This window comes from Sinohyriopsis cumingii, chromosome 6, assembly GCF_028554795.1.
Source record: "Sinohyriopsis cumingii isolate HCF-2022 chromosome 6, ASM2855479v2, whole genome shotgun sequence".
NCBI classification, from domain to species: Eukaryota; Metazoa; Mollusca; class Bivalvia; order Unionida; family Unionidae; genus Sinohyriopsis; species Sinohyriopsis cumingii.
The window spans coordinates 28764198-28836286 of record NC_142966.1 but is presented as its reverse complement, the minus strand read 5'-3'; the positions used below and the strand labels follow the sequence as shown (position 1 = coordinate 28836286).

The 72089-nt window shown below is 37.3% G+C and overlaps 1 protein-coding gene and 1 long non-coding RNA gene across 2 annotated transcripts; both read left to right on the top strand.

The window, feature by feature from the left end:
• Positions 1 to 40157: 40157 nt before the first annotated feature.
• LOC149796561 (uncharacterized) lies at positions 40158 to 42977 on the top strand. The gene has a single exon (XM_089961258.1). The coding sequence runs from the start codon at positions 40233 to 40235 to the stop codon at positions 42327 to 42329; it is 2097 nt and encodes a 698-aa protein (XP_089817384.1). The 5' UTR covers positions 40158 to 40232; the 3' UTR covers positions 42330 to 42977.
• Positions 42978 to 50657: 7680 nt separating this feature from the next.
• LOC149796560 (uncharacterized) lies at positions 50658 to 59192 on the top strand. The gene is made up of 4 exons (XR_016421447.1): positions 50658 to 50871; positions 51230 to 51313; positions 51851 to 52109; positions 58865 to 59192. It is a non-coding gene; the product is annotated as an uncharacterized LOC149796560 (long non-coding RNA).
• Positions 59193 to 72089: the final 12897 nt, after the last annotated feature.

Sequence of the window (72089 nt, the reverse complement as noted above, 5' to 3'; positions counted from 1 at the left end):
AGTGTCTTTCTTAGAACTTATGTAGAGACAACATAGGAACAAGAGCAGAAAAAAAGCAAAAGAAATAATGGGTACAAGCAAGAACTTGAGCAGTAATATACCATTACATAGTACCGAAATAAAGACGATGAACAAAGATGTACGGCCTATTATAGGGAAAACTTGTGGACGACATGAATTTTGTCATTATTCACATTTTCAGAATGACACAACTAATGAATTTACCGAAGGAAAAAACTAACTTTTCATCCAGTTTCAGTGTAATCATCCATAATGTGATAGTCCTGGTGGAATCAAACTACCGTCACAGTGATGTCAGGACCAAACTAAATAACAACTTCATGTTTTTGCCAAGTGCAGAAGTTTTTGGTTTGTTAGATAATCAAAATCAGATCTTTTTGTATTATCACTTTAATTATATATTTCACGTCAGCTCAATCACATGGGATAGAATAAATGCATGACGAAAGCATACAAAGCCTTGATACGTACGACTTGGATATCACGGTCATATGTCAGTTCAGCTCATTTTAAATGATGATTCGATCGCTGTTTTAAATAGTTTTTTTGGATTTAAGACAATTTTTCAGCACATGATAGGTAGATCGGCCATTCCAAACTCTTCAGGGAAAACCTGCGGAAAGACACAACGAGCCATGGAAGGATACCGGCAATCTTTCTCACATACATTCGCCAAGCCCGAGACTCATACCCACAGTGACAGAGGTCGGGTAGCACTGATCGCTTTAGACCACTCTGTCATAGATACCGCGTAATATGAAGAAGCGAGATAGAGAATCTGAAATGAAATTTTACATTCCAGAATTTGGAACTCAGAACGTTGGTTAAGTATAAAAGGAAATTACACAATTACTTGTAATGAAATCAACCACCTATATTTTAATGACAGAACAAAAAAAAGGTATGTGCTATGTATTAAAAGTTCTGTACGTTATGTTGCAATGATTCGGTATCTTAAAAATAAATGTAATTTAGACTGAAAAGCGACGAACTTAATTTCCAAAGATATAGATTGACACTTGCACGCAACGCTATCACAAAACGACCATTGAGCCATCTGTCTTGCACCCTACGCGCGCAGACACACAATGCCACAAGCACACACACTCTTCATTATAGCGCTGCCTATCCCTGTCCTAAATTTTCAGAGGTACCTGTATATCTCTCGCTAGAATATAAACTGTATTCGAGAGAGAAATTACTGACATAATAGTGTTTGAAAGATGTTTTCTTAATTTGTAAGGAATAACTTGTTTCAGTTGCAGGCCACAAACTGGATGTTAAAACATGAACATACTGAGCCACGCTCATACTCATACATAACTTGAGGAGAGTGGTAAACATGTTACTGTCACGCAAAAACTGACTTCATCAACGGTTGAAGATTGTTCTTAGCACCATTTAATCATCAGTTTCGTTGAGGAGTATATCAACATGAGACCATTTTTTGGAATTATTATTTACCAATGAGAGTTGCAAGTAGTATTCAAGATCATAACTCCTTCCGGCCACAAAGGAAGCAGATTGAAGCTAATTGTATATCTTGGCCATATCTGATTTATCATATTAAAACATGCCCGTGTCACGAACGCATATGATTCAACAGCGACAGACATGACCTGACATATCTTTGCTAGCATGTAGAGGAATGAAAGAATCACCATTTTATATGTACTCAAGTCAGTAATATTCCTTTAAGAGAGATTGACTTCATCAGTGACAAATGAAAACAATCACTAAAAGAAGAAATTACTTCTGTACAGGCAGTCAGAAGAAATGCAACATGCAAACATCAAAGCTTTAGGTGAATGTAAATAAATGTCTGCAGAACATACCCTCTCCATTGCTCCCACTAACCAAATCTTTCGAAGATATTAGTTTTAGTACCAGAAACATTGAATGTGTACGAGACAAATCATTGACATCTGTGTTTCCATTCGAAAAGAGAAATGCATTCTTGCATGGTAATAATGGTTGTGCATATAAACTAATATATTCAAATACATACATAACATAAAAGAGTTCATCATTTTGGTCACATCGGTTACTGTGTCACTCTACCCTCATAAGATTAAGATCCAGTTGAATAATAAACAAGTCTTAACAGATTATGCATCGAAGAAGATACGAAAAACAGGTCCATGTAATGGATAATTTGACTAAAATCTTCTGTTTTGTGTTTACGTGGATGGTATATATATATATATATATATATATATATATATATATATATATATATATATATATATGTATGTATGTATGTATGCATGTGTCAGTGAGGTACCACGAGATGTATAAATATTTCATTGTAAGGAAACGAGGCTTTCTGAGTTTCCTTTGAATGAAAAATTTACACAACTAGTGGTATATTATTGATACAGAGTGCATACTATACATATATTTTATTTATGCCACGTATCTATACAGATTTTTGCCCTTTTAACGGATTTAAGATTGACTAAAGGCAACTGTTTATTGACCGAGTGAATTAAATACTCACATCCCTGTCGAGTGGGTCCGCTACAAAAATGTAGTTCTGTGCCTTTTGAGCCTATTCACAGTCACCTTTACATATTGATAAGTTGATTGTATCCATTTTGAGTTTCTATTTGTATTCACGTTGATTAGATAAGTATAAGATAGACTTATGATTTATACATGAAAGATGGTTTTAATGAAGAAAGTAGAGCGCTGCAAACACTGAACGCTCAGCCATTCGCGTTCCGGCGATTGCAAATAGGTGTGGCGTAGAAACTAAGAGAAATGACTAATCAACAAAAGGTAATTAAATATTTAATATATTTGTAATTGTTCTAAGTCATTATAAGGCTTTAAATAACATTATTACCGACCATGACATTATTTCTTTCTCTCTCTCATTCTCTGGACCATCGTAGGAAGATAAGGGCGAAAATCCCCGAAAAGACGAGCAAGCGAGAGAGAGATTTTCCTATTTTATTAATAATAATCTATTTTGGAGAATTATACTAGGTTTATAAACAGCAACATCAACAATAAAAAGAACAACAATAAAGCATTAAATACATTACAGTATGTGTCGTGTAACCAAGAAATTTACCGCATAGTTTCATATTTACAATACTTTGTAGGTAACAATTCATTCTGAGGTTATTGGGAATGAGAAGCAACACATGCACGTCTTCATATCCATTTGGCGAAGGTTTCGTCGTTTAGTGTACATACATAGTGTACACTATGGACATGATAACTAAGCATACTAAATGTTTCATAATGATAGAACAAATACAATAAAGACTAGCTCACACTGGCCTTTGGACGTCTTAATCACCGTTAAAATATATCCCCACATGAAACTAGATATCGGTCTTACCTTTTCATTTATGTGGGTCACATACAAATACGGAAGTTATAAACATTTAATAATACACAGTCAAGTACAAAATTGTATGCATCTACAGTGAGGTTGCAAATAGAACAAAGTCTATTATAACTTGGTTTATTTGGTCTCGCTTTTCCACCGGATCCAAAATCAGGTTACGAAAAAGAGACGTACATAATTAAACATTGGAGGTAAATAGTAACATTATTAGTAGCGATTGATCTCATAACAGGTCACATTGGGACATTTTACAAAATGATCCCACAATAGGGAACTTGAGGGTTCTAAAGGAAATCATGTTTAGATTTACCCATAGCAATTTGCTTAATTGTTTTGTTGAGGGGTGGTTAGAGGTGTAAACACCCAAATGACGTGGGTGATTCAGTCATGGAGGTTATAGTCTTGTACGCTGTCCTTGTCCCCATAGGGTGTCAATGAGGTCAAATAACAATTCCGTACTATTCTAGTCTGCAGCGATTGTGGAAAGGAAAACACAACACAATATTTTGCAGCGATCAATGTATACATGGTGTCAGTAGGGGTGAAACGATTCATCAATATATCGATGCATCGATACCTTTGATGAAACGATACACATATCGATACCAGAGAAGGAGAACCTATACAAAATGATACTTATCGTATGCATATTATTTTAGTCTTCAACAGTCATGAATATTTTTCTTTTTTGCCTTGTTATTCTGTTAAATCGCAAACCATCTGAAACAGCATTTCAGTCACAGGCACTTATGTTTATTAGCAAAAACGAAACAGATTGTTTGAGAATACTCACTCGCCGTCTACAAGTTATCACAAAGTGATATGATTCGTAATCTGGCCCCTCCCTTCCCCCATTTCATGCTTTTTATCTTAACCTAGCATGTTCAGCATACTTTATATATTTTAAAAGTGTTCCACATGTTTAATGAAGTACTTTACTCAACATTTAATAACCACTTTAACGCAATTTTTCTACTTTGAATTGTATATTGACTCCTTTGATCGCTTTGAAAGCTACGCTAACGGTGTGTTGCACGTTGAAATATATTAAACTAAATTCTCCTGTGTGGCTATTGTTTGTTCCGCTCCAGGTTAAACAATAACTAATCATAAATCATCGTAGTTTATTATCTTTGTGACAAACAGGAAGCATAAGCAGAGCAACAGAGGAACATCGCCAGAAAGTCATTAGATACGTCAAGTACTTAAGTGGAGTCGCTGCCGGGATGTGCTATATCTTGAATCATGCAAAAGGTTTAAGAATTCGAGCGCTTGGAGAACAGTAAACAAAAGTCTTGCAAATTCTTTGAATGTCCCACATATGAAAATGTGCTCGGCGAAGTATATAATTTTTATTTAACAGATCTTGTCGAGACATCTGTTTCTATGGTAGCAACTGTTCCACATCTGGGTTCTTTAATCACGACATAAATGGTTGTGAAACGAAATTTGATTATAACAACGTGCCCAGGAATGAAAGTTTTGGCGTAGTTTGAACCATTCATGAAGAAAGTTTTATAATTGCATGTTTAAAATACGGGCTACCTAGAAAACACAAAATGTCTGATTCCCGGTGTCGTTCATTACGATTTCATTCAGCAAATACTTGCTAATGATAATGATGATGACAATACTTTTTATATTTCTGAAGTATATCCGATTATTATAGCTGGGAATGTGTTAATGGAGACGCCAGTGAGTGATTTTGAACCCAAAATGGTGCTAAATACGAGTCAGATGTAAATGCTGGATGGACAAAAAAAAATAGACGGCATGACATTTTTAGCGGTATTTCGAAATTAAATGTACAAAGGGCAGAATATGAGAATATTTATAACACAGACAATTTGAAAGTATAAAGCAATTTTCATTTTAAAATTAATCAAATTCTTCCTGCGGATCATATGCAACAAAACCATATAGATGTATCAGTATCATGGTTACGATAAACTGAATAAAATAAGGGTAATAAAATGCAATTAAGAAGTAAAGATATTTATTTTAATACGTCTGTCTGCACAAACATGGATGGACTAAAAACCCTTATTCAGTATTACGGAACAGATAAGAAATTTGGCATAGTAGTCAGTAAACTACTGATTTAACAATGGACGTTTATGGTAGTAAAAAATCCTAGTTTTGAGCCGATGAATCCAAAATATAATATATGTGAGCTCTGGAAAATTGTTCGTAACAGTAACAAATATTAGTTTCCCAATATATTCAAGCTGACAAAGCTTGTTATGTATATGCCCATTCAGAAAGAAGCACAGAGCAGTATTGGTACAAAGAAACGGAGCAGAGTATGTTCAGAATTATTTATCAGATTAAGGATGATACAACTAGAGTTGACATTTGTCATATATGTTGATTTCAGTAGCGTTCAACGAAAGTGGAGCATGAAGAATGAGAAACATATATTGAAGTTTAGATAAATATTGACCAATGACCATTTCTTCCTCCCCATCTATTTTCTTTGATAAAATCCTGTCATCATTTCTCTTTATATTGTACATGGTAAACACGTTTAGAATTTATCTTTTTTATGCAGAGAATTTTAACAAATCAATGAAGGTGATGATGGAATAACTTAAATTAACACAGAATGAGTTATGGTGCAGATTTCAAATTGCTCAAGTTTATCACCTTGTGTAAATAAAAAGAAAAAAGTACCTGTGGCTGTAGCAGTCTTTTGCATCTGCAGGAAGTAAAATTGATAGATTGTTTTGGTATTCAACATTATTCCCACGCTCGGATTTGTTGTAAATGAGATTATCTTTGCACGAAGATATTGCATTATTTTTTCTGTTTGGAAGATAACATCGTAATGTCTTCCAAGTGTGACTGAGACACAAAATTGGCCACTATTTTTTTCTCCAAAGCTTTCATGCTATTCAAAGCAAAGGGAGTTAAATGGAACCACCATTAAATGGCCTAAAACGTTGGGAAAAAAATCATTGCAACCAACTGGTAGTCTGTTTGAAAGTATTGTTGATATTTCTCATGAATGAAAATTGCATATAAATATATGATAACTATATGTGTGTCTGTAGCCTGCACACTGGAAATACAACCAAGAATGTCAACATACATGGAAGGGCTCCATCTACCTTCCAAAGATGGAAAGCCTATAAACTTCATACGTGTATCGAGATGTATCGTATATCTGCTGCGTATCGTAAATCGTATAAGCGACACATGTGTATGGTTTCACCCGAAGATGTCAGACCTCATACAATGAATGAAAGTACTGTGTTTCTATCAATATTGCATAAAGACAGGCTTGTACTATGATTGTTACTCTACTACTCACTAAATTCCATTCTTATGTGTTCTAAAAACTCCTTTGTCATCTGTTTACCCTTTGGAATTCCATATCGTTGTTTTAGTTTATATTCTATGAGTTTCATTTTAACAATTTCCGCTACTGCTGAAATATCTGCAGTTTTGGCTGATGAACAAACGTTGTTGCTATATTTGTATTCAGATTTAACATCAACTTGTTTGTAGCACTGGACACCGATTTTACGGCATTGAATGCTTATTTTATTTCTTCCATATTATGGGTCAGCATTTGTAGAGTTTCTTGTTCGAGGGTATTAATGCTATTAAATCTGTAAATCGTTTTGATTGATATCAGATGGTCTTACCTCACGACAATATTTTAGAGCATTCCATGTCTGACATAATCTTGTTGAACTTATCCAATATCGCTCTCGGACTTCTCTTGCAGGATCAGAACCAAGCAGGCTCTGTATTACCTTAATATAATCTGGCGGAAGGTTTACTACAGTTTTGGCATGTTTCTTTTTTTGTTCGGATCTGTCGGTGATTTTCCATTCCCGCCAGCACAATCTCTAACTCAGCTGCTCATTCTGTCCGAGACGACAACCGAGTACGATATACTTATCGTATTGAGACCTTTCTATGTATTCGCAAGCAATTTTGAATAGACGCGTACTAGGAAGTGCAGTCGAGTCGAAATTAACTTTCTCGCTCCACGAGAGACAAGGGCTACTATCGGTATAGCCCCAATAACAATACACTTACTATGGTGGATATTGTCGTGACTCGCGCCAAGATTCATAATGGCTGCCGCAGCGAGTCCACAAATAACATCTAGGACCAAACTAGCATGTTTGTATTTCACGATCAACGCCCATATGTTAGAGATTTCATTTCGCAACTGTTGTTCCGCTTCGTTTAATATTTTTTTTTTCAATACGGTAAGACTGTGATTATGTCATAGGACTTCTATCAGAAATGCAATAGCGCAATTTAATTGCACGACTGGCAGTCCTTGTCACGAGCAAGCACAATATACACACTCACTTCTAATAAACTACCCTTTTTACTGGTACAACTGCTACACAATTATAGAGACTGTCAGCCTCTGAAATATTTATATTTTTTGCGATAGTGCGATCTACTTGTTTAGTACCATTTTCATCTACGAATACATTGATTACACCAGCACCGTTTAAATCTAATGATCGTCTATGCCCAATAATTGTTATCCGAGTAAGTGCTTCCTTGCTGAATTTCAATCGACCAAGTTTGAATTTTGCTGCTAGTTGAGTTAATATTGATTAACTTAATTAACAGGAAATGCAACAGGGGTGGATACGTTTGTTAATGCCACCCCATCTTTTCAGAAATAATCACGGAAATGTTTTGTCTCTGATCTTGTCAACGATTCACATTTGCGCTTGTACGTGCAATTATTCCAAGCTGGCCAAGTTTCTTGTGGTAATCAGAGCGGTTCCAATTATCAATAACTCTTTGACCCATAACCAGATTATATTTCAGTGTGTAGGAGGGTATGTTAACGCCAAGTTGACTCAGATATTCACGAAGAAGTGGAATGAAATTGTTATCGATGTTAACATCTGATGAAAATTAGTCTAACATCCCTCTATGATAAATTATTCAATCTCATCATCGCGGTCAGATTCCATTATGTACATATCATAATGATAATATCTAATCTTATATTCAAACACCAGCGAAGTTCCTTTTTCATCCCACTTAATTGTATTTCCACTCTTGTTAAACAAATACGATCCGCACTCTTAAAATATGATGTTTAGATATATCAAAATCTTTGCAAAATTGTATTCAAATATAAGTCGACCACTCACTTTCACACTGGGACCACTCCCTATCACACTCCTTCTTTGACTAAAATTCCCATTAATTCGCTCCATGAAGTTATCACACGTGGTGGTGCGGGCAGGTGAGAAAGATCTGCTTACTGTTGCAATATTGATATTACGACATATTTTGTGATAAACGCAACGGAAGCTGTCTCTGATTTCATAAATTTCAGTGACCTCAGCCAGGTTATTTATAACAGCGTCGTCAACTCGACAACAATATCCTGAATTTATTACGTTTAACGTTTTCAGATTGCCAGTTTGATTTTCAACATATATGACAAGTCCACCTCGCTCAAAGCCAACAATAACATGACTGGTTAACTCATGGTGGCAAACATCGGCTAAGATCCACATCAGCACCACGTCTTCGGCCAGAGTAACGGTCGTAAATGTTGTTAGACATAGTCGTATAGTACATTCACAGGTATTCTGATGTGAAATCAATTAGCGCTTGCAACGATAAAGAGACAAGATATCCGTATATGGGACAATTCAACAGTTTATGCACTGACATTGTCGAATGAAGCAGCAGCAGACCACTATGTTGTCCTCGACCACACCTGCCCCTGAATAGTGAATTACTACTTCAACTAGCTGTACAAATCCATACAAGTCCAAATAGCAACAATGTTGAGGTGTTACCACGTTTGCGTCCCAGTGAGGGCCAAGGCCTTCGAATGAATCCGGATTGACGATGTGGATTTCACGTTTGCGTGGCACTATCGCTGCAAGTTCGTCTCGCTTTAAAACAGCATGAAAATATTTATCGGTTTTGCCAGTAAACCATGATTAGTCAGTGAATGGGCAATCTGCTGCAAGCGGTTAATCGAAGACCTTTGCTAGAGGGTATTCGACTTCTGCTGCGTGGCAATCGAAGTGCTCTTTCTTTTGTATGCGTCCACTGACTGCTTTTTTCAAAGCTATTCCTGGTGCAGTTCTGGCATTTTCTAACACTGCAGCCGCTGCTGTCAGCGGCGATGGAATGACACCAGCACCCTCCATCAACAGCGTCTTGTCGGAAAGTTTCACGTCATATCATTTATAATTATCATCACCTTCATTACCGATACATGCGCAAAAATAAATGACGACAAAGGACTGCCTGAACAACTCCAGATGTTCCAGTTAAATGTAATAAATCAGGTAGTGTCTTGATGTAATATTGGAAAATCTGTAAGCTTGTATCGACTTATTTATGCCGGTCCATCTACTACTATAGATTGTGATATGCACAAGCAGTATGATTGGCATCTGTGTAGTCAAGCCGAATTCTTCTGAAGGTTCCTGATGACCGTTTAACGAAAAAGTGTAAACCCCATGAATAGGTGTTTTGGTGCAATAAGACCATACTGGGTAATTATTGGCCAAGTAAACTGCCACACTCTACATGTGGATGGGTGTGCGTCTGTGGTATGTGCGAGAACCAACAACGTTGAAGCATGATAACTGTCTGAGTGCGCTATCTGGTGTAAAACAATACGTCAAGATAAACTCTTTCAGGTCTAATCAGAGTTTGCTGAGTACACTAGTAGTATAGTGGGGCGATATAACCACAATGTAAATTAGCATTATAAAAACCCCATGACCTGAATAGCGACAACATTTATAGAGACCCCCTGGGCCTGTACAGCGACAATATTTATAGCGACAAAAGGTTGGGACTGTATAAGGACAATAGGAATGAAACAGGTGGGTGACGTAACGGTACTGGACACTGGCAACAATGTTGCAAGGGGCTGACCTCAATCGGGCCAAACAGCTAACAGTGACCACGTGGAGAAAGGAAGGTAGAACGCTTGGCCGGAGGGGACATAGAACTGGATAGACATAGACATAGACATACATATTTTGTAGGCAAGAGAGCAAATCTTTTGTAGGTAATAGAATGGCCTGAAAAGGGCCTTTGAGTTTCTTCTTCTTCTAATTTATGCCTTGTTGTTTTCTTTGCCACCAGTACCTTATCTTCCATATCATATTCTCCTTTTTCTTCTCCTTTTTATCCTCTTCTCCATGATCTACTCTTTCTGTCTCTTTTCATTCTCCTCTTCTTTTTCAATCTTAGCAATCCATGCTCTCATCCTCTCTTTGGTCATCGGTATCTTTCTTTTCTTCTTTTTCGTCTTTAAAAATTTATCTGAGTTGTTCCTTCGCCTTTTTAAATTATTCATTTCAGTTTTCAAAATATGTGGACCATATGCACCATTATATTTTCTGTCTAGCAACACTTCTACCATGACTATGTTATCCACGACTTCCTGCAACTTTAAACTCTTGTCCATATGTTTGCTGGCCATTTTCTTAGGTCAGCCAACCTTGAATGGCACGAATCAATCAATCAATTAAAGTATTTACGTCGCCTACGCAACTAGTGCTTTCGCGACTGGTTAAGTCTCGAAGGTGGAGACTTTAAATTGATCGGGACTGTAGGAATAGAGCCACTACAGTCCCGCATTTATGTGCGAATGTCGCACATTTTAATTCCTGAACATGTCCGGCCGAGGTAAGGAGGCAAGGGACCCACGCGAAACGCCACAGGAAAGCTGTACGCCCAGAAACGGAAAAGTGCGTAACATCAAATCAAGTCTAGTTGTACTAGTGGACAGAAATCTAGCCCAGTGGCTTGTAAGCCACTCGTGTAATTTTCCTAAACCTTTGAGTTGAGTAATTTCGTTACTATATTTAATTAAAGTTGGAATTTGGTGTACATGGTGTACTTTTGATTTTCCGAAATGTTATCAATCAGATGGGTGTCAGGCACCCTATACATGTTTGGGTGATGCTGTGTATACTTTCGGTTTTCATTTTTGATGGTGGTATACAAAGGATTGAGTTCGGGTTGTGGAGATAGAGGGTTTTTCGAAACAGTTCCTCAGTAGCCAAAGGAAGAGCCTCATATAAGAACCTCATATAAATTGGCAATTTGAAAGTCAATGTCCGTTTTCTTCTTTACTCCTTCTTCATTATGTGCTACGCTCTTTCTTTCTTCTTCGTGCTGTTGTAGTGTTTGGTTGTTTCGCTAGAGTTTGCTGTTCTGCTTCGACTCGACTTCCATTGCCTTACATCTTGATGTTTGCGACTGGTTTTTTATCGCCATGATTCTTATTTAATAGCTATATTGAATTTGGAAAGTATATTGTGCCCCTTTTTGTTGTATAAATTAATATGTTTGGGCTGAGTATCAGTGTTGGATTTACATGTCGTGTTAATAATTGGGGATTGTGTTGCTGTTGCTTATTTATTTCTGCCTTGTGTGGGGGGCCTGATGAATGGGCTTTGGTCACCTTATTGTCTTAAGACGGTTGGGGCCTAAGAATTTTTTGTGTTTATTTTTATCTTACCACTCTTGTTGTCGTGTGTATATGGGTCTGATGGCGGTGGTTTGCCAACTTTATAATATATATACATAATTATGTGAATATATGTGCTGTTTTTTTCAGACCATGATGTGATAGTATTGTGTTAGCTGCATGCCTACATGCGAAACAAAAAAAAAACAAACAAATAGACACAAACAACAACAACCAAGGAAACGAATGATGAACGCTGATATTTATATACTTCAAGCACTGACGTGAAGTAAAACATCCCTTAATCTCACATCAGATATTATATACTATCTACACAGAAGGGAAGGGGAACAGAACCCATTATCTACTATCCACACACGGGAAGAGGAAAAAACAAATCTCAAATATACTATCCACACACGGGAAGAGGAAGAAAACAAACTCCAAAGATACTACCCACACACTGGAAATAGAATAATCAAACCCATCATCTTTTGTCCACACACGAAAAGAGGAAAAATCAAACCCATTATCTATTATCCACACACTGGAAGGAGATTAAACAAACCCCACGTATACTATCCGCATAACGTACGCGCACGCATACAAACCCCAAATATACTATCCACACAACGTACGAGCACGCATACTGATCCCAAATTTACTAACTATACAACGTACGCGCACGCATACAAACACAGATACACACGTACAAACATATGCGAACGCAAACACACACACACACAACTCAGTAACGAAGTTAGTGTTTATAGTCACACTACTCCACATTCACATAAATTGGCAAATTGAAGAGTGTATCTTTTGTAGAGACCTGGTTAGCCCTGATTAGCGCTAGTTTTAGAATTGTAGTTGCATCTATTAATGTCGGCACCTCCCAGATCTAGCCTGACCCACGCATCGTCTGCTTTAGTTGTGCTTTCTATTTTTTTTATATACATAAAACAAAGAAACGAATTGCTTTTAGACACACTTCTGTTTTTAACGTACAGACAAATACAAATACACAAAATATGGCAATTGGACTAGCATCTCTTTTCTAGAGTATTGGGGTAGCCCTGAAAAGGGCTGTTTTGTGGACGTGGCGTTATCGCAATCTTTTATCGTCTAAGATTGTGTTCCCGTCTGGCGATAGACTTCCACACATGATATGGTCTGCTTCTTTGGAAAGAGAAGGAGAACTTTTTTGTGTCTACCCGGCAGTCGACAAAACCTCAGTCTAGTTCCTGCTGTTGTTGCTGCTGCTGTTGCTGCTGTCTCTGCTCTCATCGCTTTTGAAGTCTGTACTTCTCCATCCATTTGTCTTTCTCCTTCTTGATTACCTCTCCTTCCTGATAGACCTCTTCTATCAGATATAAGGCCACTTTCAGCATCCTGACGTTCGCTATATATTAAGGCACGGGTAGCCGACTTTGCCTGACACGATACACATTCACGTAGGCTTCGTTTAGTTTATCTGAATTAGAAGGCATCTGTATAGGTTGACGAGATAATACTGCATGGTCAGACTGGAGACTGTTTCATTTTATAATGTTAGAGTCCACTGATGGAAGCCATTGGGCCCTTGACATACACTACGGTTCATAGCTAAAGACAAAAGATAGTCATGATGGTCACAATGCCATCGATCAGCTTTGTCATCGTTTCTAGAAAGTTACGATCAAAATAAGTCACTAAATATTCTAATGAATATCCAAGACTGGGTTGATGAAGAAAATACACACAAAATTATCGACACACCGTGGAATCTATGCCTTGAAATTTCACATTAGTGAATTGTATCGTCTGGGCTTTCATCCCATAAAGCGACGATTTCGTCTTCCAAAAGTGGTAATCAATACGAATCAATATACTCCACACATTCCTCTTTATGGAAGTAGACGGCTACCCAGTTGGTTCCTGGGAAATGACTGTCGTCTGTGTTGATGACATAAGCTTGATGGTCTTGAGGTTTGCGATGAGGAAGTCCAGCATTAGCACACACGATAGGATTCAAAGACGCAATGAACGATTTGTTGTTCACAATGTAATGAAGTTCCCAGGTATCCATTGTTTTTTGTTTTTTTTGTTCACAGATAACGATAAGTCATCAATTCAGTCATGACTTTTTGCTTAAAAACCTCTGACAATTAAATATTTCTTCGCCTCGTCTCCCCATTCTGAGCAAATAGAGCTTCGATATGATGGATCTCTAGAGCAATCAATGGAGGAGAGGAATGTCCACGCAAATCTTTATACCACCGATGCATCACTGCTTCTTCTGAGATGAGACCCCAAGCGTCCTCCAGATACTCGTCCAATTTTTTCTTTTGACTCAGCATCATACATTTGTCGTGTTGAAGTTGACTGGGATGATGCTTTTGACATCCATAGCAATCTTTCGTGGTCCATTTCGTATTTTTTTCTGCCAAATGTGTCGTAAAACAGGAGACTAAATACTGTTTTTGTTCTGGACATCTGGACCTCATCAGTATGGCCCATTCGTCTTTCATGGAATTATCCCATTCCATTTCCATAGATTCTCTATCATTCAGAGAGGGATATGTGTCTTTCGTAGCTTCAAATAGTCTAGAATGACTTATCTTAAACGTTCGAGTTCTATCGCATTGTCAGATTCAGCATACAAGCACACCGTGTGAGGTAGAGCTTCTGCAAACTAAAGTTCCACACGCAGTTGACTATATTTTATAGGGTGGAAATGCCCCTCGTCGATGCCTTGGTCTGGAATGAAATCAAAGACCCACATAGTTTAACCTCCTGCCGTGACTGGTGCTGGTCCTTAACTGTCCAGTGGCTTCTTACAGGGACGAATACGACATCTAGCAATTCTTCTGAGCAAAATTAGGTTCGAAAGGTCGGCAGACAATGTCTTGCCATTGGACACTCTGTAGTGCTTAAACTGGAAAGGATTTTGATCGCGGTCTCCGCTGAGGGCTGCATTGCTAACGATGCCAACGATTAAACGCGTGGGTAACTGTCCTTGGAACAAATGATATTCGGTCTTAGATCGGAGTCCAGAGTCTATGAAAGTTTTCACTTCCACTCGTCGTATCGGATATTTGGCAGTCGTTCCACTCAAAGTGTGACTGATGTCGTTTCTCCCTTTAGGTAACACTTCAAAACGACGCAAGTAAAGTCTGGCTTCTTGGATAATGGTTTTGTACTCGTTGGCATATGCCATCGAATGGAAAACTGTACTACTGCGATTCAATCTCAGGCGGATATCCACTCTGTTCAGCTTATACATGTCTTGCTACATGTCCAAATGCAAACAATCCATCAGTTCTAAACTACGTCCTTGCCGTATTTTCTTTCGAAGGTCTTTAAAACCTAAATTGTGAGGATCGGCATCTGCCGTCAGGTCTGTATCATTAAACCTGGCCTTGCCTGCTGTGTCAGGTTTCCATACCATGCAATCATCTAGATTAGTGCTATTTGCCTCTTTTCCGTACATGAATAGATTTGCCAGGCACGCTTGGTAAGGGCAAGTCTCCATGCTGCTGCTGATGAGTTTGTTATTCAAGTACAAATCCATTTTACTGAACAAGGAATGCATGAAATTGTTGACGGGTGTTACTCTAGCATCGGATCCTGGAGCGGTGTTGTCCTTTTTGATCATTGTGACTTTCAGGTAACTGCTATATAGATCGATGTAATTTTCCAGCTGTCCTTTCATTTCAGACTCGATGTGAGCTTAATCCATCAAAGAGGAGACGGATGAAATCTATCCATTGTGATTATTGCATCGTCATCATGGTGGGTGGCATGGCAAACATATCCAGCTCCGACTTGGAGCAGACACAAGACTCTCAATGCATCATTATCTCTCTCTGTTATTTATTAATCAAAAATGTCTACGTCTCGGTCGATTCTTTTTTTCTTGGTCTTTCTAGCTCTGAGGGTATGAATTCCCCTTGATGGGTGTCTTCGTCGTCTATTTCTGCATTGCCCTTGCTGTGGCGTAAAGGAAGCAGGATAGCCTGACTTAGAAGCGTCCAGGGCTTTTATAGGAGATTCTCGTCGGCCCAAAATGTCTTTGGAGAAATTCTTTGCCCTTGTGTCAACACGGCATATTTCAAAGAATACAATCCTAGTGTCACCATCGGTTTTAACACGGGGGCCCACCGAACGAAAGGCCGATTTCAATATATCTCCTAAACCATATTCTCGCTGCCGAGCGCCTCCTTGGTACACAAGGTACATGACTTGCATGTTGCTAGAGACTCGTGTTCGAAAATGGAGTTTCACTGTGACTTTCCATATGGTGAATGGAATATTTTGTCCCAGATCTCATTTTATAGCAATGTTGACAATGTCAAAATACGACTTACTGACAGGTAAAGAATGAGGATGTACAAATTCGCGGTAAACATGATATGTGTTTCCACCTTCCAGGTCAGAATCTACTTTGAAAGGAATGACACACAATAACGGCACGGACGTGTGTCCCACCACGTTGTACTCCACCACATCCGAGTACACAAAAATCAAATTGCGTCCTTGGTTTTGTTATGCAGGGATCTAAAACACTTTGCAAAATCCAAGTTGTTGGTGATGAATGGTACAGACTCACCTGGCTTAATGTACTTTACATTCCCACCCAAAATGTCAAATAATTCGGGACAAAATTGAATGACCAATGTTTTTTGTTATCCGGAAATTTCATCAGCAGGCGACGATAAACGTTTTAGTAGTCCATGGTGACAGTTTTTTTTTGTTTTCTCTCCAAGGCTTTACCAAACAGTACATTTAATATATTTAGCAATCGTGTCCACCTAATGTTGACCGCTACAATGATAACCTTCTTGAATTTTCTCAGTATAGATGTACCGTGAAGAAGTGGGAGCTACTTTTCGTTTCTTAGAGTCATCTACAGATGGGTTTATATCCAAGTCCAGAACTTCGAACTCAAAAGTGTGTTGCTTTTCACTGATGTTTTTGATTTGTGTAAGGTAAATCATTTCCACCAAAGTCACTTCCAAATGGGCTTCATGATCTAATTGGATGGACTAAAGTAATTTGGCCACAAAACAGCGCAAGGTATTGTGGTTAACGTTAAGTAAATTTGTTTGTTGTTATTCATAATTCCAGAATTCTGCTGTCCGAGGGGTCACTCGAAATGAGAGGAGTGTCTAAAAGTGGATTGTTTTTGGAGTGGTGACTGTTGGAAGGGTGACTGACGTAAGTTGGAAGACTCCCGTTGTTACCATTACAGGAGTAATTCAGGGAACGATTGGGAAAAATGTAACCGATGCATCTGCTCAGTAAAATGGTTCACAATTATTTGTCTGGTTGTTGCAAACTCAAATTGGCAAAGGGCGCACCGATAACTCAATAAACCACAAAGATTTTTCAGAAAAAGACGATTTGAGTTTTAGGCACACATTTTCCACGCCATATCCACAAAGGTTGCTTTTGCAGATCTTGCAGAGAAGAACTGCGTGAAATAGTTGTCACGGTTGTAGTGACAGCATGGGCCGTGTTGAAGGGCATGATGGTCACTTCTTTTTATAGTCGATTGCTTTCAAAGTGTCGATCAAAGAATGAAAACTGGGAGAATATCATTTCCAACGTACTTTTACTTCTTTGACTCGGCGTTGTACCACTTTACGGGTTCTTCTTACGAGAATGCTTTTGATGTTGAACACCTCGTCTTCTTTATTTGGTTAGGCGTTGTAACTCGGGTAGGTAAAACGTTCCTTTTAACACTTCTCCGTCCATGTCTTCCAATTTATAGACGCCATGATGACGCCCACACACTCGTTCAGTGACACGAAACAATTCGGTGGTCCAGTTGGTTAAATAACCTTTGTCGAAAGTGCTTTGGTTTTGAAATGCTCACCACATTTCTTGCTGCCAACACTCCAACTTTCTTGGTGACAGCCACCGTCGGGGATGTACCAAACAGGCGCTCAAAAATGAGCGCTTCGTTGTTGGGATTCGCTTCTTGGGGGGGGGGGGACATCCGATGCTCTGATGGTAGGATTGGCTGTACGATTGTACCAGGTGCGGTAAGATGTCGATGTACTTGATAGTGTGTTGATGCCGAAAATATTTCCACATGCGTTCTTTCAAGTTCGTTGAAAACGTTTCACGATGCTGGCTTTGGTTTCGGGATTATTGGTAGTGAAAATATAAATGTCGCGTTTCTTTAATTCCTTTTGGAAAGCTTGGTCCAGAAATTCGAAGCCTTTGTCGGTTTTCCATCAAAGAGGGTGACGACCAGTTTTTTTGAACACCAGTTTGAGGGCTCGAATTAACTCACTGTATGATTTGGAAGTCAATGGCACGACTCAGGCAAATTTAGAGAAGGCATCGATGGCACAAAACAATTATATGTAGCCACGATAGTAGGTGGGTAAATGATAGACATCGGCTAAATTAGGCTTGCCATTGATGATCGATATCTACCACTCGAATGCGACTTCTATAAACTTTTTCGTCGAATGGTTTTGTGTAAAGTGTTTGTGTCTTGTTCTTTCAAACATTGTCGCACTTGTGGTAAACGGATACTATCAGTCGGATTTTAGCAGCACGATATGGTTCTGAAATCGTCCGTAACCTGCAGGATGGGTTGGAAGGAAATAAATACTGGCTATCAACTTGACCGTACCGTTACGATTTCTCTGTTTCTGAAAATTGCTGCGACCATCAACGATTGCATGTCGTGTTGTGACTGTGACAGCTCGGTCAACTGAGGAACGGGAGGCAAATGCAAGGTCCATCGTTCTTGCCAGCGTTGGTGTTCCTTCCATCGTATTAAAGCACTAAATTCAGTTTTCGTCCTTCCATCAGATTTCAATGGTCATGTTTGAGATCTATTATTTCTAGAGGTCCCTTTAATCTTCCTGGAAGCATGGGTAAAACACATCTCAGGAGTCCTAACACGGCATTACTATTGCTTTGGCAAGAGGTGCAAGCAAGGGTAAAAATCGTACGTGTTGGACAACACCTTTATCATTTGACGGATTGGGATTTTTCCTTTGGATCATTTTGCGAAGAACGTGTCGATGTTTGGCTAAGCATTGTTTCAGATGTAGAGACAAATATATTGTGCCTTTCAAGACATTCAGTCAACATTCGATCACGGTATATATGATACCTTTAGAGTCTGTTTGAATGTTTTTTTCGCGTGGGTGGAGTAGCTCCGAACAGGACGGAGAACATGGGGAGGGTAGAAAGAAGTTTTCTGGAGGGTGGCATCTTTGTTTGTTGGTTCCTGGGTACACACCAAACATACACTGACGACGATGACTTTGAACTATCGCTTCATCAAGGAGGTGAAGATGTGTTTTCCAAAATCGCCAAAGTATCCGCCTCTTTTGTTGCTGCTCTTTTCTTTTGGACGACAGTGTCATTTCTTGGGATGATACTTGGCTGAGCTTTTTTCGGAGGACGAGAATATCCTTTTCTTTTTCCGTTTTCTTTTAAGAGAGACAAACGACGATGTGACGGTGTGCACTTTATTGAGGGGACATCTTTGGGCACTCAGGAGCACACAAACAAATGCACTATAATCCATGGCTTGACGCGCGTCTTTCTATCATCTTTTTGATAAAACAATTTTCAATGTATTTTTTAAACTTGTTAGCCATAAGTTCTATGCCCAAAAAATCCTCCCCTCTCCTGGTTTCTCTTTTCTTTTGAACCATACGGCCTTTTCAGGGGGTGACGTCGATGCCTGGCTAAGCGGAGATTTTTGTGGCATGACGATGCTGTCCTTGCATTTTTCCTTTCCCTTCTCGGACAGGAGAACGACAATGGTGGTAAGGGTGGGCACTTCTTTCAGCGGGTATCTTGCGCGTTCAGGGCAACAAAAACACTGATTTCCATCGTTTTCCTGAGGTCCTTTTTATGCTGAAATGCGTTGCCACTGGTTGTCGTATCAACTTGATGACAGGCAACACCCGTCGTGGACGGGTTGGCAAAGGATTAATTTGGAACAGTTCTTGCTTGGATATATCCAGTAAACTCTGTAACATGGCCGATCTCTCTTGGACTTTGATTTTGGGGACAGGCATTTTTTGAGCAGCTGCCACTGCATCTATAGATGAAGCGGGTGTCAACGCTGGAGGAGACGTTCTTGGATACGTCGGTTTCCAGTGATTTATCAAATGAGGAAGAACGGGTGTCAAATTGGAATTTACTGGCATCACCAGCAACGGAGAAGTGCAAGAACCTGAGGATACTGAAGAAGCGGTCACCGTCGCTGCAGGTCATGGTTTGCGTATCTAAGGTTGCTTCCGGGTCGAAGTGCCTCTCCTGCGGGCAGAAGCTGTTTTCTGTCATCTTTTTTGAGTATTTTTCTTTTTATGAGGCTCTGACCTGGTCTTGACACCGTTGCTCCTTTTCTTCTTTTGGGAACGCCGAGGAGTGGTTTTCATCTTGTGGAGGACTTTGGGGGCATTGGGATTCCATTTCAACAGGGAGCAAATGTTGACACCTCCTAGAGTACGGCTTCCTCCCAGTTTCAACATTATTTGCTTTTTGGTTTGAGTGTCTATGCGAGGATCGGAGAGTCGCGTCAATTCTAATTTTTTCTGTCAAAATGCGTTTGGTTTGATGCAGAATGTGAATGATGCCTTGCAGTAATTGACGTACTGTCACCGTAAACCAATCGTAAGACCTTTCTGAGAACGGCTTCTAAGATACGATCATGTAGTTGTGGATTTTGTTTAGCGACTGATACCGCAAAAGCACAAGGCACAAACCAATCTGACGGAAATACGAAACGAAAGGGACAGCAGGTGGACGCTGTGTGAGACTGACCCAAAGTATCCGAGGTTTGTATATACTTTGTTTGTTAAGTCAACGGGGACGTGTACACGACAGGCCCTCGGTCTTGGCACCAGTGGTGAAACAGATCGGTACGAACTCGGAAATAATCGGGGCTGATAGGGTTTAAATCCACGAGTAAATAGGCGTGTGGGGTTTTACGCGGCATCGTCGTAAGCATGTGTCAGCTAAGGCGTTCCTAACTGTTTGGCTAAGACTTGCACTTGCGATTTATCTCTAGTGCGCTTAACCAAGACTACATAATGAACAATGAGACTAATGGCGCTGATGGAAATGACATTGGCATTACGAAGCCGTACTCGCTTCTGGCACCCGATTTGATATATTTGTTTCCAAAGGCCAAATGATAATATAATTTGGGGTCTGGCTAAACGTACAATCTTATGCGGTTCGTAGTGGTCAGTCTAAAATATCGATCCTCTCTGGATTGCAACGCTTCTTTTGTCATGAATCATCTGAAAGTAACAGAAAGATTCTGTCAAATAATTCGTCTTTGGCAAACACGGTCGTCGTGCCATTTTGCACCACAAGCAAGTCAACATCACTTTAGCAAACTATTGCCTTTCTTCGTTTATATCGATGTGGTCTAAATTGATGCCTTCCTGCTCCAAGTATTTATCTTTGAATTTAATTTGGTCTTCGGGAGTATAGCACCAGGAATAATAGCCGCTGGCTTCTTGTTTCAGTTTCAGAAAGGTATCCATGTAGTCTGCGAAAATGTCTTTATGAGTCTCGTTACCCTTGTGGTATGGCTTTTTCTTGGGAAAGTGGTAAATTGTGTACACATCTAGCAGTTTTTATCCATTAACCAGAGCTTTAAACAATTCCACGCTGACCCACGTTCCCTTCAAAGAGCGTTCATCCTGGGTGTTTTGACCAGGTCGGACTTGGTTACACGTTTCGGCACAAGTACGACACAAGGAAAACATTAGTTTTCCTTGGCAATTGTGAGGTAAAACGGGATGGTACATGTCCGTGGGAGGCAAGACTTTACATTTAATCAAGCCTTCGTAGTGTCGACTGTTATCCAGGTCGATGTGTTCCGTCAGCAATAGCGGGTGCCCTACGGGAAAGTGACACTATTTCCAAACGTAGGGATACAGTGAACATACTTTCAAGCATTTGATTTCTTCCCCTTTTTCCTTATCTGCGTAGTACGACAACCAGGTTGCATTCGTCCGTCCTCCGTACAAACTGTCCCGTGCCTTCAGTAGTTCCACCCGCTTCTAACGTTCCACGATGCATTTAAACTCGGGATCCGGTTTTCAAACGGTGATATTACTTGTTTTCCCACATTTCCACCTCTTGGTATCCTTGCTGTTCTAAGTTCAACCGCCACTGACAAGTGGCCTAGTACAAGTCTTCCTTGGTCCGTTGTAAAAACTGATTGTTTACGCCACGTTGAGGGTAACAGATGCGACATCCTTGAAATAAGTATCCGTTAAATTCGTGTATGATGCTGCGGTTTTCTAAGTCCGATCCAACCACCGAATCCCTTCCAATGATAGTTTCGCCTCCTCCGTTTCGGGCAGGTTGGATCCATTTGTCTTACTTGTCGCATAAGTAAAGTAGCCATCGTAGGGCTTTGACCGAGTATGGATGTTTGACAATGTTCGTCATTTGAGGTCTAATGATAGCCAGGATGTTTTCGGGCACGAATTATTGGCGGTACTCTGAGGAACACGTTTTGGCAATCGTACAATCTTCTTTCAAACGATCCATCCCTCCATGTTTCGTGAACAGTCCTCGAAATTTTACCCCGCAACGTCATAACGACAATGCTTTAACATTTCTTCCTGACAATCGAAGGGGTCCGAGGCGTGAATCTGGTACCAAACGTAGAATGCTTCTCTTTGTTCGGTGAGCATGTTGTCGGGATGGTATTAGTGAGTCTCAGGCAAATGAGGTAGAACGGCGTGTTGATTGGTTTTGGTATTGAAAAGTGCGGCAAGCAGTCTGTTACCATTTCTGTCATTCAAAATGTTTTGACATTCGGCTCTATGGCATGTCCATGTAACTCATCGAATCTTAATACTGCACTTTTCCCACTAGTATTGAAATGATTTTGGCTCCGTTCAAAGTCATTTTTGGGCGTTTGTTACCTTGTTCCGTATGGTATCTCAAAAGAGACCGTTCATCGTATCCCAAGAAATTGTGAGCATTCACCGTGGCATAGCGATGACAATGTCCGTAACGTTCGATGTCCTCTTCATTACACGTCTCGTGAATAGGGTTTAAGATCCATTGGGCGAAATAAGTCAGCGTGTTCGGTCCCTGAAAGATTTTGTCACTTCCTCCAAGAATCTTGCTACACTGATTGCAATGTGTAAAGATAGTTTCTTGGATGACTTCTCGCACGCTCGGTGAGCTACGCAGAAATTGAGAATGTGAATGCAAGTCTCTTGCATGCATTCGAACTCGAAAAAGATGAAACAGCCTTTCTTCTTCTGGTCATCTCCGTCTTCAAGTTTGGAATGGTATTTTTGATGTAGCATTCGCGTTCCAAGTCCACGATTTGATGCACATATGACATCGTTTTTTTCCTGAACAAACGTGAGCCTCGGCATTATTGCGACGTATGCCTTATCCACAGGTAGGGCCCAATCTAACCAGTTGACAAGCACTTTTCTTCTGTGAACCCTGCGTCTTCAAATGTTGTTGGTAACATGTAGGGCTGACAAAATTGCGCTGACAAACAAGACAATGTACTCGTTCTTGTCCTTCGTCCCGATGGGGTTTAGAGACCAAACAGTCCTCATATTTTGATCCACAATGCTTGTGTTGCTCTCGATTGTTATAGCCATATCACATATCAGAAAGTAATAACGGTATCCCATGAAAGGGGTGACACTGGTAATGCCATTGGAATGTTCATCGTGATAATAGACGTTTTTTTTTCTCTTTCCGTCCTTGAATATTTTTGTCTCGAATCAACAGATTGCGGCTCACTTCTTGAGGGTGCACTTTCAAGGTGTAGAGTGGAGTAAAGACGTCTTGCAGCTTTTGCATTTCAGGCCACAGGGTGTGTTTTTGGATAGCCCCGCTCGCTGTAACAGGAGTTCTGCTTCTCGTTGTTGTTTGGCTCGGTCAGATCGTTGAATAGTTTTCCAGGCTTTTTTCCATTCTACAGTGTCGTTATTGTATGTATACGTTCGTCCCACCACGATAGCACCGGCTAAACACATCTGGTCTTGAGGATTGTTGATTTGAACGAGGCTACGCTTGATGTTATGAAGGTTGTCTACCCATAACACTTTTCTGAGTTGTCCGGACCCTTGGGGAAGAAACAAGTGGGTCATGAACAGTGTCGCTTTTCCGTCGGTGATGTGAAACTTGTCGTTGAATTGGTGCACTTGTTGAACATTGCCCATGACTTTGTAAGGTGCTAATTCTGATGGGCTGCTAAACTCGATCCAGACAAGGGACTCCAGACTGTCGTAATGAATGTAAAGTCTCCAGCGATCGTCTTCTTTGGCTTGATATTTTCGTTTCAATGTAGTTAACAAAGGACCCTTCAACTCGGTGATGAACCCTGCAACTTTCTCCAACTGTACGTCGGACCTGGAAACTTTAAACTTCGTCGTGTACATGTAGGCTGTTGTTATACATTTTCTAGAGAAAAGCTTTTCATCCTCTCGAATGTGGTAGTTTTGTTCAGGGTTTAGTAGTTGCGGTGGTGAACTTTGGGTGGGTATTGACTCTCATGGACTGGATTCTGGCTCAATCATGTCATCTTCAAAATCGTGGGCATGAATTAGGGCGAAGCCTTCAGCTACTGTGTGAGGCGACATGACACGTTTCGGCCTCTTACTTTCTTCTCATTTCGCCACGAAATGAAGCGATTTTTTCATCTTGATTGATAAAGTCAAATGACTACATTATAAACGCGATGGGTCCCTATATTAATGTTAGATCATTGTCTTCCCTGTATAAACGGTCAGTGTCTTCCCTTCCAGTATCCATTTCACTATCAAGCCGACTAGAACAATGGAAGAGCCAAGATAGATCGAAATTCTGAGTTTTGCGAGTGCCATATGAAAGTTTTCTTCAGACAAGCCGACAGACGACTCACCCTCCTTTCGAGATAAAAGTCAAGATATTTGCTATATCTGTCAGAAGAAAGGGCATTTGGCTGCAGAATGTCCAGAATGTCAATGAGACAAGACAGGTGCCAGAAGAGACAAAAGTCAAGATACATGTTATCATTATCAAGAGAGTTTACAGACTTCCGTAAGAAACAACAGTATCAAGAGGACGAGAGGGGTTCCGAACAGGAAGAAGATTAAATGCCCTCCCAAAAGGAAGAACCCAGACACGTCAAGAAAAAGAAACAAGAGAATAAAAGAAGACAAGGAGAAAGTTAGGAAGAATAGATAAATCTGAAAGTATGGAGATTATAAAAAGAGTGAGAGTGAACACCGATATATGTCTATGAACCTTTTAAGGTGTTGTCCTGTGAATTGGATTGTAAAATTTGTACCAGATTATAACAGGCAGAAAACTTAATTATCTCTTGGTTTTGATCTTTTGATAAGGACCTACCCTCACAGACATTCATCATGGGGTAAAACTAACTTTTTAAGTTTTAATTGATTTTGACCAGTATCTATTTTCGAGAAAAGTTGGTGGCGCTGGAAAGGACTGTTTGGAGTTTGTATTTTTTAAAATCAGGAATGGGAAGCAATCAGCTTTAACTGCATTAAGCCTTTGCCACGGCCAATGCCTACTTATGGAATTGCTCCTGTCGATGATTTATTAGGAATACTAGGATGAGTATCACAGGCATAGCAATGGATTAGGGCTTTTTGTTCGGGAAGGTCGTTTTCTCCTCCTTCTGTCCTAGACCCTCTTGCTTCTCTGTTGTTTCTTCTTCATGTCGTTTCCTTCCTGCGCCTTTGTCTTCTCGCTGTTGCTTTTGAAGGAGAAAAGCTTGTTTTGCTTCTTTCTGCTGCAGTAAATATTTCTCCAAATCTTCTTTCTGTCTCTGTATAAAACCTTCAACCTCTGGTAAGGAAGGAGAAGGTGGCGAGGGTGCTGGCTCCGGAACACAGTCTTGCGAAGAAGAGAGAAAATTCACTAAAACCCAATTAAAATCGTCTCTTCTGGACGTAGGACCGTATTGACCTTGGTAGCAGCTGTTATAACATCGCATTTAGTCTCCACAGCCGGTGCACCCCAATTCATTATCTTCTTAGTTTCCGTCATGTTTCAAAACATTGTCTCATTGATTCACTGCGCACAGACGCAAGTGCATCTACATAGGGAATGTGATGTCACGTGTAGCTCTTTTCAATTGGGAGACAGACTCAGCACTGTGACTGAATTTTGTAACACGTGTGAAAAATACTCATTCCGTTTCGGCCTATGTTCAACTATCAATAAGCTGTGTTCGCTTCATTCCCTTCAACTGTCCTCATCACATGTAGACTAACGTTAAATTATATACCCTCGTATCGTCGATGCTAGTCCGCACGGACTTACCCATGTATGTCAAATCATCGTGGACAATCATCCGGATCACCGATACGAGCGTTTGGAAGAGAAGCATCTATGTGGAAAGTTGTCTAAAGAGAGTCCTCGTCTACGGTCCAGACGTCAGAAGAGGTTTGAAGAAGAGATGAAGACTTATGCAGTGCCATGTATGTTAACTGAATGGTCATAATACAAAAAAGGGCCATATTCTGGACCACTCCATTACCTCGAAAATATTTGCTATATTGCCTACAAAATGTGTATGTCTATGCCTATGTCTAAGGCTACATCTATGTCTATGTCTATCCAGTTATATATCCAGTCACGCCAAGCGTTCTAGCTTTTTTCCCGCTGTCACTGTTGCTGTTTGGCCCGACTGAGGTCATCCCCTTGCAACATTGTTGCCTGTGTCCAGTAGCGTGACGTCACCCACCTGTTCCATTCATATTGTCCGTATACAGCCCCAACCTGTTGTCGCTAAAATATTGTAGCTATACAGGACCAGAGAGTTTTGCAATGCTAATTCCCATTGTCTCTATATCGCCCCACTACAATACTCACACTGAATAAGCCTGGGCATTTTTGCTCTGACGACAAGAGATTCATCCTGGATGTCAATATTGGTACCATGGCTAACGGCAAATATATAAACAAATTAGATGATAGGAAGGAACATGTTCTCGTCGAGCTTAGCTTCATCTAAGCAAACAAAAGGTAACCCAACATAGCACATATAATGTACAATATATTTACACTAAAATTAGATGACGCTTACGCGAAGTTGAAAGTATAGCGCGTATTGACTTTTCACTGAGGACTTTTGATAATGCCGGTGAAACAAGAATATATAATACCATTATATGCACTTAAAGATCTTGAAGCTTTTGAATTTAAACAAATCTTTCTTCCACTCGCTTTCTAGGAAGTTCCTTAAAGAGTTTACCATCACTACTACATCCGTCTTTATAATTTTCCTTTTCAATAACTTTCTCGAGTTTATGCTGACGATTTTCGGATATGATTCCGTTCAGATGATCCAATTCAAGCTTTTCTGGAATGGTGCCATTTACGATATCATAAACAAAACAAGACGACGTGCTCTCATTGTCTTTTTGATAATTCAGATCTCCAAACTCCTACTGTGATGTAACCATTTTAGTTTGGCTGATTTGCAAGAATACTCTTGTGTCTAACATACCTTATTTAACCAAGTTCACTTGCCCCGTAGTTGTTATATATGGAATGTATTTTCCACGTTTCTATTTGTTTGTTGAAGATCAGTCCTATGGCAAATAGAGAAATAAAACATAAAAGAAAACAAGGGTTGCAACATGTATGATGCAGGACAGGAGCAAAGGAGTATGTTGTTGTGAAACACATTTCTTTTCTCTTGTCTGAAGCATGGTGCCCCAGCGCTAAACATCACTATAAACTGTCACACTACAGACATCGTAGCGATATGACTAAAACAATGTTAAAGCTACGTTAAAAACCCAAACAGCGCAGACACACACACTCCAGTAAGTCCAACTTCTTCTGCTACAAATGTTGATATATAATATTCATTGCTGCTGATGGCATCGTAATGGCAGTATTGGCTCGATGGGAGTGTTTTACATGTAAAGGTCTTCTTCTCTTCGATTGAGCTTGAGAAGTCTGTTACATTTGTGTCAGATATCTTAGCTCTGCGACAATGTCTTGTAGCACACACACACACACTGTTTGCCTTCCTCTGATATTCTTCTGTCCCGTTCCTTCACGTTTTATCTTCTCTTCTTCTTCGCGTTTTATTCGTTTCTCTTCTTGCTGTTTTGAATGACAAAAGCATTTTATACTTCTTTCTGATGTTGACAAAAACTTTCCAACCTTTCTTTCTGTCTCTTTCTAATGTTCTCTACCAAAGACAATGAGTGGGTAGGAGGTGATGGCAGTGATACCGGTAACAAAATGTTGCAAAGAAGAAAGAAAATCTGCTAAATCCAAATTAGAATCATCCTCATCAGGTAGCATGACAGTGGTTTTAGTATCCTTCACTGGCGTACCTATATACTGCATCTGACGTCACGCGTCGCTCTCTTCTGATTGGATGAGTAACTTCCTACTCTGGATGGATTTTGTAACGCGATTTTGGATTAGTGCGAATCCGTTTTGATCCAATCGTAGACTATAAATACAGAAGACTCGTCACATGTTTTCACCTTTACTCACGATCAAGATGCATATAATCTTAACACGCATGCAGGCATTCACACTCATATTGGGGATGCTATTCAACCGAACTGTCTGATGTATGTTAAATCATATTGGGTTTTCGCTAAGATGAAAGACACAGTTATTTGGAGGAGAAGGATTTATTTGGAGAGGGCACGCTGTCTGAGGAGTGTATCGCTGTACGGCCCCGGTGTGAGACAAAATTTTAGAAAGAGAAGAATCCCAGTGAGATGCGACGTATGTTAAATCGTTTTGGTTGAACAACCTCAAGTGTCCTTTTGAGGGCCATTCAGACCTATAGAAAGAGATATTATTCATTTTGTCATAAGGGTTTGTCTCTGTCCTGTGGCGGAGATTGTTTTGTATGCTGAAAATTAAAACTTAGAGCTCTTAGTCATTAACCTATGGACCCTTTTTCACATAGGATTTCCCTTTATACCACATTGTACTTTTCCAATGTTAACTCTATGGAAATGTTTAACGTTAGATTTCCCCTCATGCCCAGTAGCGGCTTACCGATGTTAAGTTACACTTATGCTGTATGGTTCTTTTGACCATACGGAGGCCCATAATACTACTAGTAATTGTTTCTGAGATATCCCGTGATTAAATTAATGATATGTAAAGGCTCTTGATCACGATACACGTGAACGTATTTTCTGTCTTAGTAATCATTTGAACGCAATAAGAGAGCTCCGCGAATGACTTGAGGGTATACTTTGAATGTAAAACAAGGTTCCAAGATGTCTTAAAGTGTTTGAATTTCTTAAATGCTACACATTATCTATTGAGATATTCTTGCCTCTTGCTGAGAGGACTTCTGCTTCTCTTTGTGATTTGTCTTCATCCGATTGCTGAATGGTTTTACATGCTTGTTCTATTCTGCGGTCTCCTTCTTCTTGGCATACGCTAGACCCACGATGATATCCCGTGCTAAGCGCATATAGTCTTGTGAGTTGTCACTTTAGACAATACTGCATCTTTCTGCGTCCGCTAGCCCTTGGATGTAAAACTTGGGTCATATGAAGAGTAGTGTTTCCATCGGTCATGTAAAACTCATTATCAGATAAGCTGAAGTGCTGATTTTTCTCGATGACTTTGCATGCATTAATTCCCCGATGAAAGAGGCAAAATGAGTTCTCTACTGATCATAGACATACAAATAGGCATTGAACGTATACTTCAAATAACACTACAGGCTACGTCTCTCGAGATAAAATTAAGATGCTTATAATACATGTCAAGTGAAGAGATATTGGCGACGAGGATCTCCACAATGTCAAAAGCATTGTAAAAGCAAGAGAAAAGTAAGCAAAAGGAAAGATGCATGTTATCATTGTCAGGAAAAAAGGACATTGGTCTTCACAGTATCCTAAGGAAAAGAAAAACAAAGAGAAGAAGCGAGAACATGAGAGGTCTACACATTAGGAAGAAGAAGAAGAAGAAGAAAACGAACCCGTATCCGCAGCGAAATATTAGAAATCAAGGCAACACGAAGAAGAATAAATACCCCTTCATGTGTACAATATTTAAACTAGATGCAAGCAGTGGATTGAAGTTAAAAGAAAGCATACATTTTATGATGTATTATGTGTTTCTTGTGATTCAAGACAAATATACTAACGAGTTTTGTACACCCTGTTTTAGATGCTTAAAAACACCGTCACACAACAGCACCAATAAATCATTGGAAAAGGAAGTAAGATTAACGTGATTTGCTGACCCAGAAATGGACGGTTTGGTGTCTTTTTTGATAACGTTTATGAACTTGACATCATCAGCATTTTGTTAACTTTCTCAATCCAATTTCCACTGTCAACTACTACGCATCCTCCTGCTCATGTTGTTGCTTTAGTAGTGGATGCAGTCAACGCAACTGCTGCTGTTTAATCAGTGGTGGTTAGCGTGGAAGTATGATGGAAGGTTAGTGTGTGAAGGTCTCTTTCTCTTGCATTTAGTTAATAGAGTGTGATACATTTGTCTCCACCAGTATGTTTTGCAGCACACCCAAAATTTTGTTTTCACTCTGTTCTTTCTGTCCATCATAATTCAAAATTTATCTCTTTTTCTTTATTATTCGTCTCGTCTTCTTCTTTTTGTACTTATTCTTGTTCTCATTATTTTTCTTCGCATTCATGTTCTTGTTCTACTTCATCTTCTTCCCATTCTCTCATAAAGCGCCCCAGCTTTAACAAAATTACAAGCATGTACTTCTTTGACTTCCGTTTTGCTAATAGCGATCTGAAACAAACAGGATATCAGAAGTTCGTTTTCCTGCTTGACGACAAGTGATTGTTGTTTGTCACCCTGATAAAATAAAGATAATAAGTAGTAAATAGAGAATCCCGTGATCAATAAATATCATTTTACTGATTGATCCAAGTGAAGAGTAGAACTGACCACACCAAAAGCATGGACAATGCACGTATCATCTAAACGATACTTTCTGGGTCAACATGATTTTCAAGAACCTTTTCTCCATAACTTTAGTAACTGCATATTATTTTTCAAATAGGATTGATGTTGTGATCCAAACAAGGCTGTGCAGCTACAAATGGATTAACAGTACAATTATCTTCAGCTTGGTCATTGCTAGGTGCTGAGACGAAGTGTGATGACAAATTGCACATGGATAGGAACATTATAAAAACCGCACTCTGCTCCTACATACATACATACTTGCATCGATACATACATACATACATTCATACATACATACATACATACATACATACATACATACATACATACATACATACATACATACATACATACATTATATTGTGTATTGTTAATTTGATTGCTTGTTTGTTAGTTTTAAATTATTTTATTTCATTACATGCTATTGCGATGTGACAGTTTACGCTAGACTTGAGGTTGCCCAAAACTGAGATCATTGCTGGCTTGACCTGATTGACATTTGTTAATTTATTTTTATTTCATTTATGTAAACAACTAATAATAGTTTCCTTATTATCTCTGTATCTGAACATAATATCAGGATTTGTATTCAAGTAAACAAGAAGGATTAAACATGTTGATATTGGGTCTGGGTTTTGGAGTTTCCTAAGTGAATCGGTTTATCGAAAGATCACCTAGTGGAGGAAAATAAATAGTGAATCAGAGATACGCTTGTGCCAACAACCCCCAGGTGAGTGGACATGACCCTGCTCATCCCATCAGTTACATCATATCTCTTTCCACCAATATTTTTTTTCGAATAGGCCATGGTGCAGCCATGTCGATCCTGCCCACACTAAACTAGAAACAGATGAGCACGATTGCATCATCCATGGTGGCCACGGATACTTCTTTGAAGTTGGCTTGGAAGATTCCGAACATTTATACGAGGCACACTGTGATTATCCGCTGACCCCAGAAATGCTGTCGTTGCCCAGTATGTGATTGTTCAAGCATCAGTGCGCAATATTTGGTGAATCGAGAAGCCAATACACCTAATCCATCAAACTGGTATTAGTGCTAAACACAACTATGTGCTTCAGGTGAGAATCCTGCAGTTGTATTTGTGATTTTGGTATGCGTGCAAACAAGATTCTTCTGTTGCCTAAATTTCGATAGCAAGCTTTGATGGCTCTGTACATTTAGATGAAAAAGGACCTGCACAAAAACACCAATGACTTTGACAAGGACATTTTCAACGTCATAAACAATACCGAGTTTGGGAAACCCATGAAGAATCTGCGGAAACAAATTCGCGTAGATATTGTCGGTGATGATGATAGTGAGCAAGACAAATTTCGAAGGCTCATCTTGGACACGACCTTTTAATCTAGAAAAATCTTTGAAGGTGGGCGTAATGCCTTACCCAAAAAGAAAAGAAAACTAAATCAGACATAACCAATTAATGTTGGTTCGTCCGTACTTTACCTGTCGAAGCTGTTAATGTTCGCATTTTACTATGACAAGATGAAAATGTTTTATTAAGATCGGGCAAGGTGATATAAACCGACATTGATTCGTTCCTGGTGTATATCACCAGCGATGTTATGTACGCGGACATGGGACAAATACGTTTGGCCAAAGAATCTGATTTCAACGAGTATCCGAAAGAACATCCGTTGTTTAGTAACAACAATAAAAAGGCGACTGGCAATTTCAAAGCCGAATGCTCGGACAAACCAAGCGAAGAGTATGTGGGGCTGCGACCTAAAAATTACTTGATTATAGTCAAACCATAAACAAACATTAAAACGCGAAGGTGTCCCAAAGGTGATTTTGCAGAGTGATCTCAAGCATGATCTCTACCCGAAATGTCTTCAAGACCGTCTTCACACAAAGCAAATATGATTAGATCTAACAAACATCGCATGGATGTATACCGATGCTCCAAAAGTGATCACAAGCGATGGATACTCTCCGATGGAAAGACCACTTACACGTTGGGGCATCATGACATTGTAAACAGACTTACGAGTGATACTGCAAAACGTTGTAATACAAATCCTATCAGCAGCTTTGTATTTGCTGCAACGACTTGCAATTCATCTCGTACAAGTGCACTGCTGCAAGATTTTGGCCCAGCAGGTGATGATTGCCCCAATCGGTAATGTGTTGGTTGTGTTGGAGTATCAATCAGTTCCAAATTTGTGAAAACATCAACAGACCATACCTGGTCAGTTGCACGACCTTGCGGTCTACCTTCCATGTCTCCATACCGAATTAAAAAAATATGCATCTGAGCGGTCATAACTGTACTGGTGTGAAATCATTTTTTGAATCACTTTGATTGGGTTTAATCCTGTCGAGAGTGTGATTTCATTGTTCAAGGCCGCTATGGTGAATGGATATCGTGATAACCATTCCTGAGAACGTTCTGCTAGCAATTCCTGTACGTCCTGATGACCGAATAACCGTTTTGCAATAGTACGATTAAATCATTCCACAATAGCGTAGCCATGCTGAACACTGACATGCCCAACAAGTAATAGCATATTGTCTTTGGCGAGCATCACAGCCACAGATCCGAGAAATTCTTTGCCATGATCCACGTCTAACAATTGTGCCCATGTCAGTGGTCCTGGTGGATAAATGCACTCGAGTGCATCTGCGACAATAGCATAACCTTTTTCAACGGCTCTGCGTCTTTGTACCTTATGGCCACATCGATAATGGTGAGCGCGTATTTGTAGTGCGCAGTCGACCTTGATGATTATTGACGCGAGCGTAGACATCAAACCAACCAAGTAAAACCTGTTATGGTACTGATAAATCAATTTGTCAAAGTGCTTGTTTCGCCAATCGTGCTCGGGCAATCCAATGAGTGACCTCGGTTGTACTGGCTAACTGTTCCACAGCGGCTTCACCTCTCCAGTTCCTTCACAGACTGTAATACATGCTTGGAAAATGTCCTGATTTTTATGACCAATGTTTCTTTTGTTTATATCGGTATACTTTTATTTGCAGTGACAGCCACACAATGCAAGTTTGACTTTCATGCATCCTTTGGCAACCCATCGTCCAATTCGTTCCCAGAGTGTTGGATTGATCACATGCAAGTCATGGATTCGATTCACATTAGCACGTTGACGTACATGGATACCTTTTAATGCTTGGTATGTAACTTATAATGCTTTGTAATCTAAGTTACGTCTGTAACAAGCAGCACCAACGCCTCTTTATAAGTGCTTCAGCAGACCTTGGTTGGTTATTAGAATCGAGGTTTGAAAAAACATCTGCACAACTGATTACACTAAACCAATAAATTGCTGAACCTGTTGATTATATATATATATATATATATATATATATATATATATATATATATATATATATATATATATATATATATATATATATATATATATATATATATATATATATATATATATATATATATATATATATATATATATATATATATATATATATTAACAATGCTATACCAGCAACAGCGGAAGAAGTGGCAGCGCTCACGGGAACAAATGATGTAACTGGTCCAGTTCGTATGATCGCCAAACGAACAAAGAATATCATGAGAGCCACAAGCGTTACTGCAGAGGTTATTAAAAGCTTTCCAGATATGTTGGCTGAAGTCAAAGAAATATAAAACATTTAATTGCATGAGGAGCCACTATCCATAGCATTGCTGGAAACAACAAATTAAACGTTTGATGAAAATGCCAATGGATCTTTGAAAACCCTGTCCGTGCTGGGTTAGTTCCAATTAAACTGGCAAACTTTAGTTATCAAAATACCATCCAAAGCATACAAAGGTAGGGTCCAGGTGGGTATTAGGGGAATTTACTGGGCTCTGGTGAACTGTTTGAGCATCATAATGCAATACATAAATTGGCTAAGCTTTAAAAAAATACGCAGGAAGCGCAAGACATTAACGATTTTAGGAAACTCCTGTACGGGGAAGAAAACGAATTTCATCCCGCCACTGAAACTGAGAAGGAAGAATAATTTGTTCAAGCAGCCACACCTCAGCCAGATCTTGTCCCTCTGCAAGCAAACATGCAACGGAAAAAATATGCATAAACACCAGAAAAACAAGAACAACCTACACCTTTATCTCTTGCGTTGGACGAAAGATCAGAATGGCTAGATAAAGAATTACAAAGGTTGACACAGCAACCGTTAGCATGCTGTACGCCCACAAACGATCAAATGTTTTCACCAGTAAAACAAAAGAAAGAAGAGGGTCTTTGTAGACCATGTGACCCTAGCGACCTTAACGACCTTGCTGATCGATTGGAAATGCTTGTGGTGTGACCACTTCGTTAGAGCGATATTGCACCCGAAGTTATGAATGAAGCTACATCGATTTGTCAGCGGTTGCGCACTAATGATATTATGGGCGGAGACTCATATCGTGCGCTGATGCATACATCTGTTGAAGATATTTGTTTATATACAACAACGATGATCTGTTAAAAATAATTGAGACGGTTCTCGTGCAGCGTGAAAGCTAGGCTGCAATGCAACAGGTTGTTGTAAATATAGTCTAAAGCGTTAACTCGATTATCACCATAATCCAAGAAGCCAAAATTCAGTGTGACCTTTCTGCAACTGCACCCGCTGATGAATAACGCACACTTGCGATCGCACTATCATCGATGGGAATATATTAAAGTGAGCCTAATAACCGATCCCATCAGCAGCCACGAGCTGGAACTGGAATTGTAGTGGATTTTCTCAGGCGCGTACGACATAGAATCAATCAATGAAGAAATTCGACGAAGAACTTCGATGGTGACTGACAAAGATTCTAAACGTTTCATACATGTCCATGAGCTCACACTGAGTTCTGTCATTGCCATAAATCTCAAACGTACTAGATTCATATTACACAGTCGTCCGTAAGATCAGTGTTAGTTTGGCCTGACTCAGTTTCACATGTTTAACGAGTCTTGCGTGTGGGATACATATCTCGCCTGACATTCTGAGAATTACTTCAATGACCCAAGTTAATTTAACCCGTGACGTTGTCAGTGGTATATTCTGTTTGGGTTTCCGTCAACCGTAGAACCATGTGACTTGATATCCATTACTGCCGCAGCACCTGTGTATCTTCCATGCCATAATAATCGGGTGACCCATATTCGTATTGCCCTTGTAGATCAAGACGGGAACATATCGGATCCTCGCTGTGATTAATTAGAGATCGACCTGACTTTTAAAATAATAATTACAATGATAGTCGTGCGTGGACGTGCGAAACACATTAGCGTTGTTAATGCGAGAAGACGTGTGTACATGACCTTTTACGCAAGTGGGCTCGGTGATGTTGTTCGAGGATTATTTACGCATGCACCGATAGCATTCACCGTTTTATCATCACGCGTTGTTCCCATCGCTAAGCTATGCAATTCGTGGATAGTGTTAAAAGTTACTTTGAGGATCAAGTTAAGCTGGACTCGCAGGCAGCTCGGACGCTTTGAGATCCAATATAGCGATTAAAAACACGAACGCCAAAAAACGGTTCGATTTACATACCCATTGACCAAATTAATGCCGCTTGCGGTTAGTAAAGTTAATAAGACCTGCCAGCAGCGATTGTTAGATTCCGAGATTGCTAATTTGGCAATATGTAGTAGGTTTGTATGACAAGCTCTCACACAACGGTATTAAAGAAAATCAATACTGTATAAATGGAACCTAGAAGTTTATGTAATGGCTCAGTTCAAAGAGACATTTGTTGCAGCATTTGACATGGGACGGCCTGTACTAGTGGATCGAAGCAAGAGAGATAAACAGTATTACATATATCCAGCCAGGGATCCAAAATAAGTTAAAAGCAGAATTGCAGGTCCAAGACACATCTGTTTTTGCTTCCATGTGATACATTTTTGGAAATTTAGGGAACACTGCTACATAATGTCTGTTCCGATTACCCCCTACCACAGTGATTTTTTTTTTAAATGTCATCGTATCGTTGTTTAACAGTGCACGTTATTCCATCGATAGAAAAGATATCGAATCCATCTTGGAAAATGTTGAGATAACCACAACAATTATTGGACTTGCTAAATATAGTGATGACTGCGCGATAATAGCAGGTCTAACAATGATGTTTATCAATTATTCATGTGATACTGCAGATCCTCAACATTGCTCACTTAGGCAAACTAAAACACACACCAACTCTGCTACTGATGCTGATGTACAAGCTTTATTTATTGCCTTAACGACAGTTAAATGTTGGATTTACACAGCGCCAAGGACATTTACCGTCGTTACTGAGTTCGACGTCACGGTGCTAATGTGGATCTGAACCGATTCGTCACTAAAGCCGATTTGTCTGAGTTTACCACCTTGTTGTCGTCGGTGTCAATCCAGGTGAGCCATTGATTCTTGAAGATCAAACTGGCAAACTGAAAACGTCAAACGTAGACATTCATGATATTATTATCAAGGTCAAATGCGACTTTGTGGGAATAACCTGATTGAGCCCACTGACAATGGTGGAATCAGAGACTTTGGCGGGTCGGTTGTGTTTATCAAAGAAAATCGTATAACCACTGATACCACAACCACGTGTAATAACGTCATGGTACCCTATTAGTAAACAATTATTCAAAGAAGAAGAAAAATCTTGAGCAGCAGTCTTAGTGAACGGTCGACTTATTTTAGTTCCTTTTTGCGATGGACCTTAACGTAATATCCAAAAGGTGCACGATCATACTTGTTCATCATAACCGGTAGAAAAGTTACATGAGGTTGAATAGAAATGCTGATAAATGATTAATGGCATTTTGGTTTTGATCATATACCACTTATTTTGCGAATTACCAAGCCGGACATAATTCTCATATATTCCTATACAGTTGCCTTGTCAACATCGTTAGTGACCGGAAATGAAATTCAGTTCCAAGCACTCTAAATTTATCCAGACGGATGGTTAACCGTCTTTGGTGTTTGTTTTTAAGATTAGACTTTATCCTTATTATAAAAGAAATGGAATCTGACCGCGGCGATGAGGTTGCGGTATGTTCTGAAGGGGTGTTAGACCAGCTGGCAGTGGATGCCAATTTTCATATCAATTTTGTTATACTTGTCGATAAATATCTGCGTAAAAGAGGTGTTACCAACACCTCGTATGAACTATACTATAAGTTTGTTATAGGTCACGTAGAAATTTCTATTCTATTTCACACTGATGAACCACAACCAACTCGAAGCAGTTTCAGTATCATCGCACGTGCACGTGAAAACGCGCAGACATTGGCTTAATCAGCAGATACAAAACCTCTCAGGGATTGTTTATATATTGATGAGGTGGCATTTACCAATGTATCCACCCCTATTACATTTCCTGTAAATTATGTTAAACCAGCATTAACCCGACTAGCTGCAAAAGACAAACCTGGTCGAATTAGATGCAGCAAGAACGCACTTGTTTGGAATAAAAATTATTAGGCAAAGAGGATCGTTAGATGTAAAAGGCGCTGGTGTAATCGGTGTTTTTGCAAGTGAAAATTGTGCTAGAAAAAGAGATCATATTAGCACAGACAAGTAAATATTCCAGAGGCTAAGTTGTTATGTTTTTAAATTGCATGACAATAGGGTCTGTAAAACAGGGTAGTTTGTTAGAAGTGCTTGTGTATAGTCACGGAATGGACGTATGGGTTGTTGAAATGATACTAATGAATTACATGTAGACAACATGTACACAAATAAAGATGACTTAATTAAATGATTATGATGAATTAAATCAAATATTGAACAATAGCAAAAGAAAGAACAACAGCAGTTAAAGCATTCTTAAATGGTATTAAGTGTTCTCAAAGTTCTTTAGAGCACTTTATTGTTCACGGATACATTTTGCACTAAATTATTATTCACCGTGTATATATGCCAGCCAATAGCTTCTCCACTGTATTTGTACACCCTCCAATTGCTTCTCCACTGAATAGGGAATTATAATGTACTTCATGCGGCTGGGACTCCCATATCCCGACGTTCGCAGAACGTCCCGGATTAGTCCACCCATGTGGCAAGATTCCCTTGCTAGCACAAGTATAATTCCAAGCAGTTGCAACCCTTCCCCCGATATTAATAAAAATTGGAAAAGAATTACATTTTCATACATTAATCTGACCGCACTAAATGTCCAGTCCATACTTATCGAACATGTGACTGCCAACGTCTTACCTTGAATATTGTCGCTTTATACGGACCCTTTGTCAGGTATCATAAAGTGCAGGAGCTTCTCCCCCTATGAAAATTATTTCACCAGTTGCACGGTCATATTGCTTAAATGAGTTTGTTTTCAACAGTCAACCTCAGAAAATACGTTTCTACCACAGTCGTCATCAGATAATACATTTTCACGTCTTTGTTAGATGGAAAATCTTATTTTATTTAATACATACATAAAATGAGTGAATAATGTTAAGTCAGTTTGTGACAGTATAGCGCCTGCGCATGACGATAAGGCCTGACGAGATCTCACTGTCATGCGATTAAAAATACGCTGTTGTATTATTAATAGAATAACTATAAAGGACCTTTCGTCTTATTGAACCGACGTTAAAAATTACTGAAGCGAAACAAAAGCTGCGAAACGAAATCGCCAAGAGAACCGCGCTAATAGTGAAATACAAACGCACGTGTTTGGTCGTAGATGTTAAATGCGGTGTTGCTGTTTCAGTAACTGGGGGTCTTAGTGTGACTGAAATTACGACTAAATCAACCATTGTAGGTCCACAAATCGATATCTATTGTCGGAGCTATACCGATAGAAACTGGTGTCTTGCTGGTGCGAGCAAATTAATTTCGATGCCACTACAATCTCGAGTATTTGTCTAACTACAATCTCGAGTATTTGTCTATTCCGAATTGCTTGTAGCTACACAGAGGAGAATACGATCAACCACGATATCTCAGTTTTCAGAGTATCGAACCTCACCTGGTCGGTAGTCTTACTCTGTCGTTGGAATGGGCGCTTAGCTCTCATTTCCACTGCATTATATAGCAAATAATGTGTTCTAAGTGCCTTTAAAAACCAAAGTGCGACAGCATACATTTTATGATCAACATTAGCGGCAGCAACGAAATAAAAGTCTCTACAAATGTCAACAGATGCAAACTATGACGCTAAATTTAATTATAGTACAATTTTAAAATGTTATATTTTGTTATGTTGTTTCCAGATATTATTCATCTTTTCCCCTTAAAAGAACCATTTTAACTCAATAAGAAAAAAATATTAACTATTTTACTCTCATCATACTGCATTTTCCAACACGATAATTATCGTTACCATTATTATTATTATTATTATTAGACCTCGTGTACCAACTACCACGACTTCCCCCCTCTTGCGCCTCAAAACGTGGTGAATCGACTGTGAAGCTAGCTATTGTATTGTTCTTGAGACAAAGTTCGGAAAAAGAAGACAGGTAAGTGCCTTCTCTTTAAAAAAACGAAACCTATTTTGAAATGGCAAATTCGGATCGTATGTCAACCTTCATTTCTTTATTGTTAGATTCCATGGGATTTAGCCAAGAGATGATAGACTTTAGAGTAAATAACACAAGGTTCTGGGACGTAACAAATGCTTTGCCGAGTCCGCATTATGGCTTCATCATAACAGGAGGGAAATCTGACGGAACATCACAGTTAGGGGATGGTGATATCGATACCATGCTTGTCGACAAGTTCATAACCGTTAGCGGCCGACATATTGACCCACCTAGCCCTCAACATACAGTGTTTTATGCAGAAGACCATGGAGTCCATCCCGGCTACACATGGCTGCGGTTAGGACATCCTGGGATAATAGACGAAAATATGAGGCAAGCCCTGGTGTTCATAGTCAAGGCGAATTCATTAACAACATCCTATTTGTCAAGTGCTGCCTTTATTCATATTGAGCGACAGGATTTGATGCAGATACTTCCATCAGATGTACAATTGCAAAATATATCGGGGCCAGCTCAGCCGTCACTATTCAAGGGTATACAGCGTGATATTGTATCTGCATTTTCCCACCCGGATTGGCCCGTTCAGGCGTCCCAATGGTTAGAAAGGTGTAGGAGACACGGATGGCCGCCAGAATATATCGCAAAATCTATTGTGCACTTTGGAGGATGTCATGTCGTACCCAAGGGTTTCAAGGGGAGTCCCTCAGAGCACATGGAATGGTGTCTCTCATTTGCTGTACACGAAAAATCAATTTTACAGTTATTCAACTTGGCACAGAAACATGTGTATATTTTGCTTAAAATCATAGCAAAGGACTTGAAAGAAAGGTTCCCTGATTTGCAAAATCTGGTAACGTCGTACACAATGAAAACTGTAGTTATGTGGCAGGTAGAACTGCACCACACTAGGGACTGGGACAGATCACACCTCCTGGATCGGTTGATGGAAGCTCTATGCTTTCTGAAATCATGTGTAGAGAGTCGGAATCTGCCATCTTACTTCATACCGGAAAATAATCTATTTGATGGGAAAATTAATCCTTTTACGGCACTATGTTTATCCCGTCTACTTAATAATTTGCTGTCCCAGGGAGCTGGATGTGTTCTTAAGCGTTCCTCCATCCAGAAGCGGCTGCTCATCATGTATATCACAGGCTTGGGGCAAACTATTGGATTATACTGGAGTGGGATGGAGATGTGCAATCTCATAGGCTTCTGCTGTCAGTTGTATCTCTGTATGGGTCTATCTGAGATACACCTACTCCACGTTCTATCGCAGATTAACTCACCTGCTATGAAGAGACACGGCCCGTTATCAAAAGATTTCTCAAAGATAATAAAATCTACACTTGCATATATTAATATAGCCAAGGTCAAGAAGATGGGCATGTCAAATAGAAGGATATATGAACTTTATAGATCTTTGCTTCACATTGTTTCTGCCAACATGGATACAGATAGGTTGGCTGGAAGAATTAAATTTGCTTTAGTGCTCCATGCACTTGGAAAAACAAATGAAACAATTGAAACAATTTATTCCATAAAACCAAAGCCTCTGTCTGCTTTATGTAGTAAGTGGCATTTTCGGAATATCATTAGTAAACGCGATGCCTGGAAAAAGGCAGACTCGGATAATACTGAAGCTGCTATCACAAGACTTGGCAGAGTTACATATGTGCAACAGTATATATCACTGGATGTGCGGTACACCATCGAAGAAATAGACCTTGTTCCATATGTTATCAAATATGAATTTTTTCACGTACCAGAAACTATTTATAGCAGTCTTGGAGCCTACGTTGACCCTGATATGCTGAGGTCCTACCTGCTATACAAATGTCACGCAACAATGGCGGATCAAGCAAATACAGAAGCTGCCTTCATGAACCTGATTAAGATCGTTACCAACGAAAGAATGGACCCACGTATGGAATTCCGCGAAGTGGGGCTAAATGTTCTGGGTCTGTGCTTCATGGAGATGGGGGACTACCTTAGAGCCTACATTTGTTTCTGCAGAGCCATGAGATTACGTACCAGGTTGCTGGTGGATAAATGGTCAACGTCTACACCTTGGCACTTAGCAGTGCTAGCGTCCAAATTAATCAAAAGGTGATTATTATAATGTTAAAAAACACAACAAAACACCGGTCCCACCCTCTCTCAGTGTACATATGATAGTGCATGAGCGTGTGCAACAAGTTGACCAAACATTTTACTTCTGATGAATATATCCTGTTTGTATTTTTAAATAAAGAATTTTAAACATTTGCAAGGCATAATTAGAACTAATATTCTTCACCCCACATTGCGACCAGTTTTTAAAAACTTGGACATATGTCTTCGAATTCTTTTGACTAATTGTCACACTCAGGTTTGTCAAGAACTTATATTGAATCTTATTGTTTTATTTGAATTTTTTGCAGAATTTTAAGAGATCATTTCAATTGTTTTCCTTTGAAACGTATGGCAAGAACTATGTTGATTGTACATCAAATCAGTCACACATGAAAGAATTAAGATTATAATTTTATACTAAAATGTGGTGCCTGGCAATATATTTCACCATGACAACAATCTTAAAGCTTGTTTCAATGCAACGTCAAGGATTTAGGAAAAATTATTCTATAAAATTGGTGACAGGATAAGGCACTGACTAAAAATCCCTTTACGTGTTAAAGTGTATGCAAAATATTGAAAGTGTCGTTAGTTTTTCGGTAAAAGGTTTTGGAAAAGGATGAGAGAGAGAGAGAGAGAGAGAGAGTACATTATCGACTTTCGGACAGGAAATGGCATTCGGGTACTTAATTACTATCTTTTATTGAACTGTGTGTAATTGAAAAGTACTTTGGAGGATACTTCTGATTACACTGTCTGACTGATGATCTGATTTCACGTAAATCACTCAGTAGCTAAAATTAGATTATTAAACTGTTTGTAAATCAAATATTACTGTACTGCATAATAAAATCTTTTTGTAGAAAATTGCTAATGCACATTGAGAGAGAGAGAGAGTATAAAAAGTAATATACATCCCTTGGCATAGCAGCACATTATGACATGGACTATTCCGTAAGGCATTGTCTCATTTCTCATGTCAATATCAGTTTTTGTTTATCCAAGCGTTTTTTGATCATCGAACTAAATATTTTCCCATATAAAGTCATTGCTTGAGAGCGTATCATGTATCGCTCATAAGTATCATTAGCATGGTCCTGTCAGCATATCCATGTCATGTGTGAAGTTTGCTTCCGTTTATACCGAGGCTGTAACTATAAAACCATTGAAAAAAGTTTAATTAAACTCGCAGTTAAATTATAGCATATATTGAATCATTTATATTCATTTATTTTCATCAAAGTTTAGACCATAAATCAATATTATATATTTTCGTGTCAAGCAAGTAGGTCACACATTCTCAAGGATAGCGACAACCCCCCCCCCCCGGTTTTTTTCATGTTAGAATAACCTAAGGTCATGTCACATAACACACTTTTATCTTTTATGAATCTGTTTGAAAATCCAATCTTATTTTCCATGGTTGGGCCATATTCAAGAGCTGTTCACGAAAAGACTATCAAATATGTTTTATATGATGGACTCGTACCATTATCAAGATCCTGTCTGCAAAGTTAATGTAACATTTACATCATGCTTACTTTGGTTTCAAATCTTGGCTGTAAAAAAAGCCACTAAGAGTATTATTATTCAACACTACACTGTTTCATATTGACTTTTTGCGATTTTCCTAATCTTAGCCGCAACGTTTAGGTGACATGTCAATATGAATATATTTGTTTGCAATGTGTTGAATTAAAAACCGATATTAAAGAGATGAAAAAGAAAGTTATTATATATATGATAATATGACAGTATTTCACATGCCACTTTCATGGTTCTCTCTTTAATGTTACCATACTGTATGCTATTAAACTTAGCTTTGAAGACGTTTAACATATCAGGAAGAATATATGTATATAATACTAATCGTATGCTGCATACCATGTGCTATGTCAATTCCGAAGGTCAAGGTCAAGCTAAGAACACTTGTGGTTTCATGTTAAATGATTATATTACTATTGATGTATTTTTTAAACCGTCTTAAATTAGGCATGTTATGTTAATGCATCCTCATTTTATCCTTATGTTAACATTTGTGTGGCTAGCCCATAACCTTGTGACAGCTGTAGAGATTTAAAATAGCACCAAGTATATATCATAACTAAATGGTGTTGACATAAGTTCACAGCTAGCAAGAAACAACCTAATTATGTGATTATGTGCATATTCTGTATTATAACGTGTAGACTCCTGAAAATATTTTAATGAAACTTGAACCAGCTATAGATCATTATTAGTGATATCATAGCCATGACTGGAGTCTCAAATTTAATGTCAAAGCTAAAGAACATATAAATCAGCTCCCTCTATCGACGTAGATGAATAATATTTGAACAAATGAAGGTATTTTGGTGCCACTTTAGCCTTATATATATCTAGGCTTGATAGTGTCTCATTTATTTATTGTCATGTCATCAGCCCCAAAATTTAAAGACCGAACACAAGAGTGTTCAGTGGCCTGCATCCTTACCACAGCTGTCACTTTTGTACAACATCATATATTTCATGGAATTTGATCCAATCCCACACTTGATAATGCAACTGGCAGGATTGATACTCGAATTACAAAGCCATTTGTAGGGAAATGAAACAAGTCGGAAATATTATGTGCTGTATGGTACTCGTTTTATTTAATGCAGCCTTGTTATATCACATCTAATTGTTTTAGATTCATCTTTAAGATCAAAGTGGCAGACATTTAAAAGGTTTTCCACATGCTTTTGCCATCAACTCGTCTTCCACTATTGTGCAATAGTGGATGCTTTGAGTATATGCGACTTATCCAATGTTGTCATTGTATTTTCATGTTTTTATGTGCATATGCATATAAATATAGCCTTATATGGTAAATAATTCATAAAAAGAGAAGATCAGACAAACATGCTGCTTTTCCTGAAGGCTTCTTTCTTAAAATAATGTTTTATTAATTCAATAGGACACAAATGTTGGTACCAAAGAATTCTTCACATGAATATATTTATGAAATAGGCTTAGAATAATCGGAATGTACCAGTTGCTGGAACTTCATACAGAGTATGGCATGACACACAATGCATCCTGAAGTTATATTTCAGTTACGACTATATGGTCTTAAATTAGGTTATAGAAAGAAGCAAAACCAATACGTTTTGTGAAATTTCAGAAATAATGTAATTCTTTAAGTTATATAATGAAAACTTAAGGGGAACTTACGGAATTGTGAATTAAACCACAAATAATCCTAAACGTTATATCATCTTGAATGTGTTTATGTACAGATAGCATTGAATGTTCTGAAATTCCAAATTATAAATGTATCACATTTGAATTGTCTAGAATCTCTTATTACTAACACAATGATCACAAAAATATTGCTTAGTCCTAACAGTCATTTGAGCACTTTGTAATTCCAATAAATGATTAAATATATGATTCGTCTTAAATTAAATCTAAACACAACGTTGAATAATTCTGCATACCAAAAATAAAAGAACAGTAACTAAAATAGAAATACGAATAAATGATCAGTCGTTAAAACGTCCGCCTCGAAAGCGAGAGGTCACGGATTCGAACCTAGGCCAAGTCATACCAAATATTTATAAGCATGGTACTAGTAGCTGCCTCGCTAGGCGCTCAGCATTACGAGGTTAGTATTAGGAATGGTCTCCTAGTGTCAGTATTATTTGGCTGGGTGGGACATGAGGCCACACGTCTGCGGCATGATGTCCCAGTGCAAAACATAACTATAAGTACCAAACTGCAGATATCGTAGCGATGTAACTGAAACATTGTTAAAGATGCGTTGAAAATCCAAAGTACACACACAAACGAGACACTGTGTCGCAATTCATCCCCAGGTGTTAGATAGTATACTAACCTGCGTGATATATGTAGTAATACTCAATTATACCGATGGAAAACTACTGCAAACTTTAAACAGGTTCATTATCAAGGCTGGCAACAATTAGTTTATAGCATCACTGTCCATATATATAATGCACGATCAAAAATAGCTCTGTAATATGCTGTTTTATAAATGATCATATAAATCTACATTCATGGACACAAATCAAACGCACACTATAGATGTGCAGAAGATTTTGTTTATTTTAAATTTATTTGCGCCCGAAAAGCTAATCCATACAGTCTTGGTCATCAGCATGATTCTTATCTTCTTTCACGTTCCTTGTTTGGCGTTTGAATTTCGGTTTTTATGTTAAATTCCCTAAGGATATTCCTTAGCATTGTTTATATTTATTAGTGAAGGTAAATGACCCTTTTTTGTTACAGAAGGGTTTTCACAATGATAATTATTAAGTGCGTCCTGAAGCTGATTCGCTCTTATATGGACTACTGAAATAAAATATTGCTCACATTAGCAGCTACCATAAATGCAGGGTTTAAGCTAACTAGCTTGTACACACGTTTGTGCCACCCATGTCGTCATATTATGTTTTGGCCAACACACATTAGATTTCATTTTATTGCGTTACTGAAATTAACGTTCACTAGGATTCTACTGTAATGTGCAAACACAAAAATATATATTCCATATTTTGCCATGCTTGGATTTGTAATATCAAACGTGGATAATGTTGATCATACCGTGGCATTACTGACACAAAGAGTTGCCCAGTTTGTTGCATCATTAGTCACTTTTAAACGCTAATTATAACCCAGCCCCAACCATTCTCCCTCTGAGCTGAAAGCTCCATATAGTGACAGCTGCGGGTCAGTCTGTTCGGATCCAAACGTTGCTCCAAATACCAAACGTGTTCCATTCTGCTCCTGGCGTTAAAATACAATCTGGTCAACAAACGCGTAAACGCCTTGGTAGGTAGTCGAGTAAATCTGTTCGCAATGTTTGAAGACGGCGGAGCAATATGTTCCGTGATATTTTTCACACGATAGACACAAGCATACTGTTTTGTTACAGTACTTGTATTGTCTGATGGCACGGCAACATTTATTATTTCAGAATGTATCACTTCCACATCTGCCATGCTAACTGAAATGTACATATGTTCACATTTATTGCCATTATGAACGCTTATAGCGCCCTCATATTTAGTGAAATATATTCCACACTAAAATATTGTCTACTCGGCGATGCTAACACAGTGTTGTGCATTTAGATAGATCTGATGTAATCCCAAATTACCTGTTTGCAGTAGTGTGTTGCCAAATACTATGTCACTACCGAGACCAAACTTTGTATCAGCATGCTGCATATTTGCTGTATCTTCATAGTATGTAGTCACGGCCAAGCCTATACTCCTATCGCTACTCGTGTATACAGGAACGTTTAAGGTCAAGCCATAATTCGTAATTATTTGAAAGCAAAATTCGTTGCGCATTGGTAAAGCTCACGCATATGAAGCCGCTTGCAGCTCTTCATGTAATACGAAAGTGGCTCCGATCCTCTAATATGCCGCAGTATATTTCAGTATTTGGCGTATAAAGAAATATCATCACATTATATATTTCTTTGTAGAGACCAAAATATTTCGGTCATTTGAAGACTTTGATAGAGCAAAATCACCAAAAAAGTTCCCGTCAACATACTTCTTGTATCTTGCGTCAGTATCAGCAGCTGGTGCTAGCAAATATGTAATCTTAATCCCCCCGTATGCCATTGTTCCACCCGAAAGCGGTATCACACATGGTGCAGAAAGCAACAGTTGGCTGCTAAGGATTGACGACAATTAATGTTGGAAGGTAGAAAGAATTTCCTTAGTGAAACGTTATTGGTCGCCTCCGAAAGTAGAACTTTATTATTACATATTTAAGTGCTCATTGTTTTGTTGTCTGCATCTGTATTGTCAGTAGGCTCAGCTACATTTGTTATCTAGAGCGGAGGCATAATTAACGATATTGTCATGGTCTCGCCAGATTTCAGTACGCACCTGTTGAGATCGACATCAGAAATTGTTGATAATGATGTTTAGTTAGTTCCGTTACCTTTGATGGCCCCGAAATCTATATATTTATTTTATACATACTCTGCTTACAAAAATGCTTATCATCAACTTCGAATCAGAGTTCGTCAACAAGTGAAAACACAATTGTTTCTTTCCTGATTCCAGTCACCAACAGGTCGAGCCAAGACAAACATGATTCTGAATATTCTGTTGAATAATGAGATGAATTATTACAAAGTAATTATTGATACGCTAATTCCCAGCCAAGATAAACTCAAAACACTTAGGAACTTTGATAAAGGTGTAAGAGGTTCTGACTCCACTACGTTGAACCTATTGCAGCCAAGAGAGATAATGCTAGAAGAGGAACTTGATGGTGACATCGACTCTGCAAAAGTATTCAACAACGTAAATATTGATCACGACAACATGAATAAAATAAAAGGATATTATTCATTGCGCATCAAGCGCTGGAATTCAATATAATTGGCGCAATCGCACTACGGTATTCCAAAATATATCATACGCAACACAGGCTGCATTATTTTACTTCTTGCTTAGACAACCACGACATAAATTGAAATCGACTCTGTTAAATTTAAGTAGTGCTATGACGAGACTGTAGATGGCAAGAAGAATATTTTATGGTTTTCCATAGAGATGCAGCAGATATTCAAGTAATTTACTGCAAAGAAATCTTGTGATAAAGATCAGATAGCTAGTACTTATAAAATCATAGTTTAATGTCATTTGTCTGAGTAAAAGACGCAAAAGATACGGCTGATGTCATGGAAAAGTAAGTTAAGAATCAGCAGCAAAATACGCGGTCGTGCTCTGGTATAAGACAAAAGTTGCGAGCAAGTCTTTCAGAGCGACTTAGCAAAAAATTGTTTACGACAGTCATGAAGAAAATAGAGCAAACTGCGACCACACACAATTTCAAGCAAGAGCGACTTAAATGAACACTAGGCGAGCAAGATAGCAAACAGGATAATGTGTTGGAAACAAACGATCGAAGTCTTATTAAGATATAATAATCGTTTAACGTAAAAAGATAACTTATAAACAAGTAACCTGTGATGCAGCAATATTGTTTGAGCTATATGACCAAATTATGAGAGAGAAATATAACCTGTTGCGGGAACTAAATTATTTACTAAAATATATCAGATCTTGTCACCTGTTGAGATTGTTAATGCATGTCAGGAATGGATAATGTCTAAGCTTTGACTTTGCTTACCTAGAGGTTTAAATAACATTTATGGACCACTCAGTTAAACATAACAAAACCTGCATTATGCCTTTAAAATAGATAATTTGTTTGAATGACGTTCTCCGACTGTCTCTTTCGTAAATACAAAATAGGGCTTTTCAAAACGTTGTGTTGCTAAAAAGATCGACACAATGCTGAAAGACTGGCTTCAATGGTGTGTGACAAAAATGGAATAACATAGGTCGCACTATAAAAGTTAAGCAGCCACTATCTTTATGTAGGTCGTATAGTAAGTACATCAGGGTATATTTGCAGTTGTGTTGAGTGCAAAAACATAAAGATACTCCCGCTACCTGAGAATATACATTATCAACTCAATTACCTCCACTATTTAATGACAAAGTATATTGTGATAAAATAAATACGCAATAAGAGAAAGAATATAATTAAAAATTGCAAAATTCATTTAATGGGTGCAAATTTCACCAGGGGTGAGAGTAATTGATAGTTTGTGTTAGACCTAGTTGTGTCATTACCAACACACTAATTAGATGTAATAGTATATATTAGTAATATCCATTTCAATAAAAGTGTCTGCAAAAGTGATAGAGGCACAGAGACAGAGAGAGATAGAGAGACATTGAGAGAAGAGAGAGAAAGAGGGACGGTAAGAGATATGATCCTAAAGAACAGGAGATGACATTCAAAATTTAACTGCTCTCACTTATTCATCAGGTCATGATAATGACTGGAAAATACGCGGAGGAAGGGTAATATCCTTATGCTACTGTATGGGAGAGTGGATAACTGTTTTTCAATCACTCACTGGCTTAAATACAATTTTACAAGTGCTTGCAAATTCAATTTTTCGGCATTGTATGTGAAATATTTTACTGACAGTCGTTGTTGCTCACACTGGCACATATTCAGAGAGAGAGAGAGAGAGAGAGAGAGGGGGTAGGAGAGAGGTGGTGTGTGTGTTTGTGTGGTTCATGGTTTCGTATAATAATAGCTTTAACCTTTTCAAAATACCTCGCCCAAAATGGCCATTTAGTTCAAAGTTTATATGAAATTGCAATTGACAAGAGCACAGTAATATGAGCAGACCAACAAATGACAAGGTTTGCAATGTTTATGTGTGTTTATTTTATGACCTTTCCGTCTATTTGTTTAGACTATCTACCTTCTTCACACGGTCTTTTTAGTCTTTGCAGGTTGAGCCCCACCCCTCCAGGCTGCCACCTTCATATTCATCATGAACAGTTTAACACTCAGATATAGAACAGACTCAATAAGAAGAAATGTGATCAACCGATATATGAACAATTCCGATCTTAAGAAACAATACGTGATTTTTAAATGAGATGCTGCAATCACACCCAACGAACACACTTTCCTCTCTTCGTATCCAACATCTTCAAAAGGTACACCAAGACGAATACTAACATGAAAATGTTACAATTTTAAATTAGACTTTCTTTCCTTTTAGTGGCTTTAGTCTTTCCTTTTGACACAACGTTCTTAGAGGAGCATTGAAAATCATAAATGCAATAGACAGTATCAACTTTCCAGTACAGAATGTTCCAATGTACTAATGACAATAATAACCATTACTATGACAATGAGAATAAGAATACAAGTATAGATTGTTAAAACTTGCATGATGAATGGAATTGATCTATGATAATGTTTTTAGGTGACACAATTTTATGACATAGCAATTCAATAAACCTTGACCAGAAAAAATTGTATTTGAAGTTAAATGGTTTAATTTTGTTTCAGTGAAATGATTCATAATGTGACAAGACCTTTTGGAATAAAATGGGAAGACGTAACAATGAACCACAAAAGCGTTTCCGTGAGAAGGTATTTTAGTATTGGCTGTTTTTTCATCTGCTACTTTCAGAAGTGATGGTTATTTATTTGTTACAAACACATAAAAGCTAATCAACTAAACGTGTTCATGCTTTGCATTATCGCATTTATGGAATATGTTGTAACAATTGCAGTCCATCTTTTTATATAAAAAATAGTACCATTCAGAATCAAATCAAATCTAGAACTTGTATAAATTTACATGCATATATCACTGACGTAATTCTCAAAGTTTTCGTGGTCCACGCGTGATGCTGTTTTGAGCCTCTGGGAGTAATCCTTTTTAGCGATGTTTAAAAAGTGCGGCTTTCTCCAAAGTAAGATAATTTATACAGAAAAGCGAAGACGTCTGTACCAGACGCTATATACTGAAAATTATTCACAATGGGAAAATACAAGGAATATTATATATATATAATGTGTGTGTGTGTGTGTGTGTGTGTGTGTGTTCAAAATTTTGAAATTGAGTTTTGGACATACTAATGTCTTTTCCTTTACTTAATTAAAATAAACTTGTTTCAATTACAGGCCAGTAACCAAATGTTGAAGTAATAAATTATTGCGCCATGCTCAAGCTCTCGCGCTCATCAATTCAGGCGAGGAACAAATGCACCTTCATTGTGAACTGTTATTCAATCAAACGCTGAGCTGTGTTTTCAGTAAGCATCTTCTCCTCATTTTTGTAGACGATGATATAAAAATGCTGCCATTAATCTGACTTCATTTTCGTCAATGAGACTGTCGAGTGTTATTCAAGAGCCTAAATTCCCCAGGCAGCTAATTCAAGGTAATAAGATATATAGGAGATACATGATTTTATCACACGTATATAATAAAACATATAGTCAGAACGCGAATCTCTCACCCGGCTAAGACAAGACCTACCATCAGTTCCATAACAGCAAGATGAATAGACTGACAATCACAGTCTGATCAATGTCCGCTGAAATATCCACTCTTCACAGATACAATGGATTAGTCATTTCCTAGGTCCCCATCAGCGAGGATGATGAGGTATTTTAAGCATTTCTCTGAAGCTTGTACGAAACAAATAACATGTTAAGATCTATATTCCCAGTCCAAAGAGAAATTAATCAGAATACCGTCTATTAAGTGCCAGTAATCAACATTCATAAAACGGTTTCACGCTTTAGTAACGTCTTATAATATGTTTATAGAAGAATAAGAATCATTTTGAATCATAAAGCTGACCTGGCAGTAAATATATCCAAGAAAATGCAAATACTATTCCATGCGCTAGCGAACTTTAGATAGGTTATCGAATGACTGTTATTCTTTCATCCCGCTTGTTGGTAGCTTTTTAGTTCTAACAGCTGGTGCTTTGTACCAATTTTTTCGGCTACATATTTTCATTAAAAGCATGTCATGAAAAGCTCCTTTGAACTGTCGAATTGAATGAGTCCAAATTAAAATCACTTCGATTACGAATATTATTTAATTATGTACTTGATAACGATGTATTTTGGTTGCGCATATAGTCCTAAATAGGAAAATATTTAATTATCTGTAACTTGTTGTTAACAAGACAATAATAATATCGTACCTCTGTCAATTTTTTGTGTGTCCAAGTACATTGTGTGTCATTATACCAGGGACCTGACCAGCTACTTTCCTATAATAAAGAAGTCCTTCGTCTCGTGAACGGTATGAATATGTCCAATAAAGTCAAAATCTTGTCAGAAAGAGTCCAACTTTTATGATAAAAATCTCCTCTACGTGACAGACATTAGATTTTTCAATAGTGTGAAGTTTGTCATATGAAGAGTTTACAAAATAATACTTAATGCATTAGCCTCGAAAAGCAAATATGTTTCATTTACCATCTACATATTCTTCAGTATTTTAACTGGTTCATCGCGCTAAGTGTCAAAATGTTCATTTTCCAATGCTTATTTGTTTGAAATTTCCGTAAATGCTTCCTCGGTTTCTGTATGATTGCATCAGGCTTTCATCTGCGCTGATTTTTATTTCAAGTTTTTGCAATGTATCTAGGCTAGTTCACTTTTTATCAGCGTACGCAACGGACACGTTGGTCTCATCTTTGATGTATTCAGCTAAATAGTCAGAGTGCTTGTTTCTCATATGACCAGTTACTTTCGCACATCTCTCCAAATGTCCTTGCAGTAAATACACTGTTTAGGCATAACTTTTTAAATTAGTGGGAAACCCTAGTCCCCAAATGCTAATATCATGTTCTTCCTAACTCTGATCCAAATGCACGAACAGACACTACCAAGAACATTTTGTTAAAACTGTGTGCTAAAATCGCTGACAAACGAACACATTCTTAAATCCACTGATCACTCATTATCTCAGATATAAAAGTTGTTCTCTTTCGATTACTGCCTATCTAAATTAAAATACTCATTTCCACCACAGCCATACATACAATAACAGTCTTAGTGAGTGTTTCAGCGGACATTCGGTGACCCGTACTTTCTTGTACAACGAACGAGAGAGGTAGATGTGCATATGTTAAGCAAAGATTAATCAGCCAATCGTTCGCTTACATTCAATTTCTACATTATGACACGTTTGATGTCAGTAAATTGCTCCCTTGTTTGTTTTGCGTGGTTTACATTGCCACCAAAACTCAATGAGCTCTTTGTAATACCAATGAATAATTCAAGTACATGATTCTTCTGAAATTATATCTGAATACAACAATACAATAATGCTAAAGACTCAGCTTAAAGGCATCCTTCGTTAACAATAGGCAGTTTCCGCGTACCTAAAACACATATGACGTAATTAATCTAGCATTCAAGTGTTTAAGTTTCCCACGTAAAGATCTATGTGCTATATCTTATGATATTAAGAGTGATAATTGGACAAAATGGTTCTTTCTTTTTCAAAAAGACCCTTTTTACCACAAAGAGTGGACGTAATCTGTGGGATTGAATAGGGTGAGGGATGGCAAAGTTCTAAATCCTCCTAAATTCCGTAAAAATCTATATGGTGCATATGAGAAAAAGGATAGAAAGAGCGTAAGTAAAATAAATGTGAGGCATTACATAAATGATGAACGTCACAGAATAATACCTCACGTTTCCTTTTTATAATCCTTTTGAGTTCAAATTGGCTTAATAATGGTAAATAAAGAGTTTGATCAAAGCTAATCTCTGCACGTTCAAAAAGAATTATGATTATTTTAAACATTATTTTACTTACGCTCTTTCTATCCCTGTAGCGTGTATCGCTTATGTCAGATAAAAAATCGCAAATCAGACGGGAAAATCACCCGATTGCCTGAAGGCACATGCCATTCACGCATGGTGCCTTTTAAGGTGCAAAATGACCAAATTGTATTGGATCAAGTTTAACTATACGAAGCTATATCGCAAATAAAATTTTTTATCTGCAAATACATTCACTGTGACAGCAAATGAAAATGTTCCCGCTACAATGGATTACAAAAGGAGTATTAAAGCAAGTTAGAATTGTGTATAATATTTACCCTACGATCAACAATGAACGTTTGTATCAATTACGATTACATTTGGCTAACAAATATAAACCCGAATGATGAATAAACACAACTGGCACCGAGACAAAACTCCTTGTCGATAGGATATGAAATCCAAACATTATTTTATTACAAAGCACGCCAAACCCGAAAACTGACTTTGGATTCTTTTAAGTGTGTCGATGTTTGTTTTTTACACCAAGATTGTCAACATAGGGAAACCATCATAAATTTCTTTTTACCTGTATGAACAGAAATTTTAAAAATAAATTGAAACAATGTAACAGTTTTGAAAGCGGCACAATCTAGTACGTCGTGCACGCATGTCGATATCAGGCTCAACAGTAAATTAGTTTTAAATAGTTTCATCTAAATGTTCCTTATCCGTAGTTTATAGTGTTTTGCTTTTCGAGAACAAGAAGCATGTTCAATGTCTCGTCGGATAAATGTACGTCATTTCCGGTTGGCGTCATCTATAGCTGGGATATCGTAGATTAAAGGAAGTAACTGTGTTGCATATGTCTATTTTGAGTAATTAAATTATTATTTCTTCTTTACACTTGATAACTTTTCTATTATATTTGTAAGAGTATAACTACCTTCGATCATGAAATGCAGTTCTGATGTAAATATAAACATGTTAGCGTACGGCCGGTAACCTTTAAAACAAAACTGAATAACTGCTTACTAAAGCTTCTTTATATAAACTGTCACCTGACCTACAACATTACATTATGGAAAACTAATGAACTCTAATGAAAACACATCACTAATTTGAAAACAAAATCAGGCCTTGAACTTAAATGCAAGTAATCATTTTTTAGAAAGCATGGCAAAAGACAGACATCACCCAAAACCCATACCCGCAATCAGAGACAAAGGTGAAGCACACACAATATCTATCTATCTATCTATCTATCTATCTATCTATCTATATATATATATATATATATATATATATATATATATATATATATATATATATATATATATATATATATATATATATATATATATCACATACATTAAAGATAACATGGCCTTTGAAGTGTTGGTATAAACCAACTTGATCCACCAATAGTATTGGCATATCATACTGTGATTTCCACATGGCGGATAAATACGCATAATGATCATGTTTTTTATAGCTTATATGGTCATTAAACCCGGATATGAATTTCTTGGAATATTACATTTAAAAAGGAGAAGAAGAAAAACAGGACAATGATTTTCATGTAAAATATTTTTTATAGAAACTATTTTTTTTTTGTAAAAAGCAAACAACCATTGTCAATCCAGGAAAATAATATTATTGAGCTTCACCCTGTGTAATTTGCTGTCATCTCTCTCAACACTGCTGTTTCCAGCATCTCCCTCTGACAAACATCAAACAATGCAACTCTGTGGAAAAAAGAAAACAATGACATCAGATAAGGTGCAAGATGATGAAGCAACATTTAATCTACTAAACTGTGAGTTAATTAGAGAGTTTGATAGAGACATGGCTGAAACATTTGTAAATGGAATTGATCATTTTATGTCCAAATGTGAGTTTGTTAGGGAAGATATATTTGTACACCATGAGCCTGGTGATATGCTGAAATTTACAGAAAGTAAGCAGAATGCAAGCACTTTAAAAAAAAGACACTTGTTGATGTAAGGCTAGTGACATAATCCTTGCAAAAACATATATATAAATAATAGGCTGGGGGTATGTTTTTGAAAATGTGCCTGACACAAAAATAACAATGTATGGAATATTATATGTAATCCAAAAACGTGAAGGAAAAAGCGGGAAAAAAAATCAGAATTATAGAAAATGTTATATCGCAAATTAATCTTGGATTTTACTATCGTTATATCACTGCCCGACTTTTCAAAAATGGGCTGTTGTACGACAAAAGATGAACTATATTGATCTTTTCTGGAAATAGCTTTTAAAAAAATATACGCCTTCACGCAGTTGCTCTCTGATTGTCTCTTTGTGCCTTGCTGTTGTCCATATTTGTTTATGTTTTTCTATATGATAGTTTTGTATCTAGATCCTCCAAAAAACATTGTTGCAAATTTGACAAATTTTTATGAATCTTGCCAATTTCATGTCAGTTATAACCAAAACGTATTGCATGCACAGAATATGATGTAGGTGTGAAATCAGTGTTGTTCTGTGAATCCTCTAAATGTTAAGTTTTGGCTGAACATAAATATACATATTATCTACCTCGCACTCTGTGTTTGACTGTCTCTCCATATATGTGGTTGCGTGCACATATTATGTATATGAAATAGTAGCTATGTATTATGCTGTTTACAAAATAAATGACCCTGGTAAGGTACACAATTAATTTGATTTTAAACAAGGGTCAAATACAAAATACAGATAAACATAACATATAATAATGGAGAAAAGCCAGCAAATAATCCATATTAAATATACATATACCACGAGATGTATAAATTTTCATTAAAAGGAAACGAGGCTTGCCGACTTTCCTTTCAATGAAAAATTTATACATCGAGTGGTATATCACTGATACAGCGTACATACTATACATATATTTATTTTTACCACATACAAGCTTTCATTTTATATGGGATATAAAACTGACGGCCATAAACAGTGCACTTTAGGAGAGTGAAATCTTCACCACCCTTCGCATGTATGTACGCTCAAACAAGAAGTTCTCTAGTGATCATATTTTCCTGTATACTTCTTTCATATTACTTGTTATATGTTTCCTTTAACAATATTAAATGAAATGAAAACACAAGGCTGATAGTTAACATTCATTTTTTTTAATAATGTGCATGCAAACATTGAATTTGCAGTGCTCGTTGTCACGAACAGTAACAGGACGGTCATTTGCATCTATAGCAACACTACGATTGGAGCCAGAATCATCAAAATAATGCAGGAACAAGAGGGAATTAAACAATTTAACACTAAAATCATTTCTTTGATATAGTTTCTGTCCATATTTCGCTATTCCTAAGTTTCCGCTGTGTGGGCCTTGTTTGTGAATTTTGTTCAAAGAAGTTGACCCAGTTTGAGATCTCGTTCACGTTTTGCGGGAGGTTCATAACAAACATAGTTTGTACGGACATGTTTGATCCGTAGAATGGGTAGCTGATAATCTGATTCTGTTAAGTTTTGCACCTTTAGGAACTTGATATACTACAGTGTGTTGCTGTGCAATTTTAAATTTCTTTGTTGTGGGGTGGGGGTTGACAGCTTCATTACTTGGGTGGTTGGTGTTTCTCAGGTAATTGGAGTACGTCTAGTGTTCTTTGTCACTAATGTTTGAGGAGCTTTTTAGAAACTGTATAGTTTTGTGGCCTGATAATTGTATGATATCAGCTGGGGAAAGGTTTAGACTCTTAACTTCTGAATAAGCTATTTTCGTCTACTAGTGTTTGTTAATTTCTTTCTTTCTGTAATATTTGCTTTTTCTTTCATTTTTTCATGATTCAGTTTGTTCCTTCCAAAGACTTGTTTACTAAACCATTTTGTGTGTGTCGCTGAGATTTGAATAGTGCTGGATGCAGTATAGAAATGATCTTAACGTTGACAAAAGTCTGATGGCCTTACTTCTGCGTACGGTTTCTAGATAGCGAGTGAATCTCTATAGTGGATGTTTTTGTTTTGATACATCTTAGGATTAGTATCCCTGATGTCCTTGACATTGTCTCCTGTTCTTCTTGTGTTGTCTGTTTAGTTGTCTACCTTTTATTGAGTTCAAGATACATTCACATCTTTCTTTAGTGTAACATCCCCATTTCAGATTGTAATATTCAGTCACTCCCCTCAAACCAAAATGCACAGAGTTGTTAAACCACAATGTGTTAACAATGGCTTCAGGTCTTTTCATCCCCATTAGTGTTTTTCTATACGAGGCATTTATTTCTTCGTCTGTGATCGGTTGACTCTGATTAGGTTTGTTTCCTTTCACTTTAGATTATAAAACTTTTTGCTTAGCCCGAAGAGCTTCCCATGTTAATGCAACATTTGTATCTGTTCCTCTCTTAATTGTACTTGCATATTTCTTGATTTTTAGGTGGCGATCAAAGGCGATCAATGGAGCTGATAATGCTTCTTATGCTGTTAGTATCATTTTTGTAAGTCATTGGTATGATTCGGCTGAGAATCGAACCCACGACCTCCCGCATCCGAGGCGGACGCTCTAACCACTAGGCCATCGGAGCAGTGATGAGTTCGTGGAAGGGTTTCTGGTAATCATTCATGTGTATTTGCCCTTTTCCATGTATTTAATTTTGAAAGTAAATGGAATGTTAAAACTAAGATTTATCTGAACCTAAATGAAAATTACAAAGAAATATGAATTCCCACTCAAAACAAGTCAACAGAAGAACTGAAGGGTTTGTTTTCAAAGTGTATCAACCTAACAAGATGTGGAGGATTTCGTCCAGTTCAATTATATGTGAATAATCAAAGTTCTGCAATATCTCCATCTAGATGATAGTGTAAATGCATATCGTACATATTTAAATAGTTTCAATCCATTTATATATTTCGTGTTTTAAAGGCTGTGTTGGTCGTGATGATCGCGCATGGTTATTGTTGTGGGAGTTCCTGAAAATTGTTTTCTACTATACTACTACTACTAAATATTATTATTATTATTATTATTATTAGTAGTAGTAGTAGTAGTATTAATAATTATCAATATTATTATTACAATATATTATTATTATTATTATTATTATTATTATTATTACCTATGAAATTAAACATGTACACAATAAATAATGCCACATTTGGAAACATCGGTAAATACTAAAATATAATATGTGTTGTAATTGTTAGGGTTATAACAGCTAGATTGTGACTGCAAAAATGTTTTCGTTAAAGAATATTATTTTCAGCATATTTATATCCAATTGTCATTTATTTATATATGTATATATATATATATATATATATATATATATATATATATATATATATATATATATATATATATATATATATATATATATACACACACATATATATATATATATATATATATATATATATATATATATATATATATATATATATATATATATGTACTTACATAAATTGTCGGTTTCTTAGCTGGTCGTGACGTTCCGAAATGCAATGAAAAATAGAGTATATTCAATATTATTCAGTCATTATATTGTGCTACTTACTTATCATAGAGAAAATGAGTTTCACCCCAACCAACCCCTTTCCTATAGATGAAGGCTGTTAGTTTCTAGGACGGGTTTGAAATTATATTTTTAAAGCAGTCATCACTGAGAATAGGTTTCCGAGACGACGGAGCTCTTTGACGTAATTCGATTCATTCAATATGTCAGGAAAAATTGGAAGCACATAATACCAAGTCTACTCTTTTTATTTCCACCTTGAATTTAGTCTTATAAATGTTTGATATCAAAGACAGCAAAACACAAAATATTGTTCGAATTATCTAAGTATTCGTTCTTCTTTTGCACAACATTTGACTCATATTAAATGTTTGATGTTAAAGCTGCGTCACGCTTTTCCCATTTTCAGAATGTTTTTCATGGTACAATCTGTTTGTTATAGCCTTCGTTATTAATTAAAGTGTTCTACAACTTAAAATATCCAGATTGTGAGCTTACAATATGCGTTGGCGACAATAGATTTAATCACTTATTTAAAGTAGTTTCCTTTTGCCAGGGAGTAGCAAACATAATATCTACTGCTTCCTTATAAACAACGTGTCACACAGATCAGTTTTCAAGCTGAGATCAATATTCAAACTGATTAAAACCAGATCTCCACTTTCATATGTGAAGATCTAACAGCGACACCTTAGCAGTGCCAGTCATGTTATGTTGACCTCTGTTATTACCGTAACAACTAATTGTATCAGCCAATTAGATGAAGTCTTATACCTTTGCTTTGGGGAGTCTCGGTAATATGGCTAAAGAGTACCAATGTGTGCCGAACGATTTGAGTCACGTTCAAATTTCGGAAAAGAACATTTCCATTGACTAATTCAAAGGTCATCAAAGCATGGGCCATAAGTGGTCACAGTCAGATCTTCTCGCAGGACAGTGGAAGTTGATCAATATGTGGACCCAATATGTTGTCTTATTCTTGTTTCTCAATTCCACAATTACACAGTAGACATGCCTGCTGCAGACAAACTTGATATGGTATGCACACAGACATTTTGCGTTAATAATTTTTCCAGAACACTTAAAACCCTTTCGTTACAATTGTATTCTGTTCTTCTTGCTTTGTCTTTTATACTATGATGCTCCGTGATGCTTTTCTGCCAGTGGCTTGGACCCTTGTCATGTAAACAATGCAAACACAAAGCAATGATTGTTGTATCACAATATGCCTTTTAGGTTTGATACCTGACGTTGATCAGCTCCTTGTATATTACCAGACTGTACTACATTTACTTTGATCATCACACATGAGTGCATTTTAAATCGGAAAATAAACAATTACAAACAATCACGCCAGCATCCAAATAGAAACAAACCAAAAACCAGCCACATCACCAAGCTGCCTATAATATTGTAGGGAATTCTGAATAGAAGGTGAGGTTCTTAAGATGGGATGAAGATGAAATGCATTTGTTTGTACTTAATAACTTCTATGAGGTATAAATTCCTGGATTAAGTTTTCTATACTATAATCAGTTCTTACCGGTACGCATTAGCTATGTAAACGACTTGGCAAAGCAAAATCAGCTGGCAGTCAGTACTGTATTAATAATTTTTACCATGATACAAATGTTGAAACAGATGGCGGAATCGTACCTGTCCACATCAGTAATTGCAAATTAATGTTGGAGCGTAAATGGATTTGTTAAACCTGCAGTTTTGGTTTTATTATGACAGATCAAACCGTTTTATCGCTATCGTGTCAAATTACCATATACAGACACAGATTCTCATTTTAAGCATATTAACAATCGCTATGTCCATGTGGGGATCGGACATACGTGTAAACGAATTTGACATAAGTGATTGTCCAAAAGACCAATCGATGTTTAGTAACACCAACAAAAAGGTTGTTGGAAATCTCAAAGACGAATGTGCTGGCAAGATCGTTAGATAATACATGGGAGTGCTTCCTAAAATGTACTCGATCGTAGTAGGACATTCCAGTTCTATCGAAGTATCCGGCAAAAAACATCAACCAGGCTAATGACGTTCCCTGAGTTGTTGCTGCAAACGGTTGCAAACATGACATGAATCTGGATTGTTTGCTTGAGACACGACTTTGCAAACACAATAAATCATATAGGGTTAAAGAGATATCGTATTTGTGTCTTTACAAATGCCCTGCGAGGAAGGTATGCCCAACTCACCAACGGGGCTAAATGGTAACATATTGTCTGTCCCGGAAAATCAATCTGATCCGAGAGTCTAAATACATCGACGGACCATACCCGTCTGTAGCACGATGTTGCCCACCATCTAACTCCACCGGTACATTCACATACCGAACGAAATTGTTTTCGAGTATTTCTAACGGCAGTGGTTGTAAAATCGTTTTATAGGCAACGATGGCAGTCTGTTGCCGAAATGCCTTACTTGCGTTTAACTCAATTGCACATGTGCTTGCATTATTTAGTGCTGGTATGACTAATGGAAATCATGTCACCCCTCGCGTGATACGATCTGAGACTTCCATAACAGTTATAGTGAGTACAGATATACGAATACCCGTCGACAGGTGTGCAGATAAATCGTTCAATAATAGCTTATTCATGATGTGTATTAACACGTCCAACACGAACAAGTACCTTAGGTTTTGTTAACAACGCAGCAACTGCTGCGCAACATTCTTACAGTTATCGATTCCCAATAGCCATGGCCGTGTTTAATGCGAACTTGCAATCAAGCACAACTGAAACAATTGCTGAATCTTTAGACGTCACCGGCTCAGCTTCATTTTAACTGCTAATAACATATCCGATTTTTAATGCGTACATGTATATTTGTGTCAGAATGCGATGATGTGCAGAAAAACAAAACAAACGACTAGCTTCATGAACTTCGTTGGGACTCTGACATCAAGCTATCCATGGGAAGTCTTCCTTGGTGCGGAAAGGGAAATTTGCCTGGACAGTCAGTGGTCGACCTGCACTTACTTTCGTGCACGTATGACTGATGTCCCCGCATGCACTTATGCCACCATTGTCCCTGGTGGTTACATTTGCATTGATGTAATTTATTCTGATAAAATGGTGTTTTTTTGACGCTCAGGTACTTGAAAGGTATTTAGAAGGAACTTTACGCAGACGCAGAATATTGGAAGTATTCTTTTTAAAATAAAAAATGATTATTAAATTATTTACACAAATCTTAAAGTATCTTATTTAAAATTAAGGTAATAAAAGTGTGACAACCTAAAGTGGACATCACATTTTCAGTCTCTTGCGAATATCCAATCGGATGTGCATCCAGAATTTAAACTGTCATCTTTAATTTGCCTTCTTGTATTTTACCTTTATATATAAAGAACAGGTTAAGGACCGTTGTTCAGGGAGTATTCGACAATCTATAAGAGTCTCCATTCTTATGTGACCCAGGTCTCATAAAGCCTTTATCCGGCCATGCATTACGGTATAATGTGACTTCAATCTTCATGACGCATTTGGGATCACTAGGTGAAAGAGTGGTCTAAGGCGATCGCCTTTGAAGATCACTGACATCTCTCCTCTGTTCACGTGGGTTCGAGAATCGGATATGAGAAAGCTCGATAATAGCTTCCCGTTGGTAGGTAGATTTTACGGGGATTTCCCGTCTTCTTCTTCCACAATATAAACCAATTTATCACGTGCTGCTAAACCACTCAAAACCGAACCAACTATTACACCTGTATTTTGTAATATCCATAATGGTCTGATTATATTTCATTCTTCACGGCGCATTGATGTCAAGCACGCAGAACTGTACCGCTGTGACGAACCACTATCAAGGATGAAATGATCCGAATATCGCATTGGTCACACTCCAGCTTAGTACAACTGCATATGCGAGTTCGAATCCAGACGATAGCATGTATGTAGTTATCTTCTTTTGCCAAATAATTTTCTCTGAGCTGCCCAATATCCTCCATTACCAAAATGTACACTACTACAACATGTGATCCCACAATAATGCTTAATGGACGTAGTTATACAATCGACATAAAAATAAATAAAACATAGTTTTAACTGGGACCTTATAAATTCCTATATCTGTACATACATTTTTGTTGTGATTGGAATTTTAAATTTAAAGGTCTCAAACAAGCCTCAATAACCAAATATGTCTGAAGCATTTGTCAAACTAATTTTATAATGGCTGTTTATAACCGTGCTTGTACTATATTACTCATACTTTTAGGGCTTTTAGAAATGACATTCTCAGTGTATGTGTAATGTATACCTGTTTATTATCAATATCAAGATTGTTGAGTACAAGTTTACAATAAATGTATGTCAATCGACGACTACATGATCTTTTTTTATAGTCTTTTGTATTGAATTTACAGTACCTGGGAACAAAAGAACAGCATAAGCTCCCATTCAGAAGCACGGAATGTGATCTATCATTTTTTAAAAACGTAAAGAAAAGACTGTTGTAAAAGGCTCGAGTATGCCCATGACAACACGAGGTTCTCAAAGGGGAAACTTTTCTGGGCTATTTTGTGTTTAAGTTCGTTTGCTTGTGTCGAAGCAATGGTCAATTACATCAATTACATCTGCAGACGAACAAATGATCTTTGATATAGCAAATACAATGAACAAGGTTAAAATCTGTAGCATTCGAATAATACAATTAGTTTGGTATGACAAAAAGAAAATAGCTTGTCACTTCACATATTTTTAATATAGAAACATAAAAACAAGCACATTCTTGTTTGAAAACAGTGTAGTAACGCTGAGAGTTATCTCTTTTGCATAGATTATATTTATTATAAACTAGATAGCAAAATCCCCCGAAAATACTTTAAACATCTTTTTTTCTGGATTTTCATCACAAACGTAACCTTCCCACATAATGTTTTGATGTGGAGTATCGGTGACAATAACCAGCTAATACAATGATAGTAACTGTTGTTGCTGTAAACACTAGCAGATATGATACTTATAACAGTGTTTTATCGTATTATGAAGTTGTAAAAGGGCAGCGGTATTAAACATACATTGAAACACGAACATTTCCGGTTTTCAATTATAAGCTGTGAGCGTATGTAGTCCGTATCCAAAGGCCTTTATGTTTGTGGGTTTATGATTTTGTTGGCAGAAAGGGAGCAGTGGGGTATTTTTTCACCTCCGGCTCTCCGTTTTCCCTTACCATAATTCATAGTATTACTAGTTATAATAATAATGGTGGTTCTTGCTGCTATTTTTGACTTTGCTGCTGTTGCTTTTCACGATATGATAGATTCTCTAGTCACTTGCGGTAGCTTCTGATGCCTGGCGAAAAAGACATTTGTCTTCATTGAAACGGTCGTATCGTGCCGAAGTGCGGACTTTTCGCCATGGTGTAAATGGTATTAGTAAAGTAGATTTTTCCTGCATCACATTATTAATTTATCTCTTTAAAAGATATACGGCATTTGAATCAATCGAGCTGAGCAATGTAATGTAAGAAAAGAACGGTGCAAGTTATAGTGCCACTACTGATTGCAATATTTCCTTCTCTCTTTAGTGAATTGTTGTTTGTTTTTTCCTAATATGGACAAAAATTCGATTTATTTTTTGTGTAAATATGGGTGGTCATCACGAGTTTCTGTTTGCTTCAGATCAAAATCCACTTCATATATCAATCTGAGTATATTTATCATCTATATCGGTGACCACTCCACGGGTCATCCTGAGCTCCATGTGTACGTAAGACCTACTGTATATCTGTCTGTCTTTAACTCTGTATTATCTTAAACTGTTTGGTGGAAATTCAGACTTGATACATGTATGTTGCATGTGTTATACATATATACGAAAGTGGCACAGGTTTCGGGATTCTTTACTTAGGGTTCCAGGACTGAATCGAAGTTCAAAAAACCATACATTGCAATGAACATTTTTCAAAAACCAAACTTCAGGACACATACTATGTGTAACGATGTTTGTTTATGACCTCAGGATTATTAAGTGCAAAGAGGCTGGATTATTATACATATTAACCATGGATCTACTTTAGTTGGCTTGGTATTTTACGGCACAACATCACTTTTGAATGGTATTTATTATATGTATATCCATATTTTGTGGTACATTGGTTGCATGACTCTAGATGGTAATGATCATTTACAAACAAGATGGTATACAGCTAATTATTGTCCATGAGTGGAGATTCTATTTTAAGATAATGAGCTATAAATACTTTGTTTATTTGGATTCAGCTTCTGTATAATGAACCTGTTTACATTATGGGGTAATTTTTCATGGATCGAGTAATGTGTAGAATGGTTAGAATTAGGACATTAATATGTAGTTGAGTCGTGGGGATGTATACAAGAAAAGAACACTTAATTCATTCCTAACTCCTATTTGTATTACTGTTCTTATTTTAGTTTCAGTTTGCAGCAGTATTTTTTATGTTTAGATTTGATTTGAGAGGAATCATTTATTTAAATTATCTATTAGAATGACAATGTTCTCAAATGACTTTCGATCCAGTATTGGCTGTTTAAAATGTTCTTAGTAAGATGTATTTCTATCTAATGTTGGATGTTTTTGAAATGCTCTTAGTACGATGTCATTATATCTATAATTGCCTGTTTGAAATGCATTTAGTAAGATTTCTTTCTATCAAGCGTTTGCCGTTTGAAATGTTTTAGTAATATTTGTCTTCTATCTAGTATTGTCAGATTCGAATGGTCTTTGCAAGATATATTTCAATATAGTACTGGATGTTTAAAATGCTCTTAGTAAGATGTTTAGCTATCAATGATTTGGCGTTTGAAATAATTTTAGTAAGATGCTTCTTCTATTATTGCTTGTTTAGAATCTTCTTAGTAACATGTCTTTCGATATATTATTGGCTGTTTGAAATGATCTTAGTAAGATGTCTTTCTTTCAAGCATTTGCCGTTTTAATTGTTTTCAGTAAGATGCTTCTTCTATCTAGTATTGGCTGTTAGAAATGCTCATAGTAAGATGTCTATCTGTCAAGTATTAGCAGTATAAAAGTATTTCAGTACGATGTCTTTTTATCTGATATTGGCTGTTTGAAATGTTTTTAGTGAGATATTTATTCTATCTAGTATTTGCTGTTTGAAAAGCTCTTAGGAACATCTCTTCATATCAAGCATTTTGCGTTTGAAATGCTATTAGTTAGATGCTTTTTTATTTAGTATTGACTGTTTGAAACGTTCTTAGTAAGATCTCTTTCTATCCAATATCGTATTAACATGTCTTTCTCTCAAGTATTGGATGTTTGAAATGCTCTTAGCAAGATGTCTTTCTATCTGATATTGGCTGTTTGAATTGCCTTTTTTATGATGTTTCTTCTATCTAGTATTGGCTGTTTGAAATGCTCTTATTAAGATGTCTTTTTATATTGGTTATTTGAAATGTTCTTATCCAGATTTCCTTCTATCTCGTTTTGGATGTTTGAAATTCTCTTAGTAAGATGACTTTCCAACTAGTATTTGTCGTTTAAAATGCATCTAGTAAGATGTATCTTCTATCTATTTTTGGCTGTTTGAATTGATGTTAGCATGATGTCTATCGAAATAGTATTTGTCTGCTTTAAATGCTCGTAGCAAGATGTCTTTCTATCTAGTATTGGCTGTCTGAAATACTGTTAGTACGATGTCTTTTTTCAGTATTAGCTGTTTCAAACGCTCTTAGTAAGATGTCTTTCTATGTATTATGGTCTGTTAGAAATACTAGTAAGATGTCTTTCTCTCAATTATTGGATGTTTGAAATGCTCTTAGCAAGATGTCTTTCTATCTGATATTGTCTGTTTTGAATGCTCTTAGTAAGACGTTAATTATATTAAGTGTTGGCTGTTTGAAAAGCTCTTGTTAAGATGTCTTTCAATTTAATAGTGGATTTTTGAAATGCTCATAGTAAGATGTCTTTCTATCTAGTATTGTCGATTTGAAATGCGCATAGTAAGACGTCTTTCTGTCTAGTATTGTCGGTTTGAAATGCTCATAGTAAGATGTCTTTCTGTCTAGTATTGTCGGTTTGAAATGCTCATAGTAAGATGTCTTTCTATCTAGTATTGTCGGTTTGAAATGCTCATAGCAAGATGTCTTTCTGTCTAGTATTGTCGGTTTGAAATGCTCATAGTAAGATGTCTTTCTATCTAGTATTGTCGGTTTGAAATGCTCATAGCAAGATGTCTTTCTGTCTAGTATTGTCGGTTTGAAATGCTCATAGCAAGATGTCTATCACGCATTTTGGCTTTTGAAATGATTTTAGTAAGATAATTCTTCTATCTGGTATTGGCTCTTTGAAATGTTCGTAGTAATATGTCTTTATGTCTAATTTTGGCTGATTGATGTTCTGGTAGTCATTCTATTTAGTATTAGATACTTGCAATCCTCTTAGAAAGATGTTTTACGATCTATTAATGTTTGTTTTAAATGCTAGTATTCAGAACTCTTTCTGCCTAGTATTTTGTGTTTGAAATGCTTTTATTAAGATGCTTCTTATATCTATGGTTGGCTGTTAGAAACGCTCTTAGTAAGATGTCCTTCTATGAAGCATTTTGGCGTTTGAAATGCTTTTTGTAAGTTGCTTCTTCTCTCTAGTATTGGCTGTTTGCAATACTCTTAGCAAGATGTATTTCTATCTCATACTGGATGTTTGAAATCCTGTTTGGAAGATGTCTTTCTAATATCGGCTGTTTGAAATGATTTTAGTAAGGTGGTTATTTTATCTAGTATTGTATGTTTGAAACTCTCTTGTTAAGATTACTTTCTACATAATAGTGGCTATATAATAGTGGCTGTTTGAAATTATCTTAGTAAGCTGTCATTCTATATAGTATTGGCTGTTTGTGATGCCCTTAGTAATATGTCTTTCTATCAAGTATTAGCTGTTTTAAATGATTTTAGTACGATGTTTATTCTATATTGTGTTGGCTGTTTAAAACGCGTTTGGAAGATGTGTCTTCTGTCTAGTATTGGCTGTGAGTAATGCACTTATTATGTCTTTCTATCTAATATTGGCTTTTTGAAATATTCTTAGTAAGATGCTTCTTCTATCTAGTTCTGGCTGTTTGAAACGCTCTGAATAAGATGTATTTCGATCTAGTATTGTCTGATTTGAAATACTCGTAATATATATATATATATATATATATATATATATATATATATATATATATATATATATATATATATATATATATATATATATACATGCATACATATTCATAAAGGTATTATCGAATACTGACTACAATACAAATATGATTCTTGCAAAAAATTTAATGCAATATTCATAGTTTCACTATATGCACCCCTCTTGTTACAGAAAAGGTTTCCCTCTCCTCAAACCCGACTCTACTTCATTTCCGTTTCATAAGTATTAATATAAACTACTCTTCATGACACTTGTCTTTTTGACCTTCCATATCGGCATAATTGTATACCACCTTTGTATTGTGCTATCGATATCGTTATGATTGTATAGTACCGTGAAAAGCTCCTTTGTGTTTTACAAGCAATACCTGTACGGTTTTATGCCACCTGTGCGTGGCAAACTTTTATATTTTCATCCAGAAAGGCTGTATTATACAAGCACTACTCCAAACATGTTTGGTATCGAGCCTAACGGCACCGGACTTATAACTCTGTAAAGATGAATGCGATAATTTGTCGGGCATGGATACTGCATTAGTAATATTCAGCTTCGCGAACATGTACCCGTCATTTCGATTCCTGCTTCCAGAATGTGTGAGCGTAACGTTATCTCCTCTCTAAGGTGAATGGTTTTCTGTACGTTTTGGGGTTTCATCAACAAGAGTCTTTACAGCGCCAACTAAAGGAAAACTGAAAAATGCTTGATGTAAGATGTTGTACAAAAGTCATACAATAAATAAAGTATACATTTCTACCTCACGAGATGTTGTGTCGGAATCATACATATTCCTTTTAAAGTCTAAAGCATTTCTAAGTGTATTTTATGCAGAATTGACTACCCTATCATTTTCAATTCTATTCAAGACTATTTAGGGCGTATGCATACTTCATTTGTGCATATATACATGTGCTGTTTGTCGGTTCATGACTTAAATACAATATATCAGTCGATAGGGACATGACTGATTTGATCTGTCTTGTGTATGGTTTACCAGTATTAAGTGACGAAAGAACAATACAAGATCTCATTCAGAAGCACTTCGAGTAATGTGTCTTTTTTAAATTACCTACATAAATGACTTATGCATACATATTGGTACACTCAAGGTAACCCGAGGTTCACGAAGGGAATCTCAATGCTGGAGTTATTGAATTATTAAACACTTGCTTGACTAGAAACCTAGTCCAATTGTACCTGAAGGCGAATGAGCTTAACGTAAACAGATTGAATAAAAAGTTTGATTTGTAAATTAACTTGTGTACCACGTTTACAATATAAGAATTTTAAAAAGCAAATTCATGACAAAACATGTAGGAACTTTGAGAGATATTTAGGTTGCAAGAAACTCTGTATATGTATTTCCTGTTTCAACACATGTAATAAAATGTCATCTTACGGTATTGATCAGGTAATCAATGCTCAAGTAATGACAAGTAAATAAGTAAGTAAGTGGGTAAGTTAGTAAGTAAGTATGTATATGTATGTATGTATGTATGTATGTATGTATGCATGTATGTGTGTATGTATGTATGTATGCATGTGTGTGCATGTATGTATGTATGTATGTATGTATGTGACAAAATGGTGATCATTATACACAGCGTATATGTGTTAGTATGTGCGTGAGAGAGCGTAATAGATGAATAAAGTCTTATACTTAAGGGAAAACATAAAGTATGCAGCATGCCTTACATTATTTAAGTTATAGTTACATTTTAATTTTGTTCTCATTTGCTAAAGTTTAATGTCAGAAACAGCGGATTTACTGGCAAGCGTGCGGACAAAAGTCAGACAATGGATTGGTCGGAACTTGTTTCATCTGACTGATTCTGTGCACGTTTTAAGATAATTCTAAGCTACCATACATGTTCGCTGTTTTCGCTGTAGTGATATTGCCAGAATGAAATAACAAACGTCATTAATGTAATGAGATGCAAGTACAATTAAATATAAAGAGTAACTCATGTAGAATTTCTGTACAACTGAGGAGCATTGAAATCATTTAAAGTACTCTATTTCAAATTATACAACCAAACGTTAGATATCTAAATATGGTCCGTTATTCCATACATGAGAGAGGAGTCAAGAGCCTGACACATTAATAAACCTATTTGAATAATGTAAACTCATAAAAATCTATTATTCAATATGAGCTTCAAATTTGTCAAAACATGCACACATATGCAAAATGGAATATGGAGTGATGTTGGGTGGGGAGAGAAATTCGTTTTCAAAATCTGCATGCCATCAATTTATGGTGCGATTAAAAGATGAGACAAAAATTGAACATAAAATGTCTAAGCATTGGTGGTAATTAACTGTATTATGTAGCACTGACCAGTGATGAATCGTTTTAGCAGTAGTGTGTGTGTGTGTGTGTGTGGAGGGAGAGAGAGAGAGAGAGACTATGTGTTTGAGTGCAGCCATTCTACTATAGCTTCAAGTTTTCGTGGATTTTGCAATTATTCAAGATTTAATTTCTTTATAATTATTTAAGTAATGATATAGAGATGATTCAGATCTAAAAATTTGTCCTGCTACCGTGGTTTAATTTTTTTAAATGGATGGAAAATAACTAGTTTTAAAAGTTTTGTTCTGATCGACCCAATTTTATTTAGCCTAATACTGGAAACATATTATGTTGCATGTACAGGATAAGATCAACTGTGTCATTTCCATTTCTTATATTTACATCTTCTGCATGGTGTTCAATCTCTGAGTTGAAAACTTCCCAGTACTGTGATCTTTTAATCTCTTGCTATCCAAATTAAAATACAAGATGTGTATGCCTTATTGTTTGAACGTGTTTTGTTTGGTTAGAATCACTCCATACCCGTTTAAATCCTCCTTACGAACTATCAGAAATACTACAAAATGGCCAGGGGTCGGTATCTTTACCCTTACCACAATGCATTGACAAACAAATATTTCTATAAATACACCATATGAAGAATGGATCTGCCTTTCTAGAAACAAATTTGAAGAA

What these genes read in the sequence shown, in the direction of transcription:
- LOC149796561 (XM_089961258.1), top strand. Translation starts at nt 40,233, where the DNA reads ATGGCAAATTCGGATCGTATGTCAACCTTCATTTCTTTATTGTTAGAT.